The sequence below is a fragment of the Symphalangus syndactylus genome, chromosome 15 (assembly GCF_028878055.3).
Source record: "Symphalangus syndactylus isolate Jambi chromosome 15, NHGRI_mSymSyn1-v2.1_pri, whole genome shotgun sequence".
In the NCBI taxonomy this organism is placed as follows: domain Eukaryota; kingdom Metazoa; phylum Chordata; class Mammalia; order Primates; family Hylobatidae; genus Symphalangus; species Symphalangus syndactylus.
This window is the reverse complement of record NC_072437.2, coordinates 76781818-76853906: the sequence shown is the minus strand read 5'-3', so window position 1 is coordinate 76853906 and position 72089 is coordinate 76781818. Positions and strand designations below refer to the sequence as shown.

Genomic DNA, 72089 nt, shown 5'->3' with positions numbered 1-72089 from the left:
TGCAGGCGGCGTGGTGGTGCTCCTGGATGTCACCTCCAGGCGCTTTTGAGACTGCGGCCGGCACCGGGCGCCCAGCACCTGCGGATTGGCCTCCCCACGCCGGGCTCAGGGACCTCCAGCGCTCCGCCGTGCGGGCTGCAGGCGACCTCAACGTGGAGCTGCTGCCAGCGCCACAGGCCCCAGGGGAGGCCCAGGATGCTGCTTCACGGCCCCAAGAAGGGCAGTTTGGAGGAAAGTCTTTGGCCTGATGGAAGGCGGCGCCCATTGGGGGCGGGGCTGAGAACTAGGCTGGCGCCGCTGCCTGTTAAGTCCGGACCAAAAGGCCCACGGCCTCCATCAGGAACCAGGTGCTTCTCCAAATCCCGGACTTCAAGGAGGAACAACGGCGTCAAGCTGGCTGACACCAGGAACACCCAGAAGTCCCCGCTCCTGTCTGTCCTTCCGCACTCAGGAGCAGGGATGGCCGCAGGGACACCATCCGCCCACAAACCGCTGGCGTTTGCTGCCATGGTGCGCGGAGATGCGGTCCCTGAGGCCACTTTTGGCCAGGACGCCGGGATCCTATCAGCGGCAGTATCCCGCGCTGACACTCAGTATTGACTTTCCCAGGACATTGCTAGATTTTTTCCTTTTTAAAACAATTTTGCAGTGGGAGAGCAAAAAAGGGCATCCTCAGAGCTTTTGCAAAATTCTCCTGGACCTGTTCTATGGTGTTCGCCTCTGCGTTTTATTGACCACTAATTGGCCAGAGCTCCTAAGGCCTATAAGGGCCCCACCCAGGGCTTTAGAGACCCCTGAGGGACATTCGCAGCTCAGGAGGATAAAGGTCCTCAGGGGCCTGCTGCGAGGAGGACATGCAGCCCCTCAGTCGCCACGTCTTCCTCCATTCCAGCCTGGAAACAGAGACCTTCCCCTCCACCCCACAGGCCTTCATGACCTTGGGACCCACTCTAGAGGCCACACGCATTTCCACTGCCAAAGCAATGACACAGGAGATGGAAATTCTTGGCCAGGCGCGGTGGCTCAAGCCTGTAGTCCCAGCACTTTGGGAGGCCAAGGCGGGCAGATCACGAGGTCAGGAGATCGAGACCATCCTGGCTAGCAAGGCGAAACCCCGTCTCTACTAAAAACACACAAAAAGTTGGCAGGGCTTGGTGGCCGGTGCCTGTAGTCCCAGCTACTCCGGAGGCTGAGGCGGGAGAGTGGCGTGAACCCGGGAGGCGGAGCTTGCAGTGAGCCGAGATCGCGCCACTGCACTCCAGCCCGGGGGGACAGAGCGAGACTACATCTCAGAAAAAAAAAAAAATTATTTTCCTTCAGTATATGCCTAAGTAATTTCTCTGTTAGAGCCCAGAGTCGTGGGGCCCACACCGCCAGCTGACACATGAAAGTGTGGCAACGACGTGGTGGTGTCTCTGTGTGGCAGTGTGTCCGCATTTCTGTGTGGTGGTGTGTCCGTGTGGCAGAGTGTCTGTGTGGTGCTATGTCCATGTGGTGGTGTGTTCACGTATCTGCATGGTGATGTCTCCGTGTGTGTTTGTGTATCCGTGTGACAGTGTCTGTGTGTCTTTGTGTCCACATAGCAGTGTCTGTGTGGTGGTACCTGACAGTGTGGAGGTGTGTCCATGTGACAGTGTGCCGGTGTGTCTGTGTGTGGCAGTGTCCATGTGGCAGTGTGTTTGTGTTTGTGTGAGAGTGTGATGGTGTGTCCATGCGACAGTGTAGTGATGTCTCTTGTGTGTCTGTGTGTCCCTGTGGTAGTGTGATGGTGTGTCCATGTGGTGATGTCTCTGTGTGTCTGTCCATTTGACGGTTTGGTGATGTCTCCGTGTGTCTGTGTGTCCCTGCGATAGTGTGGTGGTGTGTCCGTGTGGTGATTTCTCCGTATGTCTGTGTGTCCGTCCATGTGAATGTGCCAGTGTGTCCATGTGACCGTGTGACGGTGTGTCCGTGTGGTAATGTCTCCGTGTGTCTGTACATGTGACAGTGTGGTGGTGTGTCCGTGTAACAATGTGGCGGTGTTCCCTCCCTGGCTTGCGGAGCTGGCGTCTTTCCCTCTCAGCCCAGGACGCCCCAGGAGGCCCAAGCTTGCCGAGCAGGAGGCAGCTTCTGTGGAGGGAGGCGCAGGGAGCCCTAACAGCCGAGTTTGTGGGGTCCCCTGCATTGGGTGGGAGTGAGAAGAAAGGCGCCGGGGCAGCCAGGACAAGCCTGGGCCTGCCCTAAGGAGGTGACCCACTCCAGGCCTGCATTTTGGGGCGAGCACTCCAGCTCGGTCATCTTGTCCTAAGTCCTTTGTGTGCCGTGGAGATTGCTGAGTTTTGAATAAGGGAAGGTCATCTTTGTCGCGGAAAGCCTGTCACTTTTCAGCCTCATCGCTGGTGACACATCAAACATCCGGCACCTTCTGCCAAGAAAACTCCCGGAAGAAAATGTGGGAACTGGCAGTATCCAAACAGAGTCGTCACACACAGATTTCTGTTTGGTTGGAGATCTGCCGTTTTTCCCTGTGGGTGGGGGAAGCGGAGCAGCTCTGCAGCGGGAAGGAAGGTGGGTTCTGTGCGGCCAGGAAGGTCCTGGCCCGGGGCGGAGGGGCGAGAGGTGATGTGCGGTGAAAGGCTGTGCAGGGCAGCGGGCAGTGTGCATCGCCCCTACTGCCGGGCGCCCAGGAGGAGGACAGGTCCAGGCCTGGCGGGAGCAGAGGCGGCGGGGCTGGAGTCCCCGCACCAGGCGTGAGGGCCGGCGGAGCCGCAGGCTGTGGCCGAGGGGGACTCCCGGGCACCTGGTGGGCGTCCCCATGACCAGGATGCACACCGGGCTCCGGAGGCCAGGCGGACCAAGCTGGGGTGCCAGGGGAGGCTCGAGGTTCCCGCAGCAGGAGGTGGGTCCCTGGACCCTGGTCTCCTGCTGCTGTCCCGCACATGGGCCGCCTTCGCTCAGAGGCGTCCCGCCAGGGTCGCCTATCTGGGACCTCAGCGCAGCTCCTGGCGGGTGGGAGGCTGAGGCAGAGACCTCGGGGCCCAGCTGGGTCTGCAGTTTCCACCACTCCTGACGCAGGGCGAGCTCAAGTTGTGCCGCCCAGGCAGGAAACCCTCCGACCTTGCCAGCTTTAGCGCCAGCCTTGGTGACTCTCCAGCTCAGCTTCAACACCTTTCAACAGTTTTGTGTTCTCTTTTATCAAAATAATTCTTTCTGTATTTGCTGTCCTTTATCAAATAAGAATTTGAATATGCATATGGAGTGATATCACAGTTGAAACATTAAACAATACACAATTTCATGTGTCTTTTTTTGTTTAATGTATAATTTTCTAAGAAGTAAAATTATGACTCTACTGCAAATATAAGATAAACACATACCAACAATGTTATTCAACTCAGTAAGCGATGAGGGTTCCAGTAATAGGTTCAAATCATTGCAAGGAACATTAAAGGAGATTTACAGCCAATGTTAAGGTCGGATCGTTGGTTAGTTACAATACTGGTTAGTATCCAACATAGCCAGAAGCTGTAATCTTTTTGAGTTATCTCTTCCATGGCACAGAAATGATGCATTTTTCTGCTGTACAAAATATTTATCTTTTCTACTACTTCTGCACATAAAAATATTGCTAGTCAGAAAAGACCAGGATTGCACTGAAAAAAAATCTCAGTAATATCTCTCACCTGTATTCATACTTCTTTTTTTCCTGTATGAAATATCTTTCAACTGCATTTTCTATCTGGTTTATAGAGAGAGAGAGAGGAAAATGAATAAAAGCATAGTAAATGAATATTTTGATAACATTTTACAGCCTTATTCATGTCTAATGAACATAAAACACACTTCCAATATTTAAAGTGTAAATGAGATTAATTTGTTATATACATGTGCCCATTAAACAATCACCATGAAGGGGACAATGAGAATATCCAATACTCTCAAAGCTTCCCAGTTCTCCTTCGTAATGCACACTCATACCTCTCAGGTGTGAAGTATTGAGCTTCACACATACACACAAATACACACTGGAATATCTAATTGTTTCAGAAGCATTTGTTGAAAATGTTATGTCCATGAATGGTCTAAGAACTTTATCAAAAATTAGCTGATAGCTGATATACATGTGTATATCTATATTTGTACTACATTGTCTTAGGTATTACTGTAATTTTATAAGTCTTGAATCCAGGTGCTAATTCTCCAACAGCACCTGGTTTCAAAGTAACTGTTTCTTTCAAAGTAATTTGCCATTATAGACCTTCTACCCATCAATGTACATTTCAGAATTTTAGTTTCTCTATTTCTAAAATAAGAAATCCAGCTGTGATTTGATTGGAATTGTAATAGATCAATGTGGGAAGAGTAGACATCTTAACAGTATTGAGATTTATGACTCATAAATTCCATTTATTTAGGTCTCATTTATTTTAGCAATATTTTGTAGTTTTGTAGTTTTCAAATGTTTCTCGTTTTTGCAGGTTTATCTCTAAGTACTACATATTTTGATATTTACAATAATATCAAAATTATGGTAATATTAATGCAAATGTTGTTTTATTTTTTCTTCCATTAATTGTCAGGTTTTAAATCATAATTTAATTGTATGATAAAACTGGGTTTTGCGAGAAATGTATACATATTGTATATATACTTTTTTTTCAGTTTGGCAGATTGACTGCATTATCATATCATAATTTAAAATTGCACTAATTACCACTCAGCCTGCTCTCAAGGACAACGTATCAAAATATATATCATGTTTCAGTTTATTTAGCATCATGAAACTCTCATATTGCACTTACTTTCGGAAACTTGGAATAATAAAATAATGTAAGTATCAGTTCACAGGCGACGTATCAGTACATGCGACAATTTTCTAAATATCAACCTATTGCTCTTTAATTCTGTTTATATTGTCAATTTTTTCCTCCTCTTGAAACTCTCTTATGCAGCTTATTGACTTTTGGTTCAATTCCTTCTCTGTTTTTCCCCCAATCTACTTTATAATATTTTACTGATGTTGTGCTCCTTTTTATTTGGACACTTTTAAAAAGCTGTATAATTTCTCCTTTGTATTAAAATGCAAATCCATATCCAAAATAAATGAGTGCAGGGACCAAACAGATGTTTGTGCAGCATGTCCATTAGCAATATTATTCACAATAATCAAAGGGAGGGAGCAGCCCATGTGAATATTGATGGATGAGTGGTTAAACAAAATGTGGTATATACGCAACATAATAATATTCAGCCTTAAAATATATTCTCACACATGCTATGAAATAGATGAAACTTGAAGACATGCTAAGTGAAATAAGCCAGTCAGAGAAATTCAAACATTCTATCACGGCACTTCTATGAGTTACTTAGTGAAATTTGTAGAGACAGAAAGTAGAATGGTGATTGCTAGGGGGAGGGAGAGGGAGAGGAAGGGGAAGTTGAGTGTTCAATGAGTACAGCGTTTTAGTTGGAGAAGAAGACAAGTTCTGGAGGTCTATGGTGGTGACTGTTGCACAATAGTGCAAATATACTTAATGCCACAAAACTGTGCACTTAAAGTGATTAACAAGGTAAATTTTATGTTCTGTATATCTTTCCAGAATTATAAACCTGCCATCACAGTATAGAAATAGAATATATTATATAGCGTTAGGTGATGATATTTTACACATTTGCACATAATTAGAATTTTGAAGCCTTAATTTCAGATTAGGTTGTCTAGGACATAACAATATTGATGTCAGAAAGCCATAAGCAATGTGTATTTTCAATCAGATTTACTAAAAAATTTTATTGAACTGGTCAATTTTCTTTGCCAATATTACTGTATTCTTATTTCTAGTAATAGAAGTGTGAAAAAGCATCAAGGAAACTTCAATTGCATTCTCATACTGACTGCATACAATAATTCTGAAAATAGTGGAAGTTATGTATATCCCCCATAAGTAAAATACGTGTAACACAACAAAACAAAAATTAATAGGAGACAATTCAAATAATGGTGACCTGTTATTTTTATCTAGTTAAGTACCATTCTTTTCTAACGGGAATTTGCTATTTCAAATATATGATCTGAGATGTCTATATTTATATTTTGAGATGCCATACAAACTTGAGTCAATGACGTAGAACTTTACAAATCAAGAAGCTTATTCTGGGACAATTTCTTTTGACATTTTCTCTAAACTACTAAAGAGACATTAATGAGCCATAAATTATATTATCTACATTTACAGCATTTAAAATGTGTTCAGCATGAAATATTAGCTACGGGGAAGCTAAATAAATTGAACATGGAATAAAGATTTATCCTTAAATATAAATTACAAGAAGACTTTGATATTAGTTTTTCACAAGTGAAGCATCTTATAAAGTGTCATAACCTTTTTGGGGAAACTCTGGGAAAAGTGGAGAAACTCTGAAGGGTTTTAAGCATCTTTCTTGAAGCTACAGACTCCATAACCTCTCTTTACAGGGAGGTCCTGCAGCTCCTACAGAAATGAGTGGCTGAGATTCTTGGTTGCATAGCGGAGCTTCTCATCCAAACCTTTTCCCTGTTTAGTGTCTGCGTATCAGTATAAAAGTTCTATAAACTGTAGTTACTTATTTTAATCCCAAAGCACAGTAACAATATATTTCATCCTAGGGCTAGCAGTTTCTGTGAGTGTTTTGTCTAATTCTCAAAACCCTATCTACAGGATTCCAAAGAGCCTAAACCTAGGCAATACCATTCAGGACATAGGCGTGGGCAAGGACTTCATGTCTAAAACACCAAAAGCAATGGCAACAAAAGCCAAAATCGACAAATGGGATCTCATTAAACTAAAGAGCTTCTGCACAGCAAAAGAAACTATCATCAGAGTGAACAGGCAACCTACACAACGGGAGAAAATTTTTGCAACCTACTCATCTGACAAAGGGCTAATATCCAGAATCTACAATGAACTCAAACAAATTTACAAGAAAAAAACAAACAACCCCATCAAAAAGTGGGCAGAGGACATGAACAGACACTTCTCAAAAGAAGACATTTATGCAGCCAAAAAACACATGAAGAAATGCTCCTCATCACTGGCCATCAGAGAAATGCAAATCAAAACCACAGTGAGATACCATCTCACACCAGTTAGAATGGCCATCATTAAAAAAGCAGGAAACAACAGGTGCTGGAGAGGATGTGGAGAAATAGGAACACTTTTACACTGTTTGTGGGACTGTAAACTAGTTCAACCATTGTGGAAGTCAGTGTGGCGATTCCTCAGGGATCTAGAACTAGAAATGTCATTTGACCCAGCCATCCCATTACTGGGTATATACCCAAAGGACTATAAATCATGCTGCTATAAAGACACATGCACACGTATGTTTATTGCAGCACTATTCACAATAGCAAAGAGTTGGAACCAACCCAAATGTCCAACAACGATAGACTGGATTAAGAAAATGTGGCACATATACACCATGGAATACTATGCAGCCATAAAACATGATGAGTTCGTGTCCTTTGTAGGGACATGGATGAAACTGGAAAACATCATTCTCAGTAAACTATCGCAAGGACAAAAAACCAAACACCGCATGTTCTCACTCATAGGTGGGAATTGAACAATGAGAACTCATGGACACAGGAAGGGGAACATCACGCTCCGGGGACTGTTGTGGGGTGGGGGGAGGGGGGAGGGACAGCATTAGGAGATACACCTAATGCTAAATGACGAGTTAATGGGTGCAGGAAATCAACATTGCACATGGATACATATGTAACAAACCTGCACATTGTGCACATGTACCCTAAAACCCTAAAGTATAATAAAAAAATAAAAAAAATAAAAAAAATAAAAAAAAAAAAAGAAGCAAACGAGAGACTGAAATCAAAAAAAAAAAAAAAAAAAAAAGTAAAATATTTTAAGGCCAGGCACAGTGGCTCATGCTTGTAATCCCAGCACTTTGGGAGGCCGAGGTGGGTAGATCACGAGGTCAGGAGATCGAGACCACGGTGAAACCCCGTCTCTACTAAAAATACAAAAAATTAGCCGGGCATGGTGGCAGGCACCTGTAGTCCCAGCTACTCAGAGAGGCTGAGGCAGGAGAATGGCGTGAACCCGGGAGGCGGAGCTTGCAGTGAGCCGAGATTGCGCCACTGCACTCCAGCCTGGGCGACAGAGCGAGACTCTGTCTCAAAAAAAAAAAAAAAAAAAAAAGTAAAATATTTTAAAAAGGAGAAAGAGAGAAAGGGAAAGAAAATAATATTAATAGCCCATTCTGTTACTGTTATTAAACACCAGAATACCTTTCTGTTAATCTAATTAAAATTAGTGACATCATTTAACATTTATGTCTTCAACAAAAGTTTGTAATCCTGAAAAAGACATTTAATTTGCTAATAAATATATTTGAATTGAATTGAAATCCTTATATATTACTTTAAATGTAATTTGCTAATAAATATATTTGAATTGAATTGAAATCCTTATATATTACTTTAAATAAAGAACACAAGATGAATTATGATGTAGAAAATTCTATCCCTCATTGTCCAAAATCTAATAGTTAAATTGAACTTGTTAAATAATATTTTTTGCCAGGCATGTGGCTTACACCTGGAATCCCAATATTTCGGGAGGCAAAGGCAGGTGGATTGCTTGAGCTGAGGAGTTGCAGACCAGGCTTGGAAATATGGTGAAACCCAATCTTTAAAAAAAAAAAAAATTTAGCCAGGCGTAGTGGCTTGCCTGTAGTCCCACCTACTCAGGAGGATGAGTTGGGAGGATCACCTGAGCCTGGGGAAGCTGGGGCTGCAGTAAGCCATGATTATGCCACTGCACTCTAGCTTGGGCAACAGACTGAGACCCTGTCTCAAAGAAAGACAGAAAGAAGGAAAGAAAGAGAAGAAAGAAAGAAAGAAAGAGAGAGAAAGAAAGAAGAAAGAAAGAAAGAAAAAGAAAGAGAAAGAAAGAAGAAAGAAGAAAGAAAGAAAGAAAGAAAGAAAGAAAGAAAGAAAGAAAGAAAAAAGAAAGAAAGAAAGAAAGAAAGAAAGAAAGAAAGAAAGAAAGAAAGAAAGGAGGAGATAAAGAGAGAAGGAAGGAAGGAAAAATAATGGTTTTGGTGCCAATAATCTTTATGGAATTTTGCTTTAATGAAATAGATTTAACTAAGTAGTGACATGATCTGCTTAAGTGTATTGACCCTAGCAATCAGAGGCCTCCATATCCCCACAATGACTTAACAGTTACATTTGACAAGCATTGATTCTCCTATCATACATACAGCATAGTCAGAATTTCAGAATTCCAACTTTCCCTATGCTATTTGGGCACATTGCTTAACATCTCTAAGACTCAATATTTATACTCTTAAGATACTACTAATAATAGTACCTAGTTTTTATGATATAATGTGCATCAAAGCATTATACTTTCAGGCAGATAGCAATTTCTCAATAAATATTTGCTAATGGTTTAGTACAAACAGGAAAATTGGATTATGATATTTATGACACTGTTGATTCTCCTTCTAGAAACATTTGTTTCTAAAACTTGTTTTCAAGTTAGAGCACTATTTTGTATTCAAATTGAAAATACTACATGTTCAGATTTTTTAAAAAACAGTATTGCATGAATGTTTTAATTAAAAAATTCCTAAATGAGCTTAAGCAAGGAGGACAGGGGGGATAAGTAAAATAAGGCTTTGTGGCATAGAAGACATTTGGTGGAAATCTTTCAGCTCAACTAAGATTTGAAAAAAAAAAGAGAATTTTTATAAGAAATGTAAAGGCAGGATTTACCCTGTTGAGCTTGTGGAGAAAATACAGAGTCTAACATAATTCAAAAGAGACTAATCAGTCAAAGTATTTTTGAAGGAATATCTTGAAGAGAGAGAACATAAAATGAAGATCAGGTATGTAATTATTTTAATAATCTATCCATGAGATTAAAAGCATTGGGTTTTATTTTATTTGTCAAAAAGGGACAATAGTTTCAAGAACCATTCTTTGTTCAGCCTAAAGAGGATTTAACATTTTGAACCAGCGACATATTGTGCTAAGTAGGATAATATTCAAATTTGTGTCTATGTCAACAATTTTGTTCTCAATTAAAAACACCTTATTCACACAACTGATGATTATCTGCATTTGATTTAGTGCTGAACTATCAAAGGGGGACTAACAAAAACAAAATATTAGAGTTGCAAGTGGCGTAAGTGGAAAATAGTGATCATATTGAACTCATCATTACTGAAATAAGAAAACAAAGCATAAAATAAATAAGAAAAAAATTGACTACATGAACATTTGCTTCTCTCCTAAGAATCAAAACCCTTAATTTGCTGTGGCAAAAAAGCATCTGGGTCCATGAACCCATGCAAAAGTCTACTGTTTCTGGGAGATAAGAAGAAACAAAACACATCATCTTTCAGAGAAGGTTAAGAAACCTCTCATACCCTACCCTACCCCACCTGAGACCAGGCAAAGGATCACTGCTTCTGGGGGAAGGATGCAGGAAAAATACTTCTCCATCAGGAGAGAAACAAGGATTGTTTTGGGGCCCAGGATTTTGCACTAATGTAGAGTCATGCTACTGTGGTAAAGGGTTGAAAAATCTCCATCCAGTGACCACAGACAAAGGTGCATTGTTCCTATGGAAGGAGAAATAAAAGAGTTTGTCCTTATTATGGGGTTGAAAACTTGCAATGATATAAATCAGAAGTTTTCTGCCACTGAGGTGGGAGGAGGGCAAGGTATTATTTCTTCTGCAAAAAACAACACAGTTAAGTGACAGTTTGATTCCCACTAGAATAAGAATCAGGAAGTGTTAAAAATACTCCTTCTCTGAGTGTCCAATGATGCAACTGGCTTAAAAATAACAAGAATCATCACTCTGTCTCCAATCTGAATTTTCTGCCTAGTCACACACACACAAAAAAATGATGTTCTACATTTAGAGAGGAACAAGAAAGTGGAGAGAGACCCTCTCTATAACATAGGTGGTAAGGACTACTGAAAGCTAACTGTGGAACAGGATCATTGGCATATGCTCTCCAGAGTCTAAGGCCCCACACAAGGCACATCATATCGCAGCCTACTGCTGGAGAAATCTAAAGTTACATTGTTCACTGAATGTTTCAGACACGGCAGCAAAAACCAAACAAAAACCTTTGTTCCTGCCCACACTAATAGCATGACACAAACCAAAATGAAACAGAAATATAAAACAATATCGACGTAAATAATTATCTCATGATCTACTGTTTTTCTACATCAGATGATTTGCATTTTTTAGAAATTGGGAGACACATAAAAGCAAGTTAGAAATTTGAATTATGAGTTATAATATTTTCAAAAGATAAAAAGTCAACAGAATCAAATTCAGAGATAATTCAGATGTTGGAACTAAATGCAAGTAATTTAAAATAATAATGATCAAAATGTTAAAGGATCTAGTTTAAAAAAGACAACATGTATGGAAAAATGAGGAATTTCAGCAAAGATGGGAACAGTAAAAGGCAAAAGCTAGAAATAAGTGAAAGCATGAGAACAGAGATGAAGAATTACATCAGCAAGCTGATCAGCAGACTGGTCATCAGAGTTAAAGAAAGAAGCAGTAAATTTTATCCTAGGTCAATACAAATTATTTGAATGGTAGCACAAAGGGAGGAAAGAGAAAAACCAAATAAACCAATGAACCAAGCAAATAAAATACTCCAGTGAATCCAAGAATTCTCTGGTAAAATGAAATTAACTAAAATACAATTAATTGGAATTCCAGAAGGAGAGTAAAAACAGAATGTGAGAGAAGACAAGTTTGAAAAAGATGACTAAGGAGACCAAATAACCTCAAAATCTCCAAGCAAGATTAATACAAAATTTAAAGAATGCTAGAATAATCACACTAGTCAAACTGCTGAAAATCGATTAGCATAAATCTTGAATTCAGTCACAGAAAAAATAGAAACACTGTGTAGAGAGATAAACAGAAACAAACATTATAATGAACTGCTTGTCAGCAATTCTACAAGTCAGAAACCAATGATACAAATTCTTAAATAACTGAAGAAAAGTCAACCCCCAATCTTATACCCATTAACTGTAATACAGCAAAAATAACAATTAAATGACATTTTCAGATTAACACTGGAAGATTCCCTTGCTAACAGGTCTGCACTAAAATAAATGTCAAAATCATTTCTTGAGGCAAAAGGAATATGGAGGCAGATGAAGGTTGAAACTACACAAAGAAATAAATAGTGCCAGAGAAGATATAAAGATATATAACCCAATTATTTTACATTGCTCTAAAGACAATTGTCTAATTTTTTTAAAAAAGTAACTTTATATTATGGAATTCATAATATTTGAGACTATAATGCATGAAATAAATAGTATAAAGGAGAGAGGAAACAGAAATATACATTTTAAGGTTTTTGTAGCATAGTTGGTATAATACAAATTATGGGTTACTGTAATAAGCTAGAATAGGTATTGAAATCTCTAGGGAAACCATGAACATTTTTTTTAAATGGTATATGAATTAATGTTTTCATAGAACTTCCAGCTTCTATTTATTTGTTTTTATTCATTTAATTTTATTTATTTATTTATTTTTTGAGATGGACTTTTGCTCTGTTGCCCAGGCTGGAGTGCAATGGCATGATCTCAGCTCACTGCAGCCAGCTCTGCCTCCCAGATTCCAATGATTCTCCTGCCTCAGCCTCCTGAGTAGCTGGGATTACAGGTGCCCACCACCTTGCCCAACTAATTTTTGTATTTTTAGTAGAGACGGGGTTTAACCATGTTGGCCAATCTTGTCTCAAACTCCTGACCTCATGATAGGCCCACCTCAGCTTCCCAAAGTGCTAGGATTACAGACTTAAGACACCGTGCCAGGCCCCAGCTTTTAGTTTTTAAGGTATTTGTTGTGTTATTACATGTGAAGTAAGGTTATTCTTAAATATCCGTGTTTTGAGAATTAATGATAATGACAAATTAATTTATCTCAATCTAAATGACATTTTAATATCAAATATTTAAATATTTTTATTATTTTTCCTTTTTAACAGAAGTCATTCTAACTGGTGTGAGATGGTATTTCACTGATGTTTTGTTTTGCATTTCTCTGATGATTAGTGATGGTATGCATGTGTTAACATGTTTGTTGGCCACATATGTGTTCTTTTGAAAACTGTTCATGTTTTTTTTTTTTTTTTTTTGAAACGGAGTCTCGCTCTGTTGCCCAGGCTGGAGTGCAGTGGCGCAGTCTCGGCTCACTGCAAGCTCCGCCTCCTGGGTTCACGCCATTCTCCTGCCTCAGCCTCTCCGAGTAGCTGGGACTACAGGCGCCCGCCACCACGCCCGGCTAATTTTTTTGTATTTTTAGTAGAGACGGGGTTTCACCGTGGTCTTGATCTCCTGACCTCGTGATCCACACGCCTCGGCCTCCCAAAGTGCTGGGATTACAAGCGTGAGCCACCGCGCCCAGCCCAACTGTTCATGTTTTTGCCCATTTTTAATGGGGTTATTTATTTTTTGCTTATTGATTTGTCTAAGTCTCTTATGGATTCTGGATAATAGGCCTTTGCTGTATGCATAGTGTGTGAATATTTTCTTCCATTCTGTAGGCTGTCTGTTCAATCCCTTGAGAGTTTCTCATGCTGTGCAGATGAAGCTCTTTAGTTTAATTAAATCATACTTTTTAATTTTCATTTTTCTGGCAATTGCTTTTGAGGACTTACCCATAAATTCATTGCCAAGTGCAGTGTCCAGATGAATATTTCCTAGGTTTCTTCCAGGATTTTTATAGGCAAAGGATGTAATCTTATGCCAATGGGTCTTAATAATCAAATGACTCCACACTGAGAATCATTACTGTGAAAAATCAATTTTGTTATAATGATGGAAATTTAAATGTATGAAAATAAAAACAGATGCCACCTTTTTGCTAGAACTCTACAAGGCAAACTACTATAAGAGAAGCAGATGAAACATTATATATATATATATATATATATATATCTCCAAATTATAATTTGCAGTAAAATAAATGAAAGCACATTATAAATAAACTTACCTGATTTTGCAAACTAACCTGTAAAGGGATTTCTACTAATTTTTCCATTGCCTGCATTGCCCTTTCTTCTAGATCCAATTTATATTTTTGTACTTCACCAATGTGTCTTCACTAATGTGTCTTCACTAATGTGTACTTTCCATATGTTTTTTAAGATTTAATATTACTTCTTCCAACATCTTTTTAGCCTCCTCAAGCTTTTTACATTCCTGTTGTATTTTTTTCATACATAATAACTCCTGTTGAATACCTTGATTGTTTTGAGTCAAACAGACATATTTTGAAGATACAGCTTCCAGCTCTGCTGTAAGACCGTCAAACTACATTAATAAAATAATATAGCTTGAAAATAAAGTAGGCTGAGAATAATCTTATACAAAACCAATAACAAATTTTGAAATACATTTACTTGCAATAAAATGTTATCTATAATGTAGATTCTTTAAATGGTAACCCTTAAATTACTCAGAAATTCAAGAACAAAGTAAAAGTCACCACAAGTCACAAACATATATTCTTTACTATCATCATCTTTGCCACAGAAATTTTGCACTTGATCTTTCTTTTATTTTTCTGATAATTTGTTTGTTCCTCCTTAAATGGCTCTAAGTTAACTCTTATTAGAAAGTTTCAAACCCCTTTCTCTCATCATCATGCCCCAAAATTTGTCAAAAAAAGTTTCAGAGATATAATATTGAGTTATTTAGGCCAAAGTCAATAAATGGCTCTTAGAATAAGACTTTGAAAATAATGTAATACTCTCTGCTAGACATGGTGGCTCATGCCTGTAATCCCAGCACTTTAGGAGGCTGTGGCAGAAAGATTACTTGAGGCCAGGAATTTGAAACCAGCCAGAGCAACATAGTCTCGACCAAAAAAAAAAATTAAAAATTAGCCAGGTATGGTGACTTATGCTTGTAGATCCAACTGGTTGGGAGACTAAGGCACAAGGATGGCTTAGACTCAGAGTTCAGGGCTGCAGTGAATTATGACCAAGCCACTGCACTTCTGCCTGGATGACAGACAAAGACCATATCTCAAAAAAACACAAAATAATCCTATAAATAAGGATTCTAATGCCATAAGCCTTTACCTAGGCTGTAAATGTTTTATGCTAATTTGAATTGCATTTTAAAAAGTAATGATTCTTGGGGTAGAGGCCATAGAATACAGCACCCAGATAGAAATCCACATATTTGCCTTACAAGAAATAAATCTACATTCTTGCCTTACAATAGCTCCTGAAGGAAGCACTAAACATGGAAACGGACAAACAGTATGAGCCACCACAAAAACATACCAAATTGTAGAGACCATCGACACTATAAAGAAACTGCATTAACTAATGGGAAAAATAAACAGCTAGCAACATCATGACAGGATAAATTTCACATGTAACAATATTAACCTTAAATGTAAATGGGCTAAATGCCCCAGTTTAAAGACACAGACTGGCAAGTTGGAAAAAGACTCGAGACCCATTGGTGTGCTGTATTCAGGAGACCCACCTCACGTGCAAAGACACACACCGGCTCAAAATAAAGGGATGGAGGAATATTTACCAAGCAAATGAAAAGCAAAAACAAAAACAAACAAACAAACAAACAAAAGGCATGGGTTGCAATCCTAGTCTCTGATAAAACAGACTTTAAATGGAAAAGATCAAAAGAGACAAAGAAGGGCATTACAAAGCAGTGCCATCTGCTTTTCCTCAGGACTCTGCTCCATCAGCCATCAGGAGGCAGCCACTCAGGCTGTGGGAACCTGGCCATCCATGCTTCTTTGAGTGGGTGAGGTTAAAGGCTGGTCCAACTGCACCAGGAGCATGCTTGCAGAGGTGGCTGCTTGCTCTTTGAGTCAGCTTGGCCTTGCCTGGCATGCACAGGCCCCAGCTGCTGACACGCTGCTCCCAGTGAGCTTGTCCTGCCTGGGGCCAAATTCTAAGTCTCGCCAGGGCCACAGAAGGCCGAGTCCCCTGGGTGGTAATCCTGACTGCTTTCTGCACTTGAACATAAAGTCCTCCTCAAGACGGCCTGTGGTCGGCCTCTTGGCAACCAAGAAGCCCGCAGTGCCACACGAGCCCTGAGGTGTGGACTGGAGCCCCAAAGGCAGCGAACACTCTGCTCCTGATCCTGCTGCTCATTTCCTCTCTGTGGCTCCATACGTAGCACAGATGTTGCACTGAAGCTTGTGCATGCCAGGCAAGGCCAAGCTGGCTCAAAGAGAAACCAACCAACTCTGCACGGCTGTGCCAGGAGCTGGTGGACCAGCCACCAACCTCACTTGCTGCTGGTAAGGGTACATCAGTTCTTCTACCCTAGAGGTAGGGTCCCAGTGCCTTCTGCTTTTCCTCAGGCCTCTGCTCCAGCAGCCATCAGGAGGCAGCCACACAGGCTGTGGGAATCTGGCCATCCCTGCTTCCCTCAAGTAGCTGAGGTTGCTGGCTGCTCCATCTGTTCCCGGAGCATGCTTGCAGAGGTGGCCAGTTGCTCTTTGAGCCAGCTTGGCCTTGCCTTTCATGCATAGGCTCCAGCTACTGACAGGCTGCTGTGAGTGAGCTTGTCCTGTGTTAGGTCAAATTCTAAGTCCGGTCAGGGCCACAGAAGGCAGAGTCCCCTGGGTGGTAATCCTGACTGCTTTCTGCACTTGAACATAAAGTCCTCCTCAAGATGGTCTGTGGTCTGCCTCTTTGCAACCAAGAAGCCCATAGTGCCACACGAGCCCTGAGGCATGGACTGGAGCCCGAAAGGCAGCGCACACCCTGCTCCTGATCCTGCTGCTCGTTTCCTCTATATGGCTTCATTTGTAGGAATGTTGTCGCTCTGAGGCTTGTGCACGCTCGGCAAGGCCAAGCTGGCTCAAAGAGCAACCAGCCACCTCTGCAAGGGTGTGCCAGGAGCAGGTGGACAAGCCACCATCTCTCGCTGCTGGTCAGGGTACATCAGTTCTTCTACCCTAGAGGTAGGGTCCCAGTGCCATCTGCTTTTCCTCAGGCCTCTGTCCCATCAGCCATCAGGAGGCAGCCACTCAGGTTGTTGGAATCTGGCCATCCCTGCTTCCTTGAGTGGGTGAGGTTGGTGGCTGGTCCACCTGCTACAGACACACCCTTGCAGAGGTGGCTGGTTGCTCTTTGAGCCAGCTTGGCTTTGCCTTTCATGCATAGGCTCCAGCTACTGACAAGCTGCTCTGAGTGAGCTTGTCCTGCGTTAGGACAAATTCTATGTCCGGTCAGGGCCACAGAAGGCAGAGTCCCCTGGGTGGTAATCCTGACTGCTTTCTGCACTTGAACATAAAGTCCCCCTCAAGATGGCCTGTGGTCTGCCTCTTTGCAACCAAGAAGCCCACAGTGCCACACGAGCCCTGAGGCATGGACTGGAGCCCCAAATGCAGTGCACACCCTGCTTCTGAGCCTGCCTCTAATGTCCTCTGTGTGGTTCCATTTGTAGCACAGTTGTTGCACTGATACTTGTGCATGCTGGGCAAGGCCAAGCTGGCTCAAAGAGCAACCAGCCACCTCTGCAAGGGTGTGCCAGGAGCAGGTGGACCAGCCACCAACATCACTCGCTGCTGGACATGGTACATCAGTTCTTCTACCCTAAAGGTAGGGCCACAGTGCCATCTGCTTTTCCTCAGGCCTCTGCTGCATCAGCCATCAGGTGGCAGCAACTCAGGCTGTGGGAACCTGGCCATCCCGGCTTCGTTGAGTGGGTGAGATTGGTGGCTGGTCCAGCTGCTCTAGGCGCACCCTTGCAGAGGTGGCTGGTTGCTCCTTGAGCCATCTTGGCTTTGCCTGGCATGCACAGGCCCCAGGTACTGACATGCTGCTCCAAGTGAGCTTGTCATGCCTGGGGCCAAATTCTAAGTCTGGCCAGGGTCACAGAAGGCTGAGTCCCCTAGGTTGTAATCCTGGCTGCTTTCTGCACTTGAACATAAAGTCCTTGTCAAGATGGCCTGTGGTCTGCCTCTTAGCAACCAAGAAGCCCACAGTGCCATATGAGCCCTGAGGCATGGACTGGAGCCCCAAAGGCAGCACACACCCTGCTTCTGAGCCTGCTGGTCATTTTCTGTGTGGCTCCATTTGTAGCACAGTTGTTGCACTGAGGCTTGTGCATGTCGGGCAAGGCCAAGCTGGCTCAAAGAGCAACGAGCCATGTCTGCAAGGATCAGCCTGGAGCAGGTGGACCAGCCACCAACCTCACCCACTTAAGGAAGCAGGGAATATGTGTTTGTACCATGCATTTCACTACAAGTACATTTCCCCTGAGGTTGGTGGCCTAGGTTGTCTTCTAGGTTTTTTATGGCTTTAGGTCTTAAGTTTAACTCTTCAATCCATCTTAAGTTAATTTTGGTATAAAGTGTAAGGAAGTGGCCCAGTTTCAGTTTTCTGAATATGGCTAGCCACTTTTCCCAACACCATTTATTGAATAAGGGATCCTTTCCCCATTGCTTGTTTTTGTCAGGTTTGTCAAATATCAGATGGTTTTAGATGTGCGGTGTCATTTCTGAGGCCTCTGTTCTGTTCCATTTGTCTATATATCTGGTTTGGTACCAGTACCATGCTGTTTTGGTTACTGTAGCCTTGTGGAATAGTTTGAAGTTAGGTACTGTGATGCCTCCAGCTTTGTTCTTTTTGCTTAATATTGTCTTGGCTATGTGAGCTCTTTTTTGGTTCCATATGAAATTTAAAGTAGTGTTTCTAATTGTGGGAAGAAAGTCAATGGTAGCTTGATGGAGATAGCACTGATTCTATAAATTACTTTGGGAGATATGGCATTCAGGCACAGAAATATCATTGCATTAGGCACTACCATTCAGGACATAGGCATGGGCAAAGACTTCATCACTAGAACACCAAAAGCAATGGCAACAAAAGCCAAAATTCACAAATGGGATCTAATTAAACTAAAGAGTGTCTGCAGAGCAAAAGAAACTATCATCAGAGTGAACAGGCAACCCTGAGAATGGGAGAAAATTGTTGCAGTCTATCCATCTGACAAAGGGCTAATATGCAGGATCTATAAAAACTTAAACAAATTTACAAGAAAAAAACAAACAACCCCATCAAGAAGTGGGCAAAAGATATGAACAGAAACTTCCCAAAGGAGACATTTATGCAGCCAACGAACACGTGAAGCAAAACACTGGTCATTAGAGAAATGGAATTCAAAACCACAATGAGATACAATCTTACGCCACTTAGAATGGCCATCATTAAAAAATCAGGAAACAACAGATGCTGGAGAGGATGGGGAGAAATAGGAAACTTTTACACTGTTGGTGGGAGTATAAATCAGTTCAACCATCATGGAAGACAGTGTGATGATTTCTCAGGGATCTACAACTAGAAATACCATTTGACCCAGCAATCCCATTACAGTGTATATACTCAAAAAAATATAAATCATTCTAATATAAAGACACATGCACACGTATGTTTATTGCAGCAGTGTTCACAACAGCAAAGACTTGGAACCAACCCAAATGCCAACCAATGATAGACTGGATAAAGAAAATGTGGCATATATACACCATGGAATACTATGCAGTCATAAAAAAGGATGAGTTCATATCCTTTGCAGGGACATGGATGAAGCTGGAAACCATCATTCTCAGCAAACTAACACAAGAACAGAAAACCAAACACCACATGTTCTCACTCATAAGTAGGAGCTGAACAATGAGAACACACGGACACAGGAAGGGAAACATCACACACAGGGGCCTGTCGGGGTGGGGGTCTAGAAAAGGGATGGCATTAGATCACGGGTTGGTAGATGCAGCAAGCCACCATGGCATGTGTATACGTATGTAACAAACCTGCATGTTCTGCACATGTACCCCAGAACTTAAAGTATAATTTAAAAAAAAGAAATTTGCTTTTAATTAAGCTTTTAATCATAGAACTTGTAAAGAAAATCCTTTTGAATCTTTTACTACCACATCATAGCTGGGACAAACTGCTGATATTTTAACAGTAACACAAATATCAAACAGAAAGAACTAGACTTAGGAACCAAATTCAGGTTTCTGTAGTGAACAGGGCAGAGTCTTAACATTGGGTCGCCACAACTACTCCTTCAGTTTGGCCTTGGCTAGCAAAAGATGCGACAACTTATATAAAGAAAAAAAAAAGTTAAAAAAATCATTTCTGCTAACTGGAATTTTTTGTTTCATTTTGTTTTGTTTTTGCAGCCACATGAGTTTTAGCCAATTCAGAAGACTTGTTCCCCACAATTTGGAGCATTCTTTGGATTTGACCAAGTCAGGAAGAGATGGGAGAAAAGTGAAACAGCAACAACAAAACCCCAAACATAAACAAACAAAAAGAGTTAAGCAAGACAAACAAATGTACAATTCATATGATTACTGAGTGTTCTAATGGTAAGGAGAAATTAAAAGCAGCTGGTGAGTAATCTTAAATTTTAGTCATTAAGGAAAAATTTTAAGACAAAACTCTAATTCAGCTACTTACCTGGAAACAAGGCTCAGGCTGGTGAGTGTTCTCTGCCATCTTAGAAGCTGGAAAAAACTTACACTCACCTTCCCTGTCAGAAGCAAGCTGAAACTCAGGAAAGGAGGTGCCTGCTCTCCATCGTCATGGAAGCAGGAAAACTTGCCTTCCTTGTTGGAAATAAGTAAAACTTCAGAAAAGGAGTTGTATAGCAAAATCAACCTTACATCTCAACCAAATTTTGGGAGATCAGGGATTCTCTGCAGGGGAGAAGCTCCCTAACCTCAGCACATTATCCTATTGGCTTGGGCAATAAAGATAGCCCAGGTTGGTATCAAGCAATAATGAGATTTATCAAAAGTCAGGACCACCTTTGTAATCTCCTTCTCTGTATTGCTTTTTTTTTTTTTTTTTTTTTTTTTTTGAGACGGATTCTCACTGTCTCACCCAGGCTGCAGTGCAATGGTGTGATCTTGGCTCACTGCAAGCTCCATCTCCTGGGGTCATGCCATTCTCCTGCCTCAGCCTCCTAAGTAGCTGGGACTACAGGTGCCCGCCACCACGCCTGGCTAATTTTTTGTATTCTTTTAGTAGAGACGGTGTTTCACCGTGTTAGCCAGGATGGTCTAGATCTCCTGATCTTGTGATCCACCCGTCTCGGCCTCCAAAAGTGCTGGGATTACAGGCGTGAACCACCGCGCCCGGCCCTCTGTCTTTTTTTTTTTTTTTTTTATCTTTATTGGTATAGTCTGTTTGTCAGAAACTAGGAGTGCAACACCTGCTTTTTTCTGTTTTCCATTTCCTTGAAATATTTTTCTCCATTCCTTTATTTTGAGCCCATGTATGGCACTGCATGTGAGATGGGTTTCTTGAAGATGGCATACTCCAGTGGGTCTTGGTTCTTTATGCAGCTTGCCCCCACCCCGTGTCTTTCAACTGGAGCATTTAGCCCATTTCCATTTAAGGTTAGTAATGGTATGTGTGGATTTGATCCTGTCGTCATGCTGTCAGCTGGTTATTTTGCAGACTTGTGTATGTGGTTGGTTTTTAGCATCACTGGTCTGTGTACTTTAGTGCGTTTTTGTAGTGGCTGGTGATGGTCTTTTCTTTCCATATTTAGTGCTTCCTCCAGGAGCTCTTGTAAGGTAGATCTGGTGATAATGAATTCCCTCAGCATTTGCTTGTCTGAAAAGGATCTTGTTTCTCCTTCACTTACGATGCTTAATTTTGCTGGAAATGAAATTCTGGGTTGAAATTTGTTTTATTTAAGATGTTGAATATCTTTTCTGGCTTGTATAGTTTCAGCTGAGAGGTCTGCTAAGTCTGATGGACTTCCCTTTGCAGGTGACATTGCCTTTCTCCCTAGCTGCCTTTAACATTTTTTCTTACATTTTGACCTTGGAGAATCTGATGATTGTGTGTCTTGGGGATGATCTTCTCGTGGCATATCTTACTGAGGTTCTCTGGATTTCCTGAAGTTGAATGTTGGCCTGTCTGGCTAGGTTGGGGACATTCTCACGAATGATATTCTGAAATGTGTTTTCCAAGTTGGTTCCATTCTCCTCATCTCTTTCAGGTACATTAATCAGTCATAGATTTGGTCGTTTATATAATCCCATATTTCTCGGATGTTTTGTTCATTCCTTTTCATTCTTTTTCCCCCCATTCTTATCTACCTTTTTTATTTCAGAAAGCCAGTTTTCAAGACTGGGATTCTTTCCTCTTCTTGGTCTATTCTGTTGGGTGGTCTTGCACATGAGATGGAGCTGGTCTGACCTCAGCCCTCCTTAGTCTGCTTGCCTCTCCCAGCCTGGCCACACCAGCGTACAGGGCACTCTCAGGTGCCCACACATACTACAATAATTTTCATAATGCAATCACACATAATCACTATGTGAATGCATTATGAAAATTCTTCTAGTGTGCTTTAGAGCTCTCTCAGGTCAGTTATGTTCTTCTCTATACTCGCTATTTTGTCTGTTAGCTCCTGCAATGTTTTACAATGATTTTTACCTTCCTTGTATTGGATTACAACAAATTTCTTTCACTCAGTGAACTTTGTTCCTACCCATATCCTGAACTCTGCTTGTATCATTTCAGACATCTCAGCCTCAGCCCAGTTCTGAACACTTGCTGGAGAGTTGATGCAGTCATTTGGAGGAAAGAAGGCATGCTGACTTTTTGAGTTTTCAGTATTCTTGCACAGATTCTTTTTCTCATCTTTATGGGCTTATCTACCTTCAATCTTTGAGGTTGCTGACCTTTGGACAAGGTATTTTTCTTTTATTATATCTGATGACCTTGAAGGTTTGATTGTGGTGTAAGGTGGATTCAGCTAACTGGCTTTGTTTTTGGAGGATTTTAAGGGGCCAGTGTGCAGCTCCTAATTCCTGGACTGTGTGCTTTAACTCTGGGGAACTTGTATTGGGCCACAACTTTGTTCTCTGGCTCCTCGAGGTTTGGAGTCCACTGCACTGAGGAGACCAAAGTGCAGCAGCTGTGGCAGAATGCTAGCAGATGCAAAAGTCCCTGCCTCCCTGTGGGCGTTCACCCAGTGGTGGAGGCAAAACAGCTGGGGTGTGGGCCAGGGGACCCCTGCTGACTCTATGTGCTGTTGCACGGGAGGCAGTGCTGGTTTGGGGTAGGTGGCTGGCCAGTGAAGGTCTGGGTGCCTTCTCTGAGTCCCCCCAAGAAACAGTGGTCGCTCAGGGTATAAGAAGGTCACTTTTCCTCTGCACAGCATTACCTCATGGCTTTGTCTTCAGTGGCAGTTTGTGTGGGTTGGGGTGTGAGCTGCATTCTCATATGCTGTTAGGGCAAGTACAACAAAAACCACCTTTGTAAACACACACAGCAAAGTGATGTAGGAGGTTTCCATATAAAGGGCTGCAGTATGGAGACGTAATGTGCAGGCTGGTGCGTGGCTGTAGAGGCCACCTTGCTGCAGCTCTCCACTGATCAGGCATGGTCCACTGGTACAGAAGCTATGTTATGGGCACCTGAGAGTGCCCTGTAAGCAGGTGTGGCCTGGCTGGGGTCCTGGGAGAGGCAAGCAGACTAAGGGGTACCAGGGTCAGACCAGCCGCATCTCATGTGCAAAACTGCCCAGCAGAGATCAGGTCTCAGAGGAGAACTCTCTCGAAAGTGAATCCTCAGCACAGCACAACTGCTCTACACAAACGTGGCCAGACTTCTTTTTTAAGCAAGTCCCCTTTTTTAAGAAGGGTACTGTTAGACCTGATCTGCGCTGGGCAATCTTACACATGAGATGGAGCTGGTCTGACCTCAGCACTCCTTAAGTGCTGGGATAAAGTGTCTCATAAGAGCAAGTGGAGCCTAGAGAGATAGCTGTCCCTGCCCTCTGGGCTCCACATCAGCTGACTTGCTGCTCCACCACTTTCCTTTTCTCCTGGGGGCTCCACCCCAGAGAGGTGTAAGTTAGCAGTTATTTAATGTAATCACCCCAGGATGGAGGGTCTGTGCTGTGGGCCCAAGCCAGGGTTCCTTGTCTGGTGATGAGCAGTAGGGGGTGTGTTGTACCTGTGGAAGATGGACTGGCTTGTTCCTTGCATCAACTGCAGCTTGTTGGAGGTGTCAATATGGCACTTATGGTCTTTGCTCCCTTGATATTCTGAGGGTAGCAAGGGCAGTTCCACTGCAGAGGCAGTGGCAGAGAGGATTTCTGTTGCTCCTGGAAGCTCTGTCCAGGGAATTGCTGAGTTGCTACTGGCTTGATAGCTCAAGTTGGGGGCTGGCTGGAGACCCAGGCCACGAGGACCTGCCCATCAAGGAGATATGGAAACGGGCACCCACATAACAGTCTGGCCACTTTTCTGTGGGGCTGCTGTGGTATGCTGGGGGTCCACTCCAGTCCCCAATTGCCTCGTATTTTCCAGTGGCTGAAGGTATCAGCAGTGAAGCCTGCGAAAAAGCAAAGATGATAGCCTGCCCTTTCCTCTGAGAGCTCTGTACCTCTGAGGTATGAACCTGTTGCCAATCTGAACACCCCTGTATGATGCAGCTGGAGGCAAGCTGAGAAGTCTTGCCTAGTCAGGAGGAACAGGAACAGGGACTTGCTTAAAAAAGAAGTCTGGCCACATTTTTGTAAAGTGGCTATGCTGTGCTGGGGGTTCACTTCAGCCCCTGGTCGCCTCAGACACTCTGAAACTCTAAAACTGAACTGGCTGAGTCGCCCAAACAGCAAAGATGACAGTCTGGTCCTCCCCCTGGGAGCCCTGACTCAGGGAGGCCTGAAACCTCTGTCAGCCAGAGAACAGCAGTGAAGATGGCCGGAGACCCTGGTTGAAAGGCTCCACCCAGTGATTAGAAATGTGGTCGGGGACTGACTTAAACAAGAGCCTGGCCACGTTTTCACAGGGTGGCTGTGCTGTGCTGAGGTACCACTTCCACCCCTGGTCAGCTTGGGATCTCCAAAGCCCACAGGCCAGAAGGGCTATTTGCCCAAACAGCAAAGGTGGTGGCCCACCCCTCTCTCTGGGAACTCTGTCCCAGGAAGGTTTTAAATCTCCATTGGCCAGGGAACACTGATGGGGGTAGCTGGAGGCCTCAGGTGGGAGGTCCTGTCCAGTGACGAGGAACAGGATCAGGGGCCTGCTTACAGAAGCAGTCTGGCCATGATTTGGTAAAGCAGCTGTGCTATGCCACAGGATCTCTTCCACCCCTGCTGCGTTTGTACTCTCCAAAGCCCGCACGCTGGAATGACTAAGTTGCCCGAACAAAAAAGATGGTGGCCTGCATCATCTTTTCTCTCAGAATTTATCCCGTGGGATGGAGCTTAATTTTTAGGCTATTAATTTTACTGTCAGCATTAGAGTTGTTCAGAAAGAATCTCACTGTTATCTTTTAGGTTAGATATATGAGAATTCATTTTCTCCTGTAAATAAAACTGTTCATGTTTGTTCTCTGGAAAGAAGTCCCTTTCAGCTATCTGACTTTGATCACAATCATGTAGAGCAGTAGTCAGTCTACAATAACATAATTGAATTTCCATTTCCAGTGTTTCCTAGCTGTGTCTTATATTCTTCAGTTCAGAACTGACATTCCCAGTTCTCAAAATGCTAAGCTGTCCACTGTACTTATTGATTTTTCTTAATGCTTCTTTATTCAATTTTACAGCCTTTAGAAGTTTATCATTCTTTTCTTTCACACTTTCAATTTCCTCCCAAAATTTATTTTCCCTTAGCTGATGCTGATGTTTTATTTCATCTAGTTCCAGTCTTAGCATGGCAATTTCTTCCTCCAACATGCTATTTTCATGCAAGAGATCTTTTTCTTCCTTATGACTAAGAGAAAGCTAAGTAAACAAAGTGAACTTTTAGTTAGCACTCAATAGAATGACATATCATGATTTCTTCTAAAATTAAAGAATGACATTTATATTTGTATAATGAAATAATTCCCATAGTGGATATTTAACTGGAAAAAAGTTGGACAAAACTTCAAATCTAAAAGGGTGTAAATTGCAAAAAGTTGAAATGTTTATCTAAAGACCATGAAAAATAAATCACTAGAGGATTTTTAAGAATTTCAGAATTGGAAAAGCCTTTCTCTGAATTACAAAAAACCCAGAGGCATAAAATAGAAGATTAACACATTTGGCTACATGTTTTAAATTGGGTTTACACTCTGATATCTAACTTATAAACCACACCATCGTAAGAGCCTTAGCTATGCATATATTTGAACAGAAGCAATTTCTCAAAGTTCTTTAAGTTCCTTTTTCTGAGGAATGTTTTATCAATATACTACTTTTCTAATATTTTTACAGTCAGTTATAAGAATTACATTTATTCATAACTGTTAAATCTAAGCATTGTACCCTTCTACAATGTACACATCTGCATCTAAGCATTGCACTTCTACATACAACACTGAACTCATTTAAGATCATGATTCTTAAAAGGAGAAGTCAAAAAATGTATGCAGCCAGGATCAGTGGCTCACACCTGTAATCTCAGCACTTCAGGAGGCTGAGGCAGGAGAATCATGTGAACCTGGGAGGCAGAAGTTGCAGTGAACTGAGATTGTGCCATTGCACTCCAGCATGGGTGACAGTGCAAGACTCCATCTAGAATACACACACACGCACACACGTATATATGCAACGTGCAGGATTTTTGCCAGGTCTTCTGATGCTACTGCTAGTGATCCTCCATAAAATCACAGTTACTTCTGTGGTGTAAATATATAGATATAAAAGAAGCCTTTTATTTCAAAATACAAATGGTAAATAAGATACAACTTACAAGGCTTTTCTTAGAAATCATGAGATTATTTGCCATTGCAATAACTTTTCTTTCCTCTTTATAATATTTGAAACAGTAGTAAGTGTGAAATAGGGGAAACATACTGAACTATTCATCTGGGAACAAAATACTTATCAATAAATTATCACTAAATGTGTATCATGGCATGTCATTGTTTTCAAAGCTCTTTGCATTGAAATGAGAAACTACTTCGAGCAAACTCTTCCACTCCTCAAAAGCAAGGATAATGACATCCACCATGTGGCCTCTGACCCAGCTATACATTTCCTACTTTCCTATTAGTGAAAATAACAAACTGACTTCTCTATTAATATTTTAAAAAGAAGAACTAATGTCCAAAAACTAGCAAATCTGTTGTTAGTAGCAAAACTTATTTTTGATATAGGAAAGATCATCAATTCTTATGAAAAATATCAAATGCTTTTCCTTTGGATTGAGACCATTGTGAAGGTCACTACTCGACTGTTGCAGGCAAATGCAGTTGAATTAAGAACATGGCCTTATCCTATATGTACATATGTAGATATATGACCAAGGATATATAGGGTGTGTTTGTGTGTGTGTGTGTGTGTGTGTATACATATATATATATACACACACACATATATATGGATATATGTGATTTAAAAGTCCTTTATACTTTCCAAAATAAAGCTTTTTTAAATACATACACATATAAAACATTTGAAAATGACTAAAGAAAATACCTCAGAATTCATTTTCTTTTCAGCCACTTCTGTCTGCTTTTGTTTATTAGTCAGAATCTCATCTTGTGATATTCCAGTGTTCTGCTCTTCAGAAAGCTGTTTCTGGGTATCATTTTGTTCATCACTAGAAAAAATTTTAATTTTCATGAAATACTGGAGGTGTCCCTAAAATGATCTACAGGGCAAGATGGCGCCATCAGATGTCATTCACACAATGTATATCGGCACATTAATCCAAGACAAGGCAAAGGGGTCTCACATCTGTTAACCCAGCTCTCTCCAGTCATGTTGGCACAAGGGACTGGTTTTGTGGAAGATAATTTTTCTGTGGACCTGAGGTGGGGGATGGTTCCAGCATGATTCAAGCACATTACATACATTGTGCACTTCATTTCTATTATTACTAATATATAATTAAATAATTATATAACTCACCACAATGTAGAATCAGTGGGAGATCTCAGCTTGTTTTCCTGCAACTAGATGGTCTGATTTGGGGGTGACAGGAGATGGTGACAGATCATAAAGCATTAGATTCTCATAAGGAGTGAGCAATCTAGATCCCCTGCATAAGCAGCTTACAACAGGGTTCAAGTCACACTCTTATGACAATCTAATGCCACCACTGATCTGACAGAAGGAGGAGCTCCAGTGGTAATGTGAGTGACAGAGAGTGGCTGTAAACAGATGAAGCTTCACTTGCTCACCTACCACTAACCTGTGTGGCCCAGGTCCTAACAGGCCAGGGACTGGTACTGGTCTGTCACCTGGGGATTGGAAACCCCTGTGTTAACCGATACTTTTTATGTTTATTTTTTGGAAACACTTTCCACTTATATTCTTGATTCGTCTATAATTTATAGACAACTTAGAAATTCCCTTTGGAACAAGACAGGGTCTAATATTGTGTTTTTAACATAGAACTTTGAATTAATTTAATCTCTGTATGAGAGAAAGATGTGAAATAAACTGATCATTAATCGCTTTTAATTTTACTTTCATGCATATTAAGAATAAAACTTGGAAGTCCTAGGCAGAGCAACTGGGCAAGAGAAATAAAGGGCATCCAAACTGGAAAAGAGAAAGTCAAACTATCTCTTCACCAATGACATGATCTTATGCTTAGAAAACCCTAAACACTCCTATATTTGATAAATAAATTTAGTAAAGTCTCAGAGGTTACAAAATATACAAATACTAAGGTATAGTACCACTATACACCAACTACAACCAAGCTGAGAGTCATATCAAGAATCCAATCCCTTTTACAATGGCTGCGAAACAGTAAAATACCTAGGAATATACTTAATGAAGGAGGTGAGTGATCTATAAAAGGATAACTGGAAAACGCCACTGAAGAAAATCACAGATGATACAAATAAATGAACATACATCCTATGTTCCTGGACCGAAAGCATTGATATTGTGAAAATGCCATAGTGCCCAAAGCAGTCTACAGAGTCAATACAATTTCTACCAAAGTACCAATGTCATTCTTCACAGAGTTATTTTAAAAAGTTGCCATTCATGTAGAACCACAAAAGGGCCTGAGTAGCAACAGACATACCAAGCAAAAGGAACAAACATGTTGGCATCACATTACCTGACTTCAAATTATACTCTAAGGCCACAGTAACAAACATCATGGTACTGGTATAAAAGTAGATACACAGATCAATGGAACAGAATAGACAACTCAGAAAAAAAGCCACTTACAACCAAATGATCTCTGAGAAAGGATACAAAAACATACACTGGAGAAGGTACACGTTATTCAATAAATGGTGCTGGGAGAAAAAGATAGCCACATATAGAAGAATAAAACTGGATCTCTATCGCTCACCATATAAAAAAATTAATTCAAGATGGATTAATGGCCTAAACCTAAGACCTGAAGATATTAGCCTAGGCAAATAATTTATGATGAGAGCCCTAAAAGCAAAACCAACAAAAATAAAAATAAATAAGACCTAATGAAACTAAAAAGCTTCAGCACAGCAAAAGAAATAATCATCAAAGTAAGCCAACAACCTATACAATGGGGAAAATATGGGCAAATTATGAATCTAACAAAGCATTAATTGTCCATAACCTACCAGAAACTCAAACAAATCAGCAGGAAAATTACAAATAATTAAAAAGTGGGCACATGACATGAATAGACATTTCTCAGAAGAAGATGTACAAATGGTGAACAAGAATATAAAAACATGCTAAATATTACTAATCATCAGGGAAATGTACAATAAAACAACAGTGAGATATCACCTCACTTCAGCCAGAATGGTCACTACTAAAAATAAAAAAACAACAGATGTTGGTGTGGATGTGGTGAAAAAAGAACAGTTATACACTGTTGGTGGGGATACAAATTAGTACAAGTCTATGGAAAACATTATGGAGAGTTCTGTTAAAGTAGATCTTACCATTCTATCCAGCATTCTCATTTCTGGATACCTACCCAAAATACAAGAAATCGTACTCTCAAAAAGATACCTACATACCTGTTTACTGCAGCACAATTCACATATGCAAAGATATGGTATTAGCCAGTGTGCACCAACTGATGAGTGGAATAAAGAAAATTTTATGTATATATATGTATACCTGAGATTCGGTAATTCATAAAGAGGTTTAATTGATTCACAGTTACACATGGCTGGGGAGGCCTCAGGAAACTTACAATCATGGCAGAAGGAAAAAGGGAAGCAGGCACCTTCTTCAAAAGGCGGCAGGAGAGAGAGAAGTGAAAGGGAAAGAGCCCATTACAGAATTATCTGCTCTTGTGAGAACTATCACGAGAAGAGCATGGAGGAAACCGACCTCATGATCCAATACCTCCCAGCTGGTCTTTCTCTCAACACCTGAGAATTACAATTTGACATGAGATTTGGGTGGAAACAGAAAGCCAGACTATGGGGGGGTGTATCCTTACTTTTAAAATATCTAATGTCATTATTTGTATTTCAAAAATAGTAATTTTTATTAGTAATGATTTTGCTTGAAAATAAAATGACCTGGTAAATTTTCTTCACTTTTAGCCTAGTATTTAGTCAAAATATAAAAAGCTGAATTTGCCAGCAGAAAACTGTAATTACTTTTAAATGAGGTAAAGATATATAAGAATATCACTGTTATTGTACAGAGAAGAAAGTGAACAAGAAAAGGAATTTAAAAAGAGAATATCATTACCATATACATACATGAACTGACAAAGAGACTAAAATCTCCTACTGGAGATTATGTTAGGACTTGAGCAAAAGCTTCTAAAAATACCAAAAACAGAAAGAAAATAATTAATTTTAAGGAATAAATTATACAGAGAAATACGTATTTAAAAAAAAGAAAACAGATCTTCCTGAGAGCTATTATTAACCAATTCATCTTGACCAAAATTTTAAAATGAAGTCTACAACTCTGGAATATAAAATAGTTTCATTTTGAACATAGTTAATTGAGGGCAACTTCTATACGGAAAATTTTTGGTTAAAGTTGACTCTAACTTAGGAAAGAAATGACCTGTACCAATGGTAACAAGAAGCCACCCAGAGCCAGTTTGAAATCTAGCCAATTAATCAATGACCACTGGTCTTGCTCACCAACCAATATCAATGTGAGCAGCTTGCTTCTGAAATACAGCCACGCAGCAGCACCTGCTCCATCAGAATAGACAGTGTCTGACCAGTATTCCTCTTACTATAGGAAGCAAAAAACTCCAACTCTGTCTCTTTATTTCAAATACCAAAAGTTCATAAACTCTTGAAAAGAATTTGTAAGTCCATTAAATGTGCCACCCTAATTTTTTTTTTAAATAAAATACTAGTGGCCAGGCACAGTGGCTCACACCTGTAATCCCAGCACTTTGAAAGGCCAAGGTGGGTGGATCACCTGAGGTACAGTGTTCGAGACCAGCCTGACCAACAGGGTGAAACCCCATCTCTACTAAAAATACAAATATTAGCCGGGCGTGGTGGCATGCCCCCGTAATCCCAGCTCCTTGGGAGGCTGAGGGAGGAGAAATGAATGAACCAGAAGGCGGAGTTTGCAGTGAACTGAGATCACGCCACTGAACTCCAGCCTGGGGGATACAGCAAGACCCCATCTCAAAAAAAATTAAATAAAATAAAATACCAGTAAAGTTTGCAATTCCTCTGACTCAGTTTACCATAATTGCAATTATGATTACTAGTAAAAGAATAAATAGTGAATAACCACAATATTGGGCTTTTCTCTCAAAATAAAAAAATTAATATAAAGAATGTAGCTTATTATAAAGAGCCAAAACAATTTTAAAAATGCATGTAATTACGGGGCAAAACTGTTAGAATGAACCATGTCAAACATTTTTAAAGTGAGAATTAATCAAACAATATATCCAGGATAAACTCCATTCACTCATTTAATAAGTATTTATTAGGTAGCTTCATCCAATATGCTAGGCCTTTTTCTAGGCAGTGAGGATATGGTAGTGAAAAATAAAAACCCTATTCATGAGAGTGAGAAAAACACACAATAACAACAGACAGATAAGGCAAAATATACAGTATGTTAGAGGAGAAAAACTAAAGCAGGAAAATGAAACGTTTATGTGTTTGATGGGGAGGGCGGTGGGAATGTTGGGAGGGTCAGAAAAGTCCCTGCTGAGAAAGGGGATGTTTTTTTTCTTATACAAAAATCTTTTATTTGTATATCAAAGACTCTAAGAAATGATGACATAAAGTTAACAGCGTTTATGTCAAGATACAAATGGGTTTGAAGTTAGAGATGATAAATCACTTTGTTTCACTGAACCTTCCCTTCATTACATTAGAGAGCATCCCTGGTATGCTCCCAATTGAATCTTAAGCATGACGCATCTGGGTAGCACACGGTTCTTCCTCAGAAAGTGGTTTTTCCTTAATGTGTTTCTTTTTACCCTTTTTCTTCTTCTTCTTAGAAAGGTGGTTTTAAATAAAGAACTGAAGGAATGGAAAGAGAAAGCTAGGAGGATATCTGGGGAAAAAGCATTCCAGACACAGGGAACTGCCAAGCACAGAAGTGTGCCTGGAGTCTTTAAGCACTAGGGGTTGATAAGTGAGGGCAAGAATTCAGTGTGGCTGAAGCAGAGCAAGGAAGATAATTAGGAGGAACTTTGACACGTAGTCAGAGTGAAATGGGAGACAATCAGAAGGGCTTGGGCAGAGGAATGACACAATTTGACTTATGTTTTAAATATTTCCACTGAGCTAAGAATTGATGAAAAGGGAAGTTTTTAAAAGCGAGGACGATCAATTCCCAGTCTGTGACACTCATCTAGCCTGCAGATGAGGGTGGCTCAGATGTACAAGATATGACTGGCTTCTGGACATATTATTCAGGTAGACCTGACAAGATTTACTGAGAGATTAGATGTGAGGTGTCAGAGAGAGAGAGAGATGAGTCAAGAATGACACCGAGATTTTTGGCAGAGCAACAGGAAGAGTTGCCCTTAACCAAAGTAGGAAAGGGTTCATGAGGTGTAGATTTCAGGAAGGACATCAGTAGCCCAATTTTGGATCTGACAAGTGTGTGATACCCAATAACTAACCAAATAGAGACATCAAGTCGGCAGGCTGATATAGAAATCTGGAATTAAGGAGAGAGATCTGAGCTGGAGACATACATTTGGAAGTCACTGGCATATACACAGTAGAAAAAGTCACAAGGGGCTGTATGCAGTGGCTCACACCTGTAATCCCAACACTTTGTGAGGCCGAGGCAGATAGATGCCCTGAGGTCAGAAGTTTGAGACCAGGCTGGCCAACATGGGGAATTGCAGTCTGTACTAAAAATACAAAAAACAGCCGGGCATGGTGGTGCGCACCTGTAATGCCAGCTACTCGAGAGGCCAAAGCAGGAGAATCACTTGAACCCAGGAGGCAGAAGTTGTAGTGAGCCGAGATCACACCACTGAACTCTAGCCTGGGTAACAGAGAAAAACTCTGTCTCCAGAAAAGAAAAAGAAAAGGTCATGAGAAAAAGATTGAGCACTGAGCCCTGGAAAACAACAATGTCCAAAAGGAGAAAGATGAGGAGGAGCAAGAAAAACAGACCACGATGAATGGACTAGAAAGGCAGGAGGAAAAGCCTGAGGGAGTGAGGTCCAGAAGGCCAAGTGAAGATGCCGTTAGGGAGGAGATGCCCTCCATTGCCTCAAATATTGCTGACAGATTAAACAAAAAGAGGTGTAAGAAAAATGCCTACATTTATTAAAGAAAAAAATTAGTGATAATCTTGAGGAAAAACAGCGTTGGAGGACTGCTGAAATTGAAGACTTACTGGCATGAGATCAAGAGTGAATGAAAAGAAAATCTGAGTTCGTGAGTGTAGACAGTTCTTTTAAGAACATCATATTTAGGAATCATGACTGAGAATGTTGTAATTTTCTTCCACAGTCATGGAAAAGTAATAGACAAATAGTTTCAAATTTTATATAACAGGTGTAGTTTTCAAATTTTATATAACAATTATATATTTTAAAGGTTATAAAAATTATACACATGTGGCATTAAAAATGCGAGGTGTTAAATTCTTAAGACTATAGAACTAAAAGTCACCTTGAACATTTCTAGATTACATAAGCTGATTGTCATTTTGTTCATGCTTATACATAAAGGCCAAGAAATACTGAAAGTTTCAAGGAGAGTATTTCTTGCTTGATAAAAATCAGCCAATTCTAGGACAGGTGATACTCATCAAATATACAAAGTAATTGATCACAGTAAAATACTGAGTTCTATTAGCAGGAATAAAGTGGCAGAAATTCAGAATACTGAAATATATCCTTTTCTCAAAGGAAAGATAATGTCACACATGCAGGGAAATTTTACAAATGAGTGTTACTGCATTAGCAGCACCTTCCTTTTAGCACAAGAGTCAGCAAATTAGCACCTGTGGGCCAAATCCAGCCCAATGCCTGTTTTTGTAAGTAAAGAATCTTGGAACACAGCCATGCTTATTCACTTTACAGTCCATAGATTCAATTAGCTGGGTGTGATGTCGCAACTTGTGGTCCCAGCTAGTAGACAGGCTGAGGTGGGAGGACCACTAGAGCCCAGAAAGTCAAGGCTGCAGTGAGCCGTGATCACACAACTGCACTCCAGCCTGGGCAACAGAGACCCTGTCTCAAAAAATATATATAAGTATATATAGTCCACGAAGCCTAAAATATTTACTAACTGGCTCTTTGCAGAAAAAGCAGGCCAGCTGCTGGTTTAGCAGATGAAAGATCCTTTGATATATTTTAATAAAAGTTTTACCCAATATACTGAAATGTTTATATTAAATATAGATCCCCATGTGCAATCCCTTGGCAATATTCAGATTGAGGGTCTAATATTTTGGCACTCAGGCACTGACAACAAAAATTTAATAACTAGCAATCTTGTTGCTAACAAGGTACAGTGTCAATGTAGCATGTAGCTTCTATTTGCAACACAGCAGATATTACAAGAATTCTAACAAAATTATCTTAACATGTGTTACCAAACTAAATGCTTTAAATACATTTTAATTATGAAGTAATCAGTATACTCTAGATCTAACCTCATTTGTAAAAAATGGTTGCATACTGTATTATTTTCTGGGCATGAAAATTGAGCTATTTCTTATTGGCAAGGATTTACTTTAGATAATGATAAATTCCTATTGATAAGGATCCATCTTTTTGATATAATAATGCTGTAAGAAATGCCCTTATATATAAGTATATATGTGACAAATCTATACAAATATCTTTAACATACATATATATCCTTACTATGTTATATATGTGTGTGTGCATATACGCTACTAAATTAATGTTCAAAATGTATTTACCAACAGTGTATGAAATGTCTTTTTCAATGAGACTATTTCCTTTGCAGCAACACAGATGGAGCTGGAGGCCATTATCCTAAGCAAACTAATGCAGGAACAGAAAATCAAATGCCACATATTCTTACTCATTAGTGGGAACTAAACATGAGAACTCATGGACACAAAGAGGAGAATAACAGACACCAGGGTCTACTTGAGGGTGGAGCATGGCAGGAGGGAGACGACCAAAAAGCTACCTTTTGAGTATTTTGCTTATTATGTGGCTGATGACATAATCTGTAGTCCAAACCTCCATGATACAGTTTACCTATATAATAAACCTGCACATGAACTTCTGAAGCTAAAATAAAAGTTCATTAAAAAGAAAAGAAAGTGCCTTTTCCCTCACATTTGCCAATACTGGTTATTTTTCAAATAAATTAATGACTGGAAAAAACGGTAACTCATTGTTTACTGATTTTCATTTTTCTGATTAACAGGCAAGGCTGAATATTCTAGTAAAAGTATAAAATTTGTTCATCATGAATATTAGCCCAAATTAGGATTAGTTTGACAGCATATAGTTATCTCCCATTAAATGTTGCCATAGGCTCACCTGTGATACTCTTCATTCTCAGTGTCAGGAAATTGCTGATTTTCAGGTGTTCTGCTCTTCCTTTGTGGAATTAATCCATCTTCACCATTGCCAGCACTGGCACCATTAGTCAGGTTTTCTGGTAATCCCACAGGATTACTTCCATGCTTCTTTATTTCTTCTTCAACCTTGAGTGGAAGTTTGATATTAACGATGGTTACCACTTTATTGAATAAAAATAACCTCTTTAATTGATTTTATCAATTGACTCAGTTTGTCATTATTTTAGTCATTAAAAATATTTCACACTTAAATTTGATCATATATACAGAAATATTACCATACAATTTTAAGATGTAATTATCATGTCATTATTATATCATTGAAATTTTTGTAAAGTTTGCTTGATTTCTGTTTGACTGAATAAAACAGAACTTTCAAAAATTCAAAAAGGGCCCTCCTTCATTTTGTGCTCTTATTCCCAAAAACTCTTCAGAATCTTATATATGAATTTACCTCAGTTGACTCGTGGGAACACAAAAATAAAAAGACATAGACGCAAAATGTGTCTTCTGTCTTTACTACCTAGATTTTACATTGAACACTCAGATGTAGAGGATGAGACATTGTGGGGCTTCAGGAATAGAAAGGAAGATTGCCCTTTTCTGCACTAAGATATTCTTCTCCGCCACTGCCTTTGATCGTTCTTTTTTCATTTGGTTCCTGGATATCAAAAACAGGATGGTTCTCACTGAAATATGAAAACCAAAGTTTGCCACAACACAAGGAGCAGAGTGAAACTGCTGAGGTGCAAGCGTGGGGTTCCAGAAAATGAGATGCTCCCCAAATTTCACATTCAATAGCTATGCAATTTTCCAGCTAGAAGATACACAGAATAAGTAATTACCTTCTTTAGCCACATTATCTAGTCATAACCAGACTAAAACCAAGAAAGATAAAATGATCGGTCCAAAGCTCCTAAAGTGGCATTACCTAGCATTTTACGGCAGCACCATTCAAGATTGTTCCATAATAATGAAAGAATCTCTCTAGGGTTTGTATCTCTTGAAAACTCAATGTACAGAATTCTTTCTGAGTTAAATATTAAATTTTCACTGGTGATTTATGCTACTTACATGATAGGATCATGTATGCCTACACTTACTACACTTTGTTGAACAGCATAACATAAAAATCTAATTCAACAGAAACACTTGAACATAAATGTATACCACTCTATCACAGTCCTTATTTATTTCTGGTTCTTGAGACGTTTTCTGCAGATGCAAAAATAGAAGGTTAATTTGCTTGTTGTATTTCCGTGATGTCTCCACTTTTGGAATGCAGGTTAAAATAATTTTATTCTTTTTTTATTATTATTATACTTTTAAGTTTTAGGGTACATGTGCACAATGTGGAAGTTTGTTACATATGTATCCATGTGCCATGTTGGCGTGCTGCACCCATTAACTCATCATTTAGCATTAGATATATCTCCTAATGCTGTCCCTCCCCCCTCCCCCCAACCCACAACAGTCCCCAGAGTGTGATGTTCCCCTTCCTGTGTCCATGTGTTCTCATTGTTCAATTCCCACCTATGAGTGAGAACATGAGGTGTTTGGTTTTTTGTCCTTGCGATAGTTTACTGAGAATGATGGTTTCCAGTTTCATCCATGTCCCTACAAAGGACATGAACTCATCATTTTTATGGCTGCATAGTATTCCATGGTGTATATGTGCCACATTTTCTTAATCCAGTCTATCGTTGTCGGACATTTGGGTTGGTTCCAAGTCTTTGCTATTGTGAGTAGTGCTGCTATAAACATACGTGTGCATGTGTCTTTATAGCAGCATGATTTATAATCCTTTGGGTACATACCCAGTAATGGGATGGCTGGGTCAAATGGTATTTCTAGTTCTAGATCCCTGAGCAATCACCACACTGACTTCCACAATGGCTGAACTAGTTTACAGTCCCACCAACAGTGTAAAAGTGTTCCTATTTCTCCACATCCTCTCCAGCACCTGTTGTTTCCTGACTTTTTAATGATGGCCATTCTAACTGGTGTGAGATGGTATCTCACTGTGGTTTTGATTTGCATTTATGATGGCCAGTGATGATGAGCATTTCTTCATGTGTTTTTTGGCTGCATAAATGTCTTCTTTTGAGAAGTGTCTGTTCATGTCCTTCACCCACTTTTTGATGGGGTTGTTTGTTTTTTTCTTGTACATTTGTTTGAGTTCATTGTAGAGTCTGGATATTAGCCCTTTGTCAGATGAGTAGGTTGCAAAAATGTTCTCCCATTCTGTAGGTTGCCTGTTCACTCTGATGGTAGTTTCTTTTGCTGTGCAGAAGCTCTTTAGTTTAATTAGATCCCATTTGTCAATTTTGGCTTTTGTTGCCATTGCTTTTGGTGTTTTAGACATGAAGTCCTTGCCCATGCCTATGTCCTGAATGGTATTGCCTAGGTTTTCTTCTAGGGTTTTTATGGTTTTAGGTCTAACATGTAAGTCTTTAATCCATCTTGAATTAATTTTTGTATAAGGTGTAAGGAAGGGATCCAGTTTCAGCTTTCTACATATGGCTAGCCAGTTTTCCCAGCACCATTTATTAAATAGGGAATCCTTTCCCCATTTCTTTTTTTTTGTCAGGTTTGTCAAAGATCAGATAGTTGTAGATATGTGGCATTATTTTTGAGGGCTCTGTTCTGTTCCATTGATCTATGTCTCTGTTGTGGTACCAGTACCATGCTGTTTTAGTTACTGTGGCCTTGTAGTATAGTTTAAAGTCAGGTAGCGTGATGCCTCCAGCTTTGTTCTTTTGGCTTAGGATTGACTTGGCGATACGGGCTCTTTTTTGGTTCCATATGAACTTTAGTTTTTTCCAATTCTGTGAAGAAAGTCATTGGTAGCTTGGTGGGGATGGTATTGAATCTATAAATTACCTTAGGCAGTATGGCCATTTTTACGATACTGATTCTTCCAACTCATGAGCATGGAATGTTCTTCCATTTGTTTGTATCCTCTTTTATTTCATTGAGTAGTGGTTTGTAGTTCTCCTTGAAGACGTCCTTCACATCCCTTGTAAGTTGGATTCCTAGGTATTTTATTCTCTTTGAAGCAATTGTGAATGGGAGTTCACTCATGATTTGGCTCTCTGTTTGTCTGTTATTGGTGTACAAGAATGCTTGTGATTTTTGTACATTGATTTTGTATCCTGAGACTTTGCTGAAGTTGCTTATCAGGTTAAGGAGATTTTGGGCTGAGACAATGGGTTTTCTAGATACACAATCATATAATCTGCAAACAGGGACAATTTGACTTCCTCTTTTCCTAATTGAATACCCTTTATTTCCTTCTCCTGCCTGATTGCCCTGGCCAGAATTTCCAGCACTATGTTGAATAGGAGTGGTGAGAGAGGGCATCCCTGACTTATGCCAGTTTTCAAAGGGAAAGCTTCCAGTTTTTGCCCATTCAGTATATTGGCTGTGGGTTTGTCATAGATAGCTCTTATCATTTAGAGATATGTCCCATCAATACCTAATTTATTGAGAGTTTTTAGCATGAAGGTTTGTTGAATTTTTTCAAAGGCCTTTCCTGCATCTATTGAGATAATCATGTGGTTTTTGTCTTTGGTTCTGTTTATATGCTGGATTACATTTATTCATTTGTGTATGTGGAATCAGCCTTGCATCCCAGGGATGAAACCCACTTGATCATGGTGGATAAGCTTTTTGAAGTGCTGCTGGATGTGGTTTCCCAGTATTTTATTGAGGATTTTTGCAACAATGTTCATCAAGGATATTGGACTGAAATTCTCTTTTTTGGTTAAGTCTCTGCCAGGCTTTGGTATCAGGATGATGCTAGCCTCATAAAATGTGTTAGGGAGGATTCCCTCTTTTTCTATCGACTAGAATAGTTTCAGAAGGAATGGTACTAGTTCTTCCTTGTACCTCTGGTAGAATTCGGCTGTGAATCCCTCAGGTCCTGGACTCTTTTTGGTTGGTAAGCTATTGATTATTGCCACAATTTCAGAGCCTGTTATTGGTCTATTTAGAGATTCAACTTCTTCCTGGTTTAGTCTTGGGAGGGTGTGTTTGTCGAGGAATTTATCCATTTCTTCTTGATTTTCTAGTTTATTTGCATAGAGTTGTTTGTAGTATTCTCTGATGGTAGATTGTATGTCTGTGGGATCGGTGGTGATGTCCCCTTTATCATTTTTTATTGCATCTATTTGATTCTTCTCTCTTTTCTTCTTTATTAGTCTTTCTAGTGGTCTAATTTTGTTGATCTTTTCAAAAAACCAGCCCCTGGATTCCTTAATTTTTTGAAGGGTTTTTTGTGTCTCTATTTCCTTCAGTTCTGCTCTGATTTTAGTTATTTCTTGCCTTCTGCTTTTGAATGTGTTTGCTCTTGCTTTTCTAGTTCTTTTAATTGTGATGTTAGGGTGTCAATTTTGGATCTTTCCTGCTTTCTCTTGTGGGCATTTAGTGCTATAAATTTCCCTCTACACATTGCTTTGAATGTGTCCCAGAGATTCTGGCATGTTGTGTCTTTTTTCTCATTGGTTTCAAAGAACGTCTTTATTTCTGCCTTCATTTCATTATGTACCCAGTAGTCATTCAGGAGCAGGTTGTTCAGCTTCCATGTAGTTGAGTGGTTTTGAATGAGTTTCTTAACCCTGAGTTCTAGTTTGATTGCACTGTGGTCTGAGAGATAGTTTGTTATAATTTCTGTTCTTTTACATTTGCTGAGGAGTGCTTTACTTCCAACTATGTGGTCAATTTTGGAATAGGTGTGGTGTCGTGCTGAAAAAAATGTATATTCTGTTGATCTAGGGTGGAGAGTTCTGTAGATGTCTATTAGGTCCATTTGTTGCAGAGCTGAGTTCAATTCCTGCATATCCTTGTTAACTTTCTGTCTTGTTCATCTGTCTAATATTGACAGGGGGGTGTTAAAATCTCCCATTATTATTGTGTGGGAGTTTAAGTCTGTTTGTAGGTCACTCAGGACTTGCTTTATGAATCTGAGTGCTCCTGTGTTGGGTGCATATATATTTAGGATAGTTAGCGCTTCTTGTTGAATTGATCCCTTTACCATTATGTAATGGCCTTCTTTGTCTCTTTTGATCTTTGTTGGCTTAAAGTCTATTTTATCAGAAACTAGGATTGCAACCCCTGCCTTTTTTTGTTTTCCATTTGCTTGGTAGATCTTCCTCCATCCTTTTATTTTGAGTCTATGTGTGTCTCTGCACATGAGATGGGTTTCCTGAATACAGTACACTGATGGGTCTTGACTCCTTATCCAATTTGCCAGTCTGTGTCTTTTAGTTGGAGCACTTAGCCCATTTACATTTAAAGTTAATATTGTTATGTGTGAATTTGATCCTGTCATTATGTTAGTTGGTTATTTCGCTCATTAGTTGATGCAGTTTCTTCCTAGCCTCGATGGTCTTTACAATTTGGCATGTTTTTGCAGTGGCTGGTACCAGTTGTTCCTTTCCATGTTTAGTGCTTCCTTCAGGAGCTCTTTTAGAGCAGGCCTGGTGGTGACAAGATTACTCAGCATTGCTTGTCTCTAAAGTATTTTATTTCTCCTTCACTTATGAAGCTTAGTTTGGCTGGATATGAACTTCTGGGTTGAAAATTCTTTTCTTTAAGAATGTTGAATATCAGCCTCCACTCTCTTCTGGCTTGTAGAGTTTCTGCTGAGAGATCAGCTGTTAGTCTGATGGGCTTTCCTTTGTGGGTAACCCAACCTTTCTCTCTGGCCACCCTTAACATTTTTTCCTTCATTTCAACTTTGGTGAATCTGACAATTATGTGTCTTGGAGTTGCTCTTCTGGAGGAATATCTTTGTGGTGTTCTCTGTATTTCCTGAATCTGAATGTTGGCCTGCCTTGCTAGATTGGGGAAGTTTTCCTGGATAATATCTTGCAGAGTGTTTTCCAACTTGGTTCCATTCTCCCCGTCACTTTCAGGTACACCAATCAGAGGTAGGTTTGGTCTTTTCACATAGTCCCATATTTCTTGGAGGCTTTGTTTGTTTCTTTTTATTCTTTTTTCTCTAAACTTCCCTTCTCGCTTCATTTCATTCATTTCATCTTCCATCACTGATACCCTTTCTTCCAGTTGATCACATCGGCTACCGAGGCTTCTGCAATCTTCACGTGGTTCTCAAAACTTGGCTTTCAGCTCCATCAGCTCCTTTAAGCCCTTCTCTGCATTGGTTATCTTAGTTATACATTCATCTATTTTTTTTGAAAGTTTTTAACTTTTTTGCCGTTGGTTTGAATTTCCTCCTGTAGCTCGGAGTAGTTTGATCGTCTGAAGCCTTCTTCTCTCAACTCATCAAAGTCATTCTCCGTCCAGCTTTGTTCCGTTGCTGGTGAGGAACTGCGTTCCTTTGGAGGAGGAGAGGTGCTCTGCTTTTTAGAGTTTCCAGTTTTTCTACTCTGTTTTCTCCCCATCTTTGTAGGTTTTTCTACTTTTGTCTTTGATGATGGTGATGTACAGATGGGTTTTTGGTGTGGGTGTCCTTTCTGTTTGTTTGTTTTCCTTCTACCAGACAGGACCCTCAGCTGCAGGTCTGTTGGAGTTTTCTAGAGTTCCACTCCAGACCCTGTTTTGCTGGGTGTCAGCAGCGGTGGCTGCAGAACAGCAGATTTTTGTGAACCACAAATTCAGCTGTCTGATAGTTCCTCTGGAAGTTTTGTCTCAGAGGAGTACCCAGCTGTGTGAGGTGTCATTCTGCCCCTACTGGGGGGTGCCTCCCAGTTAGGCTGCTTGGGGGTCAGTGACCCACTTTAGAAGGGAGTCTGCCCGTTCTCAGAGCTCCAGCTGCATGCTGGGAGAACCACTACTCTCTTCAAAGCTGTCACACAGGGACATTTAAGTCTGCAGAGGTTCCTGCTGTCTTTTTGTTTGTCTGTGCCCTGCCCCCAGAGGTAGAGCCTACAGAGGCAGGCAGGCATCCTTGAGCTGTGGTGGGCTCCACCCAGTTCGAGCTTCCTGGCTGCTTTGTTTACCTAAGCAAGCCTGGGTAATGGCGGGCGCCCCTTCTCCAGCCTCACTGCTGCCTTGCAGTTTGATCTCAGACTTCTGTGCTAGCAATCAGTGAGACTCCGTGGGCACAGGACCCTCCAAGCCAGGTGCAGGACACAATCTCCTGGTGTGCTGTTTTCCAAGCCCATTGGAAAAGTGCAGTATTAGGGTGGGAGTGACCCGATTTTCCAGGTGCTGTCTGTTACCCCTTTCTTTGACTAGGAAAGGGAACTCCCTGACCCCTTGCGCTTCCCGAGTGAGGCAATACCTCGCCCTGCCTCAGCTCGTGACTGTCCTGCACCCACTGTTTGGCGCTCCCTAGTGAGATGAACCCGGTACCTCAAATGGAAATGCAGAAATCACCCGTCTTCTGCGTCGCTCACGCTGGGAGCTGTAGACTGGAGCTGTTCCTATTCGGCCATCTTGGCTCCACCCCCTAATTTTATTCTTAAGTAATCAAGTATGGACATGAAGAATTAGAAAAAAAAATAAAATTTAAAGTCTATTTTAACTGTTAAAATAATTAAATAATAAATAATTAAAGTTAAGAATTAACTTTTTAATCTATGTTTAGCTACTGCCACATCATTGGCTTCTGACTAACATGTGAAAAATAATTCAACTTAGACAAAGGGAGAATAAAAACATGAACAAGCAAATTTAACTTTGTCACCATTTGTTTGGACTAAACTTAATTTCTTATGCGTTAAATCTACCAAAAATGAATTAGCAGATGATTTGTAGTGTTCCAAAGGCTTCCTCACTTGAAAAGAATATATCTCATGAAGCCCTAACTAGTGAGCCCTTATAGTGCACTGAAGTACTTTTTAAAAAGATTCCTAACTGGATTGTAGGCACGCTTTAAATTATTAGGAGCTGAAGTCAACACCAAACAGAAAGAAATGCAAATTCTTAAATTTTAATTGAAATTATATGCTGTAATGTGATAGTGTTATGTATCTAGATTATCTGCTTAATTCCAGTTCTAATATATTCTAATGTGTACTAATTACAGTAAACATTTTTTAATAATCTGTACTGATTTTCTGCAACTGAAATAAGGTAGAAGGTTATTGCGTTTGTGCACTAAAACCAAATGTCCCATTCTGCAAGATATGATTCTTGTAATAGGCAGTAGGGCTGCTTTTATGACCTGGTTCCCTCCCTTGACAGAAACGCTGAGGTCAATGTGAGACCACAAGGCAGAATATATCTTTAACCTTGGTATCAGTGACGGACAATATAAAACTGCAGATTTTCAATCACTGGCCGTGATTACTCTTTAACCATGAATCCAGCTCAGGGACCTTCAGTGTTACATTGTTCATAGTTCTATTGCTTAACAATATAATCCAATAATTGATGTTACTTTATCATGTTAGGGTGTTGTAAAAATAAAAGAACAAGGAAAGTTCTGGAATATGTTTTTGCCTCTATTCCAAAAGGGAAGATTAGCTATAAGCTAATCAAAAATGCAGATAAGAATATTTTAAGAATACGTAAAATAAGAGTATTTTAAATTTTATAGTTGTTTTTAAGCTAAATATCAAATGTTAAATTAGAATTTATTTATTCTTCTGTTAATGAGATTGCTGAATTTATTAAAATACATTTTAAGAATCTATTAAAAAATTCTTAAAAAACAGAATTTATTGATTCTTAAAACCTAGTCCGAAAGGTAATTTCATTTGGACTATCTAATATTATTAAAGCAAAGAAAGCAACATTAAATCAAAAATTTAAATTTAAAATTTTCCATGCCTCTGGCTGGCTATTTTCACTGACTTTAAGCCTTTGTGACTCTTCCTCTGATGTCCGCTTTAAGTCTTGTTCTGTTGAGAAATCCATATATTCAGTTAAAATGAACCACTTAGAACAGTTAAAAACTATTGCCTTTATAAAAATAGATTGAAGACAACATTTTATTTTATTTCATAAACTGAGTGCTTAGACTTTCATGAAATAGTTACTTAGGAAATAATTCTCCAAAACTTCAACAAACCACTTGGGGAGACACCTGATGTGATTCACTCACAAATTCACCCACCCAACATAAATGAACAAAATCACCAGAAACACGACTTTAAAATACAGTAGAAACATAGGGTAACTCAGTATGTTGTTCACTTCCTAATAGTGAAGCAGTAAATGTAAAGAAAAGGAAATTTAGTTTTAAAGAGAAACAAGTTTTCCTGCACTTAGCAACTCTGACTCTAAGGATAGTAACAGGCAGGGCCCAGGAAAGGTCATAGTGACCCTGTCTGAGAAGCCAGAGCCCGCAGGTATGGGCTGCAGGCATCCCAGAGCAAGGTTAAGAAAACAAATCCCCTTACCATCTCCCCTTCCCCTCAGCATTTACTCATAGCTATTTTTACAAATGCATATATTTTGCAAATTCTTGTTTTCCTTCAATGCAGCTGCAAGGTCACAAGCTATGTGGAGGTTGCAAAACTGTCACTATATGATTAACTGCCTTTGTTCTGCTTCTGTAAGTTTGCCTATATAAGCCAAGCCCTGTCTTTGCTCGGGGCTCAGCTTTTTGAAGCAAATTTGCTGAACTGGTGCACACCTAAATAAAATCCTCTTGTCCGACCCACTGGGTCTCTCCTGACTCCTGTTTTCTGCAACAATAATACCTTATAAATGATTTCCAAAATTACCACTGACACCTTTATTAGTGTACAATGTCTTCTTAACATCTAAAATGTTTCCGTCCACTATTATGACAAATTTATTTTCATTTTTCTTTTTATTGTTTGTTTTTTTTTTGAGCCGGGGTCTTTCTCTGTCACCAGGCTGGAGTGCAGCGGTGCAATCTCAGCTCACTGCAACCTCTGACTCCCTGGTTCAAATGATTCTCCTGTCTCAGTCTCCTGAGAAGCTGGGATTACAGGCACACACCATCATGCCCAGCTAATTTTTGTATTTTCAGTAGAGATGGGGTTTCACCATCGGCCGGGATGTTACTGATCTTTTGACCTTGTGATCCATCTGCTCCTGCCTCCCAAAATGCTGAAATTACAGGTGTGAGCCACCACACCCGGCCTTATTTTCATCTTTTTAAAACAATGCTGTGGGAAGTCTTCCTTGATGCTGCAGGTCTTTCCCCAGATAAACAGGTAACTCCTTCCTTGAGGTTGCCTTAGTACTTCACTGATTTTTCTACTGCATCTTTACCACCTGAACTGTACATTACTCCTCCACATGTCTGTCCCCTCTGCTCCAAGACTGCAGAGCACAGTCTTGCACATCGTCTTTGTAAAAACAGTCTTTATTTTACTCAGAAATTTCTTATTGAGTCCTGCTACATACACGCTAGGTTTTAGGGTTTAAAAAGAATGAAAATAAAGCCTGTCAGGGATGGCTTTTCTAGAACACCTGCCCAAGCAGAGACTTAAATATTGAGGCTAGCCAGATTAAAAGCGGTAGAGGGCAAGAAAGGGTGACAGCATGCCACACAGCAGCAAGAGCAGGAGCGAGGCCTGAAAGAGTGAAAGTATTTGCCTACAATAGAAGGAGGAGTGAGTAGGGCATTACCAGCCCCTCAGTAATGCCAGAGAAAGGGCACACAGGGAAAAGAGCTAAAGATGGAGAGTAGGGCAGAAGTCAGATTATGAAAGCCTTATGTGTAATTTTAAGATGCTTAGACATTAACGTTCAAGAGTGGTCCCTGGTCCTATCTGCGTTTAGATGTAGATCATTTTAATGCCAAAACCAATATCCCTAGTGAGCCACTATTCATTAAGACAAGGTGACAGCTAGTTCATGTGGACACAGCTGAGATGATACTATGTAGCAAATTCTCAATAATTCTCATGAACACTTGGAAAGTCAATTCTATAACAAGTCATAGAAATTATAATAAATCACTTAATATTTGTTCGGGAAGGTGCTTTGTAGTGTATATGAATATAACTTATAGTTGTGAATTCAGAGCTGTGACAATAAAGCAAAAAAGCCACACTGTGTTTGAGTCAGCAAATCTTTAGATTTCTATCTAGTCTTCCTACCCAGTCCATAAATTCTAAGTATAATCCTAGTACTCACTCTCAAGTTTATGTTAAATGCTAGCCTATACAAAAAACACTCTTACTTCTTTTTTGTTATTTATATGTTGCTTTGTTTAAAGGAAGAACACAAAAATGCCCTGCTAAAGGGATTTTGTTTGGCTGCAGGCTGCAAGAGGGGAAAACACAAAGGATATTTTGCAGAAAATGATTTTTTAGAAGTCATTTAGAAGACATGAAGTCAAGCAGGGCACTCTAGGACTGACTTTGCTGTGCTTCCTTAATATGCTCCTTGCTCTCTTTCTTTTCTGGCAGCTGTGACTCACACAGGTCATGGAGAGTATCATTCCCTAAGAGGAACACAACTCTGATATTCATCTTTATCTATTAAGTTCATCTGTCCCAATTCTGTGTTCTGTGGATGCTGACTTTTGATCATTGATGGTGATACACATGGAAATGTATGATCAACTTTCAGATTCTTGGATCTTTGACAAGTCTTATTACTGAATGTCAAACTAATAGGGTGCAAGTTATAAATGCTGGTTATCCAATTACATACTCAAAATATCCTACATGAATATTCCATTAAACATGCACAGAAAAAAACAGTCATTCCTGTTGACCTGCTGCTCTTTGCTCTTCTGTATTCACCAGAATATTTCCTACTCCTTCCTCATGTCCATGTTAAATACGACTGTACAACGTCGAAATCTGTAAATTATTTGACATTTATCTCTGTCCCCTAAACCTTTCTCATTCAATTATCATTAAATCATATTGACTATACCTCTCTTCTACCTGCCAACTATTAATGTTATTTCTTACATGAAAAAAATTAAGCAAAACAAATGAAAAAAGCATAACATCAAAAAAAGGCCAACACATTAAAATGAGTAACTGAGATTCCAAACTTTATTTCACCATGGACAGGTGAAAACCTTATAATACATTGATACTAGTCCAAGGACGTGTGACATGGAAACTATAGCTGACTACTGCAAAAGCTTCCTTTGTCTCCCGGTTTCTTTACATGGTTATCTTCCATCACTCCCAGCAAACTATAGGCCACAGGCCAAATCCAATCTGCCTTGTGGCTTTGTAAATAAAGTTTTATAGGAGCTCAGTCATGCCTGTGTGCTTACATATAATCATGGTGGCTTTCACACTACAACAACAGACAACAGCCTTGTTAAGTAGATATGACAGAGATCACACAGTCTAAAACATTTCCCACCTGGCCTTTACAGAAAAAGCTTGCTAACCCATTTTATACCATAAGCAGAATATGCCTTAATACTCAAATTTAATCTTGTGACTTCCCTGCTCAAATTTCTCCAATGAGCCCCTGCAGCACACATTGTTGGCTCCCTACCAATAGTCATTCATTATTCTTTCTTGCAGAAGAAACACAAGTCTATTGGGATATTTATTATCCCAATCCCCCACCTCAGCCTCAGAAAGAGAAATGTTTATTCTAAGCTAATCATGTATTTGCCTTCCCAGTGCCTGGTTTGGGAATACGCATGTGGTGTGACCCAGCCAATGAAATGTTACAGGAAGCGCCTTGCATTCTTCTAAGTTTTCTCCCTGTTTAAAAGACACACGTGAAGAAAAGCAGCCCTTGAGATGTTGTGTTGTGAGAACAAGATGTTTGGAGCTGCTGCGGATTAGCCAACCACGAAAGGAGACATGAATAAAACACTGCCAACAGCACAGCTGAAAGAGGGACAAGTGGGATCCTAGGATATCACTGAACAACCAAAACAACTCTGGTTCCTACTGTTTTAGACACTGCTCATCTAGTATTTACAGTCCAAAGCATTCTACCTGGTAAATTTCCCATGGCCCACAGGATAAGACCTACTCATTCCTATAGTATTAAAAAAGTCTATTATAAACTTGCCTTAGCTAAGTATTCACCTCATTCCCAACCTCTGGTGTCTCACACTTTTGGTACTAGCAAAAGTGAACTGCTCAGAAACCCTGCAAAGTTCACTCAAGCATCTTGCCTTTTGCACTTGCTGCTCTTCCTGCCAAACAGGCAATCTCATTAGATGTTCTGGCAAACACACAATCTTGTTGCATGTTCCTTCTGCCAAACATTATTCTTCTACTTCTTTACCTAGAAAAATTCTTCTCACTCTGCATGCTTACCTTGAATCATACCTACTTTTTTTCAAAACTTTCATTCCTCATCACATATGTCTGGCACATAATTAATATATAATAAACTATAAGCTTCCAGTGGGCATCTAGCACACAGTAAGCACTGAATAAAGCAGAAAAATAATAAAAATGACAATGATAATAACAAGCTCCTGTCTGTATTTTTAATTATGTGTGTTCTGTAGCATTAGAAAAATGGTTAGTATCTAAAAGACATTTGATAGTTATTTGTTAAGTGGATAAGTGAAAACATAGATAGAAATGTTTTCTTTGTAAATTCTGTTGAAAAAGCACAGAAATGAAATAGAGACAGCTCTATTATGAGCACCTTAAAGATCAAAACTACATCTATTCCATCTTTGTCTCCTGCAACTTATAAGACCTAACTTACAGAAGCTCTTTGATAAATAGATGGCTAAATTAAAGGTGTCCTCATACAGTTTGGATTACACAATGTATTAAGTGTCCACAAACAGGTGGCATACTAGTATTTTTGTTATTGTGAAAATTTTTTCTACTTTTATTATAATCTGCTAAGCCTGGAGTTGGGTAATTTGTATATTTATTACGACAAGCTTTTGGTAAATGGTAGCAGAGCATCTTGTTCTAACAAAATTACTGTTATCAAGACAATTTACCAGCAGGTAGAAGAACACATCTTGTTCCAACAAAGTAAATGTATCTCTTTCCAACTTCAAATGAGGAGGAATGAAGTCGGTAATAGTGAGACCTTGTTGGGACAAGGATATGTAACATGACTTGTGCTTCGGCATTCTTTTGTGATCAAAAATTCCTTAACTTTTATATTTTATCTATGGTAGGACCACCCAGAGCAGGGGTCCACAACTCCCAGGCCACAGAATGGTACCAGTCCATGGACTATTATGAACCGCACCACACAGGAGGAGGTGAGCAGCAGGCAAACCAGGGAAGCTTCACCTGTATTTACAGCCACACCCCATGGTTCATATTACCGCCTGAACTCTGCCCCCAGTCAGATCAGTGATAGCACTAGATACTCATTGGAGCATGAACCCTGTTGTGAAGTGCTCATCCGAGGGATCTAGGTTGTGTGCTTCATATGATAATCTAATGCCTGATGATATGGCACTGTCTCACTTGGCCCCCAGATGAGACCAACTAGTTGCAGAAAAATAAGCTCAGACTTTCCACGGATTCTACATTATGGTAAGTTGTATAATTATTTCATTATATATTACAATGTAATAATAATATAAATAAAGTAGCACAATAAATGAAACCATCCCCACCTTCCCCCAGCCCATGGAAAGATTGTCTTCCACAAAACTGGTCCCTGATGCCAAAAACATTGTGGACAACTGACCTAAAGTAATTCATTATCACAAGTCTTACCTGGATTGCTGTTTTCAGAAGAGATTTTTAGCATCTGTTTTTCTTTGTAGTCAGAAAGTAATTCACAAATTCTACGTATAAAAATGTAATAAACCAAATTACTATTTTAATACTGATATAAAAGATACTTACCAAATGTAAAATTCTTAGAATATTTCAAACAATATCATAATATCAGAACTTAACAGTATTATCCCATCCACTTATGAGTACATTCTACAAACTTCTCTTTAAGCTTCTAATTAAAGAAAAAAAAATAAGGTGAAATGCTCATAAATTGAGGGCGCTGTGACCCAGTAAATCAGCTTGCATTAGCATGACATAATAGAAAGTGTCCCAACTCTGCATAAGTCCTAGCTCCATAATGAACAGCTATTTGTTCTTGGACAACTTGCTTCTCTTAGGCTCAATGTCTTCTTCTCCAAAGTGAGGACTTTGCTGCCTTATTTCACTAGGTTGTTATAAAGATTTAACAAGATAACATTTTTTAAATGCTTAGAGAAATAGTAAAGCAATGGAATAATCTGTTCCTAAGCTTTATGACTAAAATTATCTTGGAATCCCAAATAAAACCCAATGTGCATTTTGTTCGTAGGTTTTAATATGCAAATGTTGTAGTTTTCAGAAAATGTTAAGTCCTAATTTGTTTCTTAGTTGTCCTACTCTTTATGGCTTATAATTCAGGGCATCTCAACTATGTCATAGTTTGTAACTAAATTTTTTCATAAATATCTCATTAAAGTAGATAATGTGATTGTCCACTATTATGGAGTTGACCAATCACACCAAGGGCAGAAAAACCAATGGATGTTAAGACCTGGCTTGGACCAATGATCCTTCTCTACAGACTCAAACTCTGAGCCAGCAGATGTTTGTTAGGATAATGCTTTATATTGATGTTCAATTCCAGCTGACATGGGAGACCAAAACTCTACTTTTATTTTTTTCAGTTTTCATGAAGAATCTAAAAGTTGACATTCTCCAATTTTTGACATACATACTAACAATATATTTTGCACCGAACACGTTATTCAGCTCTAAATCATCTCATAGACCATCTTCTATGACTATTTTTGCAGCTCAAATCACAATTTCAATATTTTAGTGGCACCCATTTTGCTTTGATTCACACTGCTTCCTTAGAGCTAGTCAGCAAATAGTCAAATGACCTTCCAGTGACTGCACAAAATGCGGAATGCTTCAAAAAGTTGTGCTGCCTCCTCATGCAGAAGCCATGCTAACTTTCTCTGTATTGTTCCAATTTTAGGATACGTGCTGCCGAAGCAGGTACAAAGCCTTGCTTTTACACATGATTAGTGATGAGTTATGGACAAGGCTTGGCTCTTGTCCATGACTCATCACTACTTACTTAACCTACTTGAGATACTGAGAATTCTCTTCAATGGCTTCATGTGAGGTAAAATTTGAAAATATTTTAAAATCTTGAGCTAGAGATGGAAGTAGCTTGGATGATTTTCATTATCATGTAAATCAGATCTCTCAAGGGGCCAACCACAACTGGGAGCCACTGCTCGGGGAAGGCTCATATGGGACTTTCTACTGCCTAAGTTTCTACACAGGATATAAAATGCCTCACAGTACAGATCTGGTAGTAAAGAAGAAGAAACAAACACTGATCTCTTTCTGCCGTATTATTTGAACCCCTCTGACCCTTTAGAACAAGCCCACCTAATATCTGCTAGAGAAAAGACCAACAACGGCCTGAAAGGATCGCTTGCCATGAAGGTCTCAGCTAATTCTTGGCTAAGATGTGGGTTCCACATTAGGTTCTGAATAGGAGAGGAAGGGTCAATTTGCTCACTTTGTATGCGGATAAAGTCAGGATGCCCAGCGGCCAGAGAAGGGTGCTGGTGCTTTGGGAAAAATGGCTGAGCATATAAGCATAGGTAAGGGAAGTAAAAAATGTTGTAACTTCAAAGTCACTTTATGAATCGCCATGAAGACTTGAGGGATCTGAATCAGTAAGGGCATCTTGGTGTCAAAGGTCAACAATTACCAGGAAGCAGGACCAGTTTGAGTGGCAACAATGCAGCAACAGAAACAACGGAAACAACAGAATGATTGGAATGTCCTTTTTTTTCTCCTCCTTCTGACTTGATAAAAGGGACTGTCTTCGTTGGATTTAGTGAACCTCTTCAGTTCTTGAAAAATTCAAGGAGTATGTAGGAGATAGTCCCCAGAAGACAGTACAAGACTTTCTGCTGAACTGGACATTTCAAGACCCAAATAACTAATCAGAAAAATCAAAGATGTGACACTCTTTTTTATCCCATGCATAGGTGTTATACTTGGATGAAATGAACAATATTGGGATCTCTAAGGATAAAGGTCTTAAAAGTCCTGAGGTAAAGAATCTTGCACCCATTGGTACTTCTAATTTGTCTTGCTTTTTGTCTGATTTCTGGCTGATGCAGGGGACTAACTCATTGCCACTCTAAAACTACTTGAACCAAACTATGACATCTCACCTGATATGTAAGATGCGATTGTTATAATAATTTTAAACCTCAGTTTAGCATTAACTAGCCTTTTAATGTAAACACACATTATGATGACTAGAAACAGCATACTCTCTGGCCGTCTGTCCAGATAGATCTTGAGAAGATACATCAATATTTTGTGCAGGTAGAAGGCTGACAATACTTGCTGATCCACAACATGCAGCAAGTATGAGGGCAGTTCTAAAATGACAGAGACAATTTCTCCCTTAGCAACTGCAATAAAGTTATTTTAAAAGCTAATTTGATATACTTTACCAATTTAACATCTTGCCTGTCCATGCAGAATCAAACATTTACATGCACTAAAAGACATAAGCATCTTGGGTGCTCAAGAATTCATCTTTGTAAAATACCACCAAGGTTAAAAGGAAGGGACAAAAAAAGGAAACCTCTTATCTCAGTGGGGTATTGCATAGTAGAAGCTACTAATTTGAAGTGCTTTGATGGGCAAGAAACAAAGCTAGGGCCACTTATCTGAAGTGGACAAAGATTTAAGTGAAGATTTCATCACAGCCTCCCTAGACTGATATGCTGTAATAGAAAATTAGCTAGGGGGTAAGATAAATAAGAGCTCTCTGCATGCTGAAAGCAGTAATATTAATAATAATGGTAAGAATAGTAGTCACAGGAGTTTCAGTTAATGATGCCAATAAGCATGTGCTAGGCACTGAATTAAATGCCACATATATCTTTCTTGCTTATGCACAGCCAACTTTGAAGGATATATTCTCCTACTTTTCACATATGGGGTGGTAAATAACATTCCCACTGTCACACACCTAGCAAGTAAGAAAGTTAGGAATTAAATCCAGTCTTGTGTGAATCCAAAGCCTAGCTCTTTTCTCTTTATCACCCATCTACGGCTTGCCTTCATTAAGGGAAAAGTGTATCCACTTAAAACTATCTTCATTCCCTCTCTCCATACCAACTAAAAATAAAACATCAAATGCACTGGAAATAAAAAAGGAAAAAAGCTGTTGAACCCACAGTATGTGGGAATAGCAATTAATTTTCATGTAGGGATATGCTAACATTAATATTCTTCAAAGAAAGCAACTTAAAGCAGAGTCATTTGAAAGACAAAAGGATTTTCAACTCCTATTTATGTTTAATACAGCATATTTAGTGGAAAGGCATATAAGATACAAAGGTTAAAAACTACTAGAAAGGGTTAAGAAGTTCAATACTGAGTCATACATTAAACAAAGTTAAATTTCAAACTTCATAAAATTATTATGAAATCGCTTTAGCTAACATAAGATCACGTAACCAAAAACGTCATACAACAAATAACATCAGTCAATATAATAAGAGAAGATGAATCCTAATAAAACAGTTCTTTATGTTGCCCAGTCCAAATAATTGCTTTTCTACTTAACTGATTTGTGTTGATACTGATCACTATGTCCCAATAAGTACAATCTTATTAATTTATTATTTATGACTTGAGTGACTGCTATCAATCTAGAACAACACACAGATTAAAAGACATAACTATACCCTCCGAATCTATCAAGTGCATTTAAATTAGCTTTTTTCTTGATTAAAAATTTCACCACTCGCTGGTTTTGTTCATGTACGCCAAGCAAAAGTGATGTGAGGCCACACTGCAAAACAATATAAAACAAAAACAATATGTAATTCAAAAAATTATGTATTTCTCAACTGAATTGGAAGCTTTATATAAGATCCTATGGACTTACACTCATAGAAAGTAAATAAAATGTAGTCTCCTCCTTCTCACTCTTCTGTACTTTCCCACATGCTGCTCCTTCACTTGGAAACATCCCTTCTCTGCCTCACCACATTAACTCTGATCATCTCAAAAATTCACTTTAAATATTTACTGTTTCCAAGACTCTTTGCTTCTAAACCAGCATTTTGCATGGTAGTTTTGGATGATAATTTTTTCACTTAAAGAGCTTCTTGAGGGCAGGGGCTGTATCTTTTATCTCTATATTATCCAACCCTAAGACAAAATTTTTGTGTATAAAGCAAGAATTTGCATGTAATATATTTCTTTAGTTTCACATGTTTTACCAAAAGTTCAAGCTCCCACGTGCAATAAAAATTGCTATTAATACTCATACTGCCCATTTCAAGAATTTTTCCAACATTTATTCATTTAAAATCTATTTGTATTTAATTTTTCCAGATTGTTAACTAGATAATCAGTTCATATGCTTACTGAAACTAACAGAATTCCAATCTGTATTCTTAATAACTCCATGGTTTTTAGTGTTTAAACCTGCCATCCTGATTAAGCCAAAGCTCTACAAACTTAAGAGACATACTGGATAGTCCATAATACAGCTTCAATTGACAAAAAAGGTTTAGAATTTGCTACAATTCTAATTCAGAAAACTCTGCTCTTAACAATGAATAAGCACTTGAATGATTGAACAAAGGGACACAAAGTCCTGAGAGGGCCATCGTCTACTTATTGAAAGAATATTCACTGCAAATTTCTAAAGACCTTGTGAATAGCAGTGAATAACTGATGGTAGAAAGGAAAAGGTATTATTCTGTAAGCTGACAGAGAGTGCCAATAATATTCAATTTAATGTCTCAATGACAGAGGTAAGTCAGACTAGGCCAGGAATGGTGGCTCACACCTGTAATCCTAGCATTTTGGGAGGCTGTGGGTGATTCACTTGAGCCCAGGAATTCAAGATCAGCCTGAGAAACATGGCAAAAACCTCATCTCTACTAAAAAAAAATACAAAAACTGAGATTGGAGGACCACCTGAGCTTAGGGATGTCAAGGCTATGGTGAGCTGTGATTGCACTGCTGCACTCCAGCCTGGGGAAGAGAGTGAGACCCCATCTCAAAAACAAAACAAAAAATTTAGATTAATGTTATTGGAAAGGAAAGATTTAAAGGAATTAGCACATATCCAACTCCAACTCTTCTAGAAGTATCTTAACTTTCTGAGACATGGGAATTTACATATTATACTTATGTATTCAGTGGTTCTTAAGCAGGAGTGTATCTGGATTTTGAGAAATTTGTGGTAGTTGTTGTTGTTGTTGTTGCTAGAGGCAGGGTCTCATTATGTTGACCAGGCTAGACTCAAACTCCTAAGCTCAAGCAATCCTCCAACCTCAGCCTCCCTAACAGCTGGGACTACAGCCTTGCACCACCATGCCTGGCTTCAAGGAAATATTTTTAAGCATACAATATGCAAGCTTTATTAGACTTACTCTGCAAAAATCTTCAGAGGAAAGCCTAGACTTGCAGATTATTTAAAAATTTTCCTGAGGTAACTGGAATGCACAACTCGAGCTGGAAGCTAGTGTAATAGACAATTACTTCAGTCTCATTTTTTCATCCACATAAACAATTCCCTTTATCATTTGAGGATTTGGCCAAAAAGAGGAAAGAGCAGGAGAGAGACTCATTTGATGAAAACACCACATAATTTTCCCTGGTAAGAGTAGAAAACGGTCTAGTAAACTCAAAATCCAGCCTGATCTTGTTACTTATAATCCCGTTGTCTCCCACCTTCCCATCAAGACATTCTAGAATTGAAAGCAGATTTGAGATTGTAATTGGCCATTTCTACCAGAATAGGATACTAAGTCAGTTAATTACTTGTTATTCTTTCTGCTCAAGGGTTTCCCACTACATTACCACATATTCACTGACAATCTGTCTCCTCAGAGGCCTCCTAAAATTGATCTCTAGGCAGTTTACAACCGACTAACTCCCTCTCCCAAACTGAAAACTGTCATTCTCTAAAATGGAAAAGAACCTTGTCTCACCATAAAAAGGAAACATATGAATGAACAACAACAACAACACACACACTGTGTTCTGTGCATTCAACTAACAGAGTTGAACTTTACTTTTGATGGAGCAGTTCGGAAACACTCTTTCTGTAGATACTGAAGGTGGACATTCGGAGCGCTAAGGATTCTATAGTGGGAAAACGAATATCATCAAATAGAAACTACACAGAAGCATTCTGTGAAACTTCTTTCTCTTCTGTGCATTCAACTAACGGAGTTGACCCTTGCTTTTGATTGAGCAGTTCTCAAACACCCTTTCATTAGAAACTGCAAGTGGACATACGGAGCACTAAGGGGCCTTTGGTGGAAAAGGGTATATCTTCCAATAAAAACTGCACAGAAGCATTCTGTGAAACTTCCTTCTGTTCTGTGCATTCAAACAACAGCGTTGAGCCCTACTTTTGATTGAGCAGCTCTGAAACACGCTTTCTGTAAAAAGTGCAAGTGGACATTGTGAGTGCTAAGAGAAAAAGGAATATCTTCAAATAAAAAGTACACAGAAGCATTCTGTTAAACTTCTTTCTGCTCTGTGCATTCAACTAACAAAGTTGAACCTTACTTTTGATTGAGCAGTTTTGAAACCCTCCTTATGAAGAAACCGCAAGGGGACATTCGGAGCGCTAAGCGGCCAACAGTGGAAAAAGAAATTTCTTAAAAATAAAAACTACACAGAAGCATTTTGTGAAACTTCTTTCCGTTCTGTGCCTTCAACTAACAGAGTTCAACATTACTTTTGATGGAGCAGTTCTGAAACACTCTTTCTGTAGAAACGTCAAGTGGATATTCCGAGCGCTAACTGTTCTACAGAGGGGAAAGGAATATCTTTAAATAAAAACTCTTATTTTGGATTGAGCAGTTCTGAAACACGCTTTCTGTAGAAACTGCAAGTGGACATTCTGAGGGCTAAGGAGACTATAGTGGAAAAAGGAATATCTTCAAATAAAAAGTACCCAGAATCATTCTGTTAAACTTCTTTCTGTTCTGTGCATTCAACTAACAGAGTTGATCCTTACTTGTGATTGAGCAGTTCCCAAACACTCTTTCTTAGGAACTGCAAGTGGACATAAAGACGGCAAAGGGGTATATAGTGGAAAAGGGAATATCTTCCAATAAAAACTACACAGAAGCATTCTGTGAAACTACTTTCTCTTCTGTGCATTCAACTAACAGAGGTGAACCTTACCTATGATTGAGCAGTTCTGAAACACTCTTTCTGTAGAAACTGATAGTGGAAATTCGGAGCGCTAAGGAGCCTACCCTGGAAAAAGGAATATCTTCAAATAAAAAATACACAGAAGCATTCTGTGAAACTTCTTTCTGTTCTGTGTCTTCAACTAACAGAGTTGAACCTTACTTTTGATGTAGCAGTTCTGAAACACTCTTTCTGTACATACTGCATGTGGACATTCGGAGCGCTAAGGATTCTATAGTGGGAAAACGAATATCTTCAAATTGAAACTACACAGAAGCATTCTGTGAAACTTCTTTCTCTTCTGTGCATTCAACAAACAGAGTTGAACCTTACTTTTGATTTAGCACTTCTGAAACACTCTTTCTTTAGAAACTGCAAGTGGACATAAGGAGCCCAAAGGTGCCTACAGTGGAAAAGGGAATATCTTCCAATAAAAACTACACAGAAGCATTCTGTGAAACTTCCTTCTGTTCTGTGCATTCAACTAACACAGTTGAACCTTACTTTTGATTGAGCAGTCCTGAAACACGCTTTCTGTAGAAACTGCAAGTGGACATTCAGAGCGCTTAGACGCCTATAGAGGAAAAAGAAATATCTTCAAATAAAAACTACACAGAAGCATTCTGTGAAACTACTTTCTGTTCTGTGCATTCCACCAACAGAGTTCAACCTTACTTTTGAGGGAGAACTTCTGAAACACTCTCTCTCTAGTAACTGCAAGTGGACATTCAGAGCGCTTAGAGGCCTATAGAGGAAAAAGAAATATCTTCAAATAAAAACTACACAGAAACATTCTGTATAACTTCTTTCTGTTCTGTGCAGTCAACTAACAGAGTAGAACCTTACTTTTGAATGAGCAGTTCTGAAACACTCTCTCTGTAGAAACTGCAAGTGGACATTCAGAGCGCTTAGAGGCCTATAGAGGAAAAAGAAATATCTTCAAATAAAAACTACACAGAAACATTCTGTATAACTTCTTTCTGTTCTGTGCAGTCAACTAACAGAGTTGAACCTTACTTTTGAATGAGCAGTTCTGAAACACTCTCTCTGTAGAAACTGCAAGTGGACATTCGGAGCGCTTAGGGGCCTCTAGTGGATAAAGGAATATCCACAAATAAAAAATACACAGAAGCGTTCTGTGAAACTCCTTTCTGTTCTATGCCTTCAACTAACAGAGTTGAACCTTACTTTTGATTCAGCAGTTCTGAAACACTCTTTCTTTAGAAACTGCAAATGGACATAGCGAGCACTAAGGGGCCTCTAGTGGAAAAGGGAATATCTTCTAATAAAATCTACACAGAAGCATTCTGTGAAACTACTTTCTGTTCTGTGCATTGAACTAACAGAGTTGAACCGTACTTTGAGCAGTTCTGAAACACTCTTTCTGTAAAAACTGTAAGAGGAAATTCGGTGCGCTAAAGGGCCAATAGTGGAAAAAGGAATATCATCAAATCAAAACTGCACAGAAGTAGTCTGTGAAACTGCTTTCTATTCTCTGCATTCCACTAACAGGTTTGAACCTTACTTTTGAGCATTTCTGAAACACTGTTTCTGTAGAAAATGCAAGTGGTCATTCGGAGCACTCAGGGTCCTATAGTGGACAAAGGTATATCTTCAAAAAAAACTACACAGAAGCATTCTGTGAAACTTCTTTCTTTTCAGTGCATTCAACTAACAGAATTAAACATTGCTTTTCATTGAGCAGTTCTGAAACACTCTCTCTGTAGAGACTGAAGGTGGATATACGGAGCGCTAAGGTGCCTACAGTGGAAAAACAAGTATCTTCAAATAAAAACTACACAGAAGCATTCTGTGAAACAATTTTCTGTTCTGTGCTTTCAACTAACAGAGTTGAACATTACCTTTGATGGAGCAGTTCTGAAACACTCTCTCTGTAGCAACTGCAAGTGGACATTCGGAGCACTAAGGGTTCTACAGTGGGAAAACGAATATCTTCAAATAAAAACTACACAGAAGCATTCTCTGAAACTTCCTTCTGTTCTGTGCATTCAACTAACAGAGCGGAACCTTACTTTGGATTGAGCAGTTCTGAAACACGCTTTCTGTAGAAACTGCAAGTGGACATTCTGAGGGCTAAGGGGACTATAGAGGAAAAAGGAATATCTTCAAATAAAAAGTACCCAGAAGGATTCTGTTAAACTTCTTTCTGTCCTCTGCGTTCAACAGACAGAGTTCAACCTTACTTTTGATTGAACAGTTCTGAAACACTCTTTCTGTAGAAACTGCACGTGGACATTCTGAGAGCTAAGGGGCCTAGAGTGGAAAAAGGAATATCTTCAAATAAAAACTACACAGAAGCATTCTGTGACACTTCTTTCTGTTCTGTGCATTCCACCAATAGAGTTCAACCTTACTTTTGAGGGAGAACTTCTTAAACACTCTCTCTGTAGTAACTGCAAGTGGACACTCAGAGCGCTTAGAGTCCTACAGTGGAAAAAGAAATATCTTCAAATAAAAACTACACAGAAGCATACTGTGAAACTTCTTTCTGTTCTGTGCAGTCAAGTGAGTTGAACCTTACTTTTGATTGAGCAATTCTGAATCACTCTCTGTAGAAACTGCAGGTGGACAATCGGAGCCCTTACGGGCCTACAGTGGAAAAAGGAATATCCTCAAATAAAAACTACACAGAAGCATTCTGTGAAACTTCTTTCGGTTCTCTGCTTTCAACTAACAGAGTTAAACATTACTTTTCATTGAGCATTTCTGAAACACTCTCTCTGTAGAAACTGCAGGTGGATATACGGAGCGCTAATTTGCCTACAGTGGAATAAGAACTATCTTTAAAAAAACTACACAGAAGCATTCTGTGAAATAATTTTCTTTTCTGTGCATTCAACTAACAGAGTTGAACTTTACCTTTGATTGAGCAGTTCTGAAACACTTTCTGTAGAAACTGAAAGTGGATATTCGGAGCACTAAGGGCTCTACAGTGGGAAAACCGATATCTTCAAATAAAAAGGACCCAGAAGCATTCTGTGAAACTTCTTTCTCTTCTGTGCATTCAACTAAAAGAGTTGAACCATACTTTTGATTGAGCAGTTCTGAAATATTCTTTCTTTAGAAACCGCAAGTGGACATTCTGAGAGCTAAGGGGCCTATAGTGGTAAAAGCAATACCTTCAAATAAAAACTACACAGAAGCATTCTGTGAAATTTCTTTCTATTCTGTGCATTCCACCAACAGAGTTCAACCTTATTTATGAGGGAGAACTTCTGAAACACTCTCTCTCTAGTAATTGCAGGTGGACAAGCCGAGCGCTTAGAGGAGTATAGTGGAAAATGAAATATCTTCAAATAAAAATTACACAGAAGCATTCTGTGAAACTTCTTTCTGTTCTGTGCATTCAACTCACAGAGTTGAACCTCACTTTTGATTGAGCAGTTCTGAAACACTCTTTCTGTGGAAACTGCAAGTGGACATTCTGAGCGCTAAGGGGCGTATAGTGGAAAGAGGAATATCTTTAAATAAAAATTACCCAGAAGCATTCTGTGAAACTTCTTTCTGTTCTGTGCATTCAACTAACATAGTTGAACCTTACTTCTGATTGAGTAGATCTGAAATCCTCTTTCTGTAGAAACTGCAAGTGGAAATTCGGAGCGCTAAGGTGTATAGAGGAAAAAGGATTATCTTCAAATAAAAACTACAAAGAAGCAATCTTTGGAACTTCTTTCTGTTCTGTGCATTGAACTAACAGAGTAGAACCTTCCTTTTGATACAGCAGTTCTGAAACACTCTTTCTGTAGAAACTGCAAGTGGATATTGGGAGCTCTAAGGGGACTATAGTGGAAAAACGAATATCTTCAAATAAAAACTTCACAGAATAATTCTGTGAAACTTCTTTCTGTTCTGTGCATTCAATTAACAGAGTTGAACCTTACTTTTGATTCAGCAGTTCTGAATCACTCTTCCTGCAGAAAGAGCAAGGGGTCATTCGGAGCGCTAAGTGGCCTCTAGTGGGAAAATGTAATATCTTCAAATAAAAACTACAGAGAAGCATTTTGTGAAACTTCTTTCTGATCTGTGCGTTCAACTAACAGAGTTCAAGCTTACTTTTGATGGAGCAGTTCTGAAACACTCTTTCTGTAGAAACGGAAAGTGGACATTACCAGCGCTAAGGGGCCTATAGTGGAAAAAAAAAATATCTTCATATAAAAACTGCACAGAAGCATTCTGTGAGACTTCTTTCAGTTGTGTGAATTCAACTAACAGAGATGAGCCTTACTTTTGGTTACGCAGTTCTGAAACACTCTTTCTGTAGAAACTGCAAGGGGACATTTAGAGCGCTAAGGGGCCTATAGCGGAAAAAAGAATATCTGCAAATAAAAACTACAGAGATGCATTCTGTGAAACTTCCTTCTGTTCTGTGCATTCAACTAATGGAGTTGAACCTTACTTTTGATTGAGCAGTTCTGAAACACTCTTTCTGTAGAAACAGCAAGTTGACATTCGGAACTCTAAGTAGCCTACATTGGAATAAGGAATATCTTCAAATAAAAACTTCAAAGAAGCATTCTGTGAAACTTCAGTATGATCTGTGCAATCAACTAACAGAGGTGAAACGTACTTTTGATTGAGAAGTTTTGAAACACCCTTTGTGTAGAAAGTGCAAGTGGACATTCGGAGTGCTAAGAGGCCTATAGAGGAAAAAGGAATATCTCCAAATAAAAACTACACAGAAGCATTCTGCGAAAGTTCTTTCTGATCTGTGCATTCAACTAACAGTGTGCAACCTGACTTTTGATTGAGCGGTTCTGAAACACTCTCTCTGTAGAAACTGCTAGTGGACATTGAGATGGCTAAGCAACCTATAGTGGAAAAAGTTATGTCATCAAATAACTATACAGAAGCATTCTGTGAAACTTCTTTCTGTTCTGTGCATTCAACTCACAGAGTTGAATCTTACTTTTGATTGAGCAGTTCTGAAACACTCTTTCTGTAGAAACTGCAAGTGGACATTCGGAGCGCTAAGGGGCAAATAGTGGAAAAAGGAATATCTTCAAATAAAAACTACACAGAAGCATTCTGTGAAACTTCTTTCTGTTCTGTGCATTCAACTCACAGAGTTGAACCTCACTTTTGATTGAGCAGTTCTGAAACACTCTTTCTGTGGAAACTGCAAGTGGACATTCTGAGCGCTAAGGGGCGTATAGTGGAAAGAGGAATATCTTTAAATAAAAATTACCCAGAAGCATTCTGTGAAACTTCTTTCTGTTCTGTGCATTCAACTAACATAGTTGAACCTTACTTCTGATTGAGTAGATCTGAAATCCTCTTTCTGTAGAAACTGCAAGTGGAAATTCGGAGCGCTAAGGTGTATAGTGGAAAAAGGATTATCTTCAAATAAAAACTACAAAGAAGCAATCTTTGGAACTTCTTTCTGTTCTGTGCATTGAACTAACAGAGTAGTACCTTCCTTTTGATACAGCAGTTCTGAATCACTCTTCCTGCAGAAAGTGCAAGTGGTCATTCGGAGCGCTAAGTGGCCTATAGTGGGAAAATGTATTATCTTCAAATAAAAACTACAGAGAAGCATTTTGTGAAACTTCTTTCTGATCTGTGCGTTCAACTAACAGAGTTCAAGCTTACTTTTGATGGAGCAGTTCTGAAACACTCTTTCTGTAGAAACGGAAAGTGGACATTACCAGCGCAAAGGGGCCTATAGTGGCAAAAAAAAATATCTTCCTATAAAAACTGCACAGAAGCATTCTGTGAGACTTCTTTCAGTTGTGTGAATTCGACTAACAGAGATGAGCCTTACTTTTGGTTACGCAGTTCTGAAACACTCTTTCTGTAGAAACTGCAAGTGGACATTCAGAGCGCTAAGGGGCCTAGAGCGGAAAAAAGAATATCTTCAAATAAAAACTACAGAGATGCATTCTGTGAAACTTCCTTCTGTTCTGTGCATTCAACTAATGGAGTTGAACCTTACTTTTGATTGAGCAGTTCTGAAACACTCTTTCTGTAGAAACAGCAAGTTGACATTCGGAACTCTAAGTAGCCTATATTGGAATAAGGAATATCTTCAAATAAAAACTTCACAGAAGCATTCTGTGAAACTTCAGTATGATCTGTGCAATCAACTAACAGAGGTGAAACGCACTTTTGATTGAGAAGTTTTGAAACACCCTTTGTGTAGAAAGTGCAAGTGGACATTTGGAGTGCTAAGAGGCCTATAGAGGAAAAAGGAATATCTCCAAATAAAAACTACACAGAAGCATTCTGCGAAAGTTCTTTCTGATCTGTGCATTCAACTAACAGTGTGGAACCTGACTTTTGATTGAGCGGTTCTGAAACACTCTCTCTGTAGAAACTGCTAGTGGACATTGAGATGGCTAAGCAACCTATAGTGGAAAAAGTTATGTCATCAAATAACTATACAGAAGCATTCTGTGAAACTTCTTTCTGTTCTGTGCATTCAACTCACAGAGTTGAATCTTACTTTTCATTGAGCAGTTCTGAAACACTCTTTCTGTAGAAACTGCAAGTGGACATTCCGAGCGCTAAGGGGCAAATAGTGGAAAAAGGAATATCTTCAAATAAAAACTACACAGAAGCATTCTGTGAAACTTCTTTCTGTTCTGTGCATTCAACTCACAGAGTTGAACCTCACTTTTGATTGAGCAGTTCTGAAACACTCTTTCTGTGGAAACTGCAAGTGGACATTCTGAGCGCTAAGGGGCGTATAGTGGAAAGAGGAATATCTTTAAATAAAAATTACCCAGACGCATTCTGTGAAACTTCTTTCTGTTCTGTGCATTCAACTAACATAGTTGAACCTTACTTCTGATTGAGTAGATCTGAAATCCTCTTTCTGTAGAAACTGCAAGTGGAAATTCGGAGCGCTAAGGTGTATAGTGGAAAAAGGATTATCTTCAAATAAAAACTACAAAGAAGCAATCTTTGGAACTTCTTTCTGTTCCGTGCATTGAACTAACAGAGTAGAACCTTCCTTTTGATACAGCAGTTCTGAAACACTCTTTCTGTAGAAACTGCTCGTGGTCATTCAGAGCGCTAAGTGGCCTATAGGGGATAAACGAATATCTTCAAATAAAAAGTACACAGAAGCATACTGTGAACCTTCTTTCTGTTGTGTGCATTCAACTAACAGAGTTGAACCTGACTTTTGATTGAGAAGTTCTTAAACACTCTTTCTGTAGAAACGGCAAGTGGACATTTCGAGCGCAAGGGGCCAATAACGGAAAAAGGTATATCTTCAAATAAAAACTACACAGAAGCATTCTGGGAAGCTTCTTTCTGATCTGTGCTTTCAATTGACAGAGATGAAACTTACTTTTAATTGACCAGTTCTGAAGCACTCTTTCTGCAGAAACTGCTGTGGCATTCGGAGCGCTAAGGGGCCTAGAGTGGAAAAACGAATATCTTCAAAGGAAAACTACACAGAAGCATTCTGTGAAACTACTTTCTGATCTGTGCATTCAAGTAACAGAGTTGAACCTTACTTTTGATTGAGCAGCTCTGAAACACTCTTTCTGTAGTAACTGCAAGTGGACAATCGGAGCGCTAAAGTGCCTACAGTGGAGAAACGAATATCTTCAAATAAAAACTACACAGAAGCATTCTGTGAAATTTCTTTCTGTTCTGTGCATTCAACTAACAGAGCAGAACTTTACTTTTGATTGAGCAGTTCTGAAACACTCTTTCTGTAGAAACTGCAAGTGGATATTGGGAGCTCTAAGGGGCCTATAGTGGAAAAACGAATATCTTCAAATAAAAACTTCACAGAATAATTCTGTGAAACTTCTTTCTGTTCTGTGCATTCAATTAACAGAGTTGAACCTTACTTTTGATTCAGCAGTTCTGAATCACTCTTCCTGCAGAAAGTGCAAGTGGTCATTCGGAGCGCTAAGTGGCCTATAGTGGGAAAATGTAATATCTTCAAATAAAAACTACAGAGAAGCATTTTGTGAAACTTCTTTCTGATCTGTGCGTTCAACTAACAGAGTTCAAGCTTACTTTTGATGGAGCAGTTCTGAAACACTCTTTCTGTAGAAACAGAAAGTGGACAATACCAGCGCTAAGGGGCCTATAGTGGCAAAAAAAAATATCTTCCTATAAAAACTGCACAGAAGCATTCTGTGAGACTTCTTTCAGTTGTGTGAATTCAACTAACAGAGATGAGCCTTACTTTTGGTTACGCAGTTCTGAAACACTCTTTCTGTAGAAACTGCAAGTGGACATTCAGAGCGCTAAGGGGCCTAGAGCGGAAAAAAGAATATCTTCAAATAAAAACTACAGAGATGCATTCTGTGAAACTTCCTTCTGTTCTGTGCATTCAACTAATGGAGTTGAACCTTACTTTTGATTGAGCAGTTCTGAAACACTCTTTCTGTAGAAACAGCAAGTTGACATTCGGAACTCTAAGTAGCCTACATTGGAATAAGGAATATCTTCAAATAAAAACTTCACAGAAGCATTCTGTGAAACTTCAGTATGATCTGTGCAATCAACTAACAGAGGTGAAACGTACTTTTGATTGAGAAGTTTTGAAACACCCTTTGTGTAGAAAGTGCAAGTGGACATGCGGAGTGCTAAGAGGCCTATAGAGGAAAAAGGAATATCTCCAAATAAAAACTACACAGAAGCATTCTGCGAAAGTTCTTTCTGATCTGTGCATTCAACTAACAGTGTGGAACCTGACTTTTGATTGAGCGGTTCTGAAACACTCTCTCTGTAGAAACTGCTAGTGGACATTGAGATGGCTAAGCAACCTATAGTGGAAAAAGTTATGTCATCAAATAACTATACAGAAGCATTCTGTGAAACTTCTTTCTGTTCTGTGCATTCAACTCACAGAGTTGAATCTTACTTTTGATTGAGCAGTTCTGAAACACTCTTTCTGTAGAAACTGCAAGTGGACATTCGGAGCGCTAAGGGGCAAATAGTGGAAAAAGGAATGTCTTTAAATAAAAATTACCCAGAAGCATTCTGTGAAACTTCTTTCTGTTCTGTGCATTCAACTAACATAGTTGAACCTTACTTCTGATTGAGTAGATCTGAAATCCTCTTTCTGTAGAAACTGCAAGTGGAAATTCGGAGCGCTAAGGTGTATAGTGGAAAAAGGATTATCTTCAAATAAAAACTACAAAGAAGCAATCTTTGGAACTTCTTTCTGTTCCGTGCATTGAACTAACAGATTAGAACCTTCCTTTTGATACAGCAGTTCTGAAACACTCTTTCTGTAGAAACTGCTAGTGGTCATTCAGAGCGCTAAGGGGCCTATAGGGGATAAACGAATATCTTCAAATAAAAACTACACAGAAGCATACTGTGAACCTTCTTTCTGTTGTGTGCATTCAACTAACAGAGTTGAACCTGACTTTTGATTGAGAAGTTCTTAAACACTCTTTCTGTAGAAACGGCAAGTGGACATTTCGAGTGCAAGGGGCCAATAACGGAAAAAGGTATATCTTCAAATAAAAACTACACAGAGGCATTCTGGGACGCTTCTTTCTGATCTGTGCTTTCAATTGACAGAGATGAAACTTACTTTTAATTGACCAGTTCTGAAGCACTCTTTCTGCAGAAACTGCTGTGGCATTCGGAGCGCTAAGGGGCCTAGAGTGGAAAAACGAATATCTTCAAAGGAAAACTACACAGAAGCATTCTGTGAAACTACTTTCTGATCTGTGCATTCAAGTAACAGAGTTGAACCTTACTTTTGATTGAGCAGCTCTGAAACACTCTTTCTGTAGTAACTGCAAGTGGACAATCGGAGCGCTAAAGTGCCTACAGTGGAGAAACGAATATCTTCAAATAAAAACTACACAGAAGCATTCTGTGAAATTTCTTTCTGTTCTGTGCATTCAACTAACAGAGCAGAACTTTACTTTTGATTGAGCAGTTCTGAAACACTCTTTCTGTAGAAACTGCAAGTGGATATTGGGAGCTCTAAGGGGCCTATAGTGGAAAAACGAATATCTTCAAATAAAAACTTCACAGAATAATTCTGTGAAACTTCTTTCTGTTCTGTGCATTCAATTAACAGAGTTGAACCTTACTTTTGATTCAGCAGTTCTGAATCACTCTTCCTGCAGAAAGTGCAAGTGGTCATTCGGAGCGCTAAGTGGCCTATAGTGGGAAAATGTAATATCTTCAAATAAAAACTACAGAGAAGCATTTTGTGAAACTTCTTTCTGATCTGTGCGTTCAACTAACAGAGTTCAAGCTTACTTTTGATGGAGCAGTTCTGAAACACTCTTTCTGTAGAAACGGAAAGTGGACATTACCAGCGCAAAGGGGCCTATAGTGGCAAAAAAAAATATCTTCCTATAAAAACTGCACAGAAGCATTCTGTGAGACTTCTTTCAGTTGTGTGAATTCAACTAACAGAGATGAGCCTTACTTTTGGTTACGCAGTTCTGAAACACTCTTTCTGTAGAAACTGCAAGTGGACATTCAGAGCGCTAAGGGGCCTAGAGCGGAAAAAAGAATATCTTCAAATAAAAACTACAGAGATGCATTCTGTGAAACTTCCTTCTGTTCTGTGCATTCAACTAATGGAGTTGAACCTTACTTTTGATTGAGCAGTTCTGAAACACTCTTTCTGTAGAAACAGCAAGTTGACATTCGGAACTCTAAGTAGCCTACATTGGAATAAGGAATATCTTCAAATAAAAACTTCACAGAAGCATTCTGTGAAACTTCAGTATGATCTGTGCAATCAACTAACAGTGGTGAAACGTACTTTTGATTGAGAAGTTTTGAAACACCCTTTGTGTAGAAAGTGCAAGTGGACATGCGGAGTGCTAAGAGGCCTATAGAGGAAAAAGGAATATCTCCAAATAAAAACTACACAGAAGCATTCTGCGAAAGTTCTTTCTGATCTGTGCATTCAACTAACAGTGTGGAACCTGACTTTTGATTGAGCGGTTCTGAAACACTCTCTCTGTAGAAACTGCTAGTGGACATTGAGATTGCTAAGCAACCTATAGTGGAAAAAGTTATGTCATCAAATAACTATACAGAAGCATTCTGTGAAACTTCTTTCTGTTCTGTGCATTCAACTTACAGAGTTGAATCTTACTTTTGATTGAGCAGTTCTGAAACACTCTTTCTGTAGAAACTGCAAGTGGACATTCGGAGCGCTAAGGGGCAAATAGTGGAAAAAGGAATGTCTTCAAATAGAAACTACACAGAAGCATTCTGTGAAACTTCTTTCTGCTCTGTGCATTCAACTCACAGAGTTGAACCTCACTTTTGATTGAGCAGTTCTGAAACACTCTTTCTGTGGAAACTGCAAGTGGACATTCTGAGCGCTAAGGGGCGTATAGTGGAAAGAGGAATATCTTTAAATAAAAATTACCCAGAAGCATTCTGTGAAACTTCCTTCTGTTCTGTGCATTCAACTAACATAGTTGAACCTTACTTCTGATTGAGTAGATCTGAAATCCTCTTTCTGTAGAAACTGCAAGTGGAAATTCGGAGCGCTAAGGTGTATAGTGGAAAAAGGATTATCTTCAAATAAAAACTACAAAGAAGCAATCTTTGGAACTTCTTTCTGTTCTGTGCATTGAACTAACAGAGTAGAACCTTCCTTTTGATACAGCAGTTCTGAAACACTCTTTCTGTAGAAACTGCTCGTGGTCATTCAGAGCGCTAAGGGGCCTATAGGGGATAAACGAATATCTTCAAATAAAAACTACACAGAAGCATACTGTGAACCTTCTTTCTGTTGTGTGCATTCAACTAACAGAGTTGAACCTGACTATTGATTGAGAAGTTCTTAAACACTCTTTCTGTAGAAACGGCAAGTGGACATTTCGAGTGCAAGGGGCCAATAACGGAAAAAGGTATATCTTCAAATAAAAACTACACAGAAGCATTCTGGGACGCTTCTTTCTGATCTGTGCTTTCAATTGACAGAGATGAAACTTACTTTTAATTGACCAGTTCTGAAGCACTCTTTCTGCAGAAACTGCTGTGGCATTCGGAGCGCTAAGGGGCCTAGAGTGGAAAAACGAATATCTTCAAAGGAAAACTACACAGAAGCATTCTGTGAAACTACTTTCTGATCTGTGCATTCAAGTAACAGAGTTGAACCTTACTTTTGATTGAGCAGCTCTGAAACACTCTTTCTGTAGTAACTGCAAGTGGACAATCGGAGCGCTAAAGTGCCTACAGTGGAGAAACGAATATCTTCAAATAAAAACTACACAGAAGCATTCTGTGAAATTTCTTTCTGTTCTGTGCATTCAACTAACAGAGCAGAACTTTACTTTTGATTGAGCAGTTCTGAAACACTCTTTCTGTAGAAACTGCAAGTGGATATTGGGAGCTCTAAGGGGCCTATAGTGGAAAAACGAATATCTTCAAATAAAAACTTCACAGAATAATTCTGTGAAACTTCTTTCTGTTCTGTGCATTCAATTAACAGAGTTGAACCTTACTTTTGATTCAGCAGTTCTGAATCACTCTTCCTGCAGAAAGTGCAAGTGGTCATTCGGAGCGCTAAGTGGCCTATAGTGGGAAAATGTATTATCTTCAAATAAAAACTACAGAGAAGCATTTTGTGAAACTTCTTTCTGATCTGTGCGTTCAACTAACAGAGTTCAAGCTTACTTTTGATGGAGCAGTTCTGAAACACTCTTTCTGTAGAAACGGAAAGTGGACATTACCAGCGCAAAGGGGCCTATAGTGGCAAAAAAAAATATCTTCCTATAAAAACTGCACAGAAGCATTCTGTGAGACTTCTTTCAGTTGTGTGAATTCGACTAACAGAGATGAGCCTTACTTTTGGTTACGCAGTTCTGAAACACTCTTTCTGTAGAAACTGCAAGTGGACATTCAGAGCGCTAAGGGGCCTAGAGCGGAAAAAAGAATATCTTCAAATAAAAACTACAGAGATGCATTCTGTGAAACTTCCTTCTGTTCTGTGCATTCAACTAATGGAGTTGAACCTTACTTTTGATTGAGCAGTTCTGAAACACTCTTTCTGTAGAAACAGCAAGTTGACATTCGGAACTCTAAGTAGCCTACATTGGAATAAGGAATATCTTCAAATAAAAACTTCACAGAAGCATTCTGTGAAACTTCAGTATGATCTGTGCAATCAACTAACAGTGGTGAAACGTACTTTTGATTGAGAAGTTTTGAAACACCCTTTGTGTAGAAAGTGCAAGTGGACATGCGGAGTGCTAAGAGGCCTATAGAGGAAAAAGGAATATCTCCAAATAATAACTACACAGAAGCATTCTGCGAAAGTTCTTTCTGATCTGTGCATTCAACTAACAGTGTGGAACCTGACTTTTGATTGAGCGGTTCTGAAACACTCTCTCTGTAGAAACTGCTAGTGGACATTGAGATGGCTAAGCAACCTATAGTGGAAAAAGTTATGTCATCAAATAACTATACAGAAGCATTCTGTGAAACTGCTTTCTGTTCTGTGCATTCAACTCACAGAGTTGAATCTTACTTTTGATTGAGCAGTTCTGAAACACTCTTTCTGTAGAAACTGCAAGTGGACATTCGGAGCGCTAAGGGGCAAATAGTGGAAAAAGGAATGTCTTCAAATAGAAACTACACAGAAGCATTCTGTGAAACTTCTTTCTGCTCTGTGCATTCAACTCACAGAGTGGAACCTCACTTTTGATTGAGCAGTTCTGAAACACTCTTTCTGTGGAAACTGCAAGTGGACATTCTGAGCGCTAAGGGGCGTATAGTGGAAAGAGGTATATCTTTAAATAAAAATTACCCAGAAGCATTCTGTGAAACTTCTTTCTGTTCTGTGCATTCAACTAACATAGTTGAACCTTACTTCTGATTGAGTAGATCTGAAATCCTCTTTCTGTAGAAACTGCAAGTGGAAATTCGGAGCGCTAAGGTGTATAGTGGAAAAAGGATTATCTTCAAATAAAAACTACAAAGAAGCAATCTTTGGAACTTCTTTCTGTTCTGTGCGTTGAACTAACAGAGTAGAACCTTCCTTTTGATACAGCAGTTCTGAAACACTCTTTCTGTAGAAACTGCTCGTGGTCATTCAGAGCGCTAAGGGGCCTATAGGGGATAAACGAATATCTTCAAATAAAAACTACACAGAAGCATACTGTGAA

At 39.4% G+C, this 72089-nt stretch overlaps 1 protein-coding gene and 1 non-coding gene across 2 annotated transcripts; both read right to left on the bottom strand.

The window, feature by feature from the left end:
- Positions 1 to 24492: 24492 nt before the first annotated feature.
- On the bottom strand, positions 24493 to 54621 carry LOC129463995 (POTE ankyrin domain family member D-like). Its single transcript, XM_055244774.2, has 8 exons — positions 54513 to 54621; positions 53055 to 53192; positions 50491 to 50561; positions 44702 to 44772; positions 37130 to 37174; positions 35919 to 36085; positions 27488 to 27611; positions 24493 to 25807 (listed from the first exon to the last, which is right to left on the bottom strand). Exons 3-8 carry the CDS (start codon positions 50522 to 50524, stop codon positions 25517 to 25519), a joined length of 732 nt encoding a protein of 243 aa, XP_055100749.1. The 5' UTR covers positions 50525 to 50561; positions 53055 to 53192; positions 54513 to 54621; the 3' UTR covers positions 24493 to 25516.
- On the bottom strand, positions 51675 to 51781 carry LOC129464243 (U6 spliceosomal RNA). Its single transcript, XR_008651483.1, has one exon. It is a non-coding gene; the product is annotated as a U6 spliceosomal RNA (small nuclear RNA).
- Positions 54622 to 72089: the final 17468 nt, after the last annotated feature.

What these genes read in the sequence shown, in the direction of transcription:
- LOC129463995 (XM_055244774.2), bottom strand. Translation starts at nt 50,524, where the DNA reads ATGCTAAAAATCTCTTCTGAAAACAGCAATCCAG. An exon ending in GTGAAAATAGCCAGCCAGAG is followed by an intron (nt 37,175 to 44,701) that starts GCATGGAAAATT and finishes TTGCATCTGCAG; the next exon opens with AAAACGTCTCAAGAACCAGA. An exon ending in ATAAGGACTGTGATAGAGTG is followed by an intron (nt 36,086 to 37,129) that starts GTATACATTTAT and finishes CTTCCACTCAAG; the next exon opens with GTTGAAGAAGAAATAAAGAA.